This window comes from Macrotis lagotis, chromosome 8 (assembly GCF_037893015.1).
Source record: "Macrotis lagotis isolate mMagLag1 chromosome 8, bilby.v1.9.chrom.fasta, whole genome shotgun sequence".
Lineage (NCBI taxonomy): Eukaryota > Metazoa > Chordata > Mammalia > Peramelemorphia > Peramelidae > Macrotis > Macrotis lagotis.
In genome coordinates this window covers 65,241,762-65,313,850 of record NC_133665.1, presented here as the reverse complement: position 1 = coordinate 65,313,850, position 72,089 = coordinate 65,241,762, and the positions used below count along the sequence as shown (strand labels likewise).

Here is a 72,089-nt window from a genome sequence, read left to right as displayed (position 1 = left end):
TGTTTTCTATATCTGTTTATGGACTTCCAATGAGTCTTTTGAATCTTTTGTATTTTCTGTGGGTACAATAAAGGCTGTCACATACTTAGTTTGTATCTGTTACTTTGAATGATTCTATGGGAACTGCTGACTATTCATGAAGAAACTGAGACATAAGCTATAGATAAACTATATTTGGAGATTACCTATTTCCTATTGGCACCTTACAGGTGTTCCAAGTTAAAAATGTCTCATTTAGGTTAGTCCCCAAGATCAGATCTGTTTTCAATTCAGAATCTTGGGGAGTGGAACTCTGGAGCACAGTTTGCACTTCCCTTAATTTTAAAAATCATGAGTGGTATTAATATTATAGAAAAAATCAAACAGAAGATTTGATAAATGAGAAAATGTTTAAAATGAGAACATAAATATCTTATATAAAATGAGAAAATATCCATGTGCAACTAGTTAAAAAATTTAAATTTTATAGTCTTGTAAGAAGGAATAGCTAGAAATTGAAAATAAGAGATTTCAACACCCTCTTATCAGAATTGTCAAATTAAAAAAATATCAATTAAAAAAGTTATGTAGTCTTGATCTGAATGACTGAACAAATTAGATTTAATGTGTTTCAAAGGAAAGCGAAGCAGTCATGGTCAAATTAGACAAACCTTAAAAGATCTAGGTTTGAGCTCACTGGAGAGGAATATTTCCCAATTTAAATCATTTGTCAGAATTATTGTGTCATTGTATCTAATCCTTAATTTTTGGCTTAGTGCCATTCAGTTATAATTCAGCAGTTCCATTCAGTAAATATATATTAAATGCCTCTTATATGCATGACTGTGTGTGAGATACAAAGACAAAAGTAAAACTGGAGGGGTAGGTTTAGGGGGAATAAAATTTAAATGTTTAGGATATATTGAATTTGAAATGCTGATGGGAAAACCAAGTACAGCTACCCCTCAGTTGATATGGGACCTAGTATTAAGGAGAGAAAAGAGCTGATACGTAGCTCTATGAACAATAGGAGACAGTATATAGAGAGAAGAGGGTTCAGGACAGAATCTTATGTTTAGTGGCAGAAAATGGAGAATGATAGGGAAAGGAGATTAAAACAGATTAAAAGGAGATTAAAACTGGCATTGCCCTGTTTTGGGAGAGGAATCAGAAATTGGAAGAGGGGATGATTAATCATGTCAGAAAGACCATTCACTGGTAAACTTGGAGATCCAGATTTTAAGGAGTTGAGAAGTAAATGAAGTAGGTATAATGAGAGTAGATAATTTTTTTAGGCATTTGGAGAAGGGATATAGGAGATAGTTGAGGAAATGGAAGAGTCAAATACAACTTTTTTTTTAATGATGAGGGAACACTTAATCATGTTTCTAGGAGATAGGAAGCCATTAAATGAGAAAACTGTTGTTGTTGTTACTTGCCCTCATCAAAGAGGACCAATGGCATCATGATTGTGATATTTTGATTTGACCATGAATTGGATTTATATGAAGCAGAATGTGCAAGATTGCCAATCTCACTGTCTCCTCCAGAGTCATGGAAGTCCAGTTTCAAGACAAAGTCAATATGACTGGCAATGACCCAGCATGTAGAGGATGATTCTGATCTTTCTAAATTAAAGTTTCGTTTGAAACAATGCTTGTTATATGACTAAGACTAGATGAGAAAAACTGAAGATTAGAGAAAGAGAAAGAAAAATGATTGAAGGGGAAACCTCCTGGAGGAAATGGAAGATTGAGGGGAGGGGGGCTGGGAATGTGAAGAAATCTAGGGTGGAAGATAGTGTATAGTTGAATTAGAAACTATATGATCAAAAATTTGAGAGGTAGCTAAGTGGTACAGTGGAAAGAGCACCAGCCCTGAAGTCAGGAAGACCTGAGTTTAAATCTGGCCTGAGACATTAATTGTGTGGTCTTGGGCAAGTCACTTAAACCCAATTGCCTCCTCAAAGAAAAAGAAAGAAAAAGGAAAAAGAAACCTGTGAGATGAGGAAAGCAAATTGCAAAGGTGACAGACTAAGAAAGAGGAATGAATAGAGGTTGTGGTGAAGAAGGTTTAGAAATGAGGCAGAGAGGAGATGATTAGAATAATTTCTGTTTCAGAATTTCAGAGGTGGCACAGTTACAAGTGATGGTGAGATCTAATATATGACCATTCTTGTTGGTGAAACAAAGGTATAAATCTTGAAAGTTGAGGAAGTTGATGAAATGGGATTCCCAGGTGTGGGAATGCTTATTGAAGTCTCTATGAGTTTATTCAAGTATGAGAAATATAGTGTCATAGATAGGAATAAGGAGAAATATGGAGCCATGTTCTTAACTCCTTTATAAAGGAGGAGAGAGGTGATGTGTCATGGAAGATGTTTAGCACAGAGTTCAAGTACAGAAGGAGTTCCCTATAGATGTTGAAAGGAGATGTTTGTGTTGGCAAATGACAGACATTGTGTGATTGTGTCAATCCTGGAACATTTGCAAAATCCCCTAAATTATATTCATTGATCATTCAAAAGAGTTTTGTACACCTGTTTACACAAAAAAGTGGATAAAAAGTGTTCCAGGGATTGATGCAATCACACAATGTCATCTGCCAACAAGAATTTCTAGAGGATTTCACCATCTGTGGAAAATCTCTCTCATTTTGGACTCTGTTAAAAACTTCTAGTGAGTCTATCTGTTCCTGCTTTCTTCTTTAGACGATATTAAGAACCACAGAATTGCTGATATTATCTCTCTCTTTATTTTACATCTTTCAGTTTCATCCAAAAATGTTCAGAATGATGTGGCTTGGTTCTCTTATCAAGATTTCTGTAAACTTTTCTTTCCTTCAACTATTTCTGACTATTTCATGTGATATATTTAATCTTTTCATTAACATCTTTTTTAAGATTTTACAAAATGAGTTTATATTCCAAACCTGTGTTACTACTGCTAAATTTCTCTGCTTTGACCTAGAGATTGTATTTACTGGTTGAATGTTTTTAGGCTCTTTTGGCCTTCTTCTTGTGGCAATTACTCTACAAAAGTTAAGTGTCTATAAAAAATGGTGGTAGTTTATGGTTAATAAATACATAGCTCTACAGAGCAAGAAAATGGGAAATTGACAAGCAGATAAATATCAATATGGCATGATAGCAATTCATAATAATAAAAGTTTATATTTTGTGGCAATATCTCATCTTTAAAATATTATTTTTTTCATCTTTAGTAAGGATATAAATTCCCTCTGAATCATAGATGCAGTTGTTAGGGGGCAGCAGCCAATTCTTCCTCTATGCCTCCAAAGTTTAGAGATGTGCAAAGCAGCCTAAGGCAATATGCATGGGAGGAATATGAGAAGAGGGTCGTTCTAGGTCTTACTTCTTTGTCTGTTATTTTGGAAACAGTGCTTATTCTTTCTTTGATGCCTAAGATACAAGTGCTTATCAAGGAAACAGTCCCACTGAAGTCCATGGGTTTCACCTAAGTGGGGGAGGATATGCCAAAGTTCTGTTGTTCCTAAGGGAACCCAGGTCCTTCATATCATAGGATCATAGATTTATAGTGGGAGGGGATCCTGTCCATAATCTTATAGAGGAAAAAACTGAGATCCAGAGGAACTGACTTGCCCAAGAGCACCCAGGTCATGAAAGCAGAGGGGAAGTAAAGTCCTCTGCCTCCAAGTCCATCGCTGCCTCCCAAGAAACAGCTTGCCCATGAGGAGGGGACCTTTGAGTGAGATGATATATATATATCAGATCAAAGGATTCACAACTCTGATCTCTTTAAATACTCCTCTTAGTATCATCTTATTAGATCCTCCTTACAACCTTGTGAGGTAGGTGATTTGTTTTATTATCAAATTTTTACAAATGAGGAATTGGAGGCTGAGTGGTGGGTGAAGTGATAACTTAGGTCACAGAATTAGGGAGTGTCAGAGCTAGAACTTGAACCCTGGTCTTTTTTTTGGCAAGACAGTGGGGTTAAGTGACTTGCCCAAGGTCACACAGGTAATTATTAAGTATCTGAGGTCAAATTTGAACTCAGGTCCTCCTGACTCCAGGGCCAGTACTCTTATCCACTATGCCACCTAGCTGCCCCCAAACTCTGGTCTTTTGACATTAGATCCAGGCTCTTTCCTGATCCTATACTGAAACCATACTGGAGAAAAAACAACAAGAGTTGCCAAGCTTCCAGAGCCAGAAAAACAAAATTCAAAAATAAGTCAGAACAAACCAAAATAAGATGACAGGTTGAGGAACCGGAGATGGCAGAGTACAAAGCAGGATGTTCAGCCATAAACTAGGCAAGTCGGGTAAAAACTGGCATTCAGAGAGATTATTAACTGCCAATTTCTCAAGTTGTCAACTAGTTAATAAATATTTAGGAGTATCCAAGTGGTACGGAGTGCCAGGACTGGAGTCAGGAAGACCTAAGTTCAAATTTAGCCTTAGACCCTTATCAGCTGTGTGACCCTGGCAAATCACTTCACCCTGCCTGCTGAAATTCCTCATTTGAAAAATGAGTTGGAGAAGGAAATGGCAAACCACACTAGTAGCTTTGTCAAGAAAACCCCAAATGGTGTCAGTGAGAATCAGCCACTTTGAAAATGACTAACAACAATGAACATGGTCTTGGAGAGTTGCCTGAGAGAACTATATGTGGCAGTACTTGAACTCAACTCTTCTTGACTCTGATAGTGATTCCCTGTCTACACAGGCATGATGCCTTTCTCCTGGCTTGGGGAAACAAAAATGAAAAAAAAAATCACATAGTCCTTTTTCCCCCTAGGATCTTCCAGTTCAGAAAAGAAACACTTTATTAACCACTGCTATGTGTTAAGTATTATGAATTAAAAAAAAATGAAAAACCTCTAGGAATTTAAAATCTAATGCAGGAAGAAAACTCACAAAAGGAAGTTGAGAGGGTCCAGGTGAGGAAGGTATCTGACCCAGGGACATGACTGGATGGTCCAGAGGATTGTAAATGGATGGGCAATGATGAAATGGTTGGTCTAGGTGCCCTTCTGAAATGGAGGTTATGGGAGGAGCTCCCCAACTCCACCTCTCCAGTCAGAGGGAGGGGTTCCAGGAGGAACTGGGAGTTACAGAGTTGAAGGGAGGTGGCAAGATGATAAGGTTTCTGAGGCATTAGGACAAAGTCTAGAAGAGAATAGCCAGGTCCTTTTTTAGAGCAGATCATAGTCCCTTTTGCTTTGTCATAGGCAAAGTTGTCAAAATCTGTATCCCATCGACAAAGAAGTTGGTTTCTTGGCTTTTATAAACAAAGGATAGCCTATTTACTTTCAATCAAATAACAAAGCAGTGATAACAAAATTGATTCTAATTTAAACAAAGTATATTTCATTGAGCAAATTTATAAAATTACAATACTCTCTTCTGAGATCTTTCTCTGTCTTCAAGACCCAACTCTGGGTCTACTTTCTCCCTGCAGTCTTCTCTAATCTAAAGACTAAGAGATTCTCTCTGTTGTTTATTTCTTATATTCTTTTTTTTTTAAAGGTTTTTGCAAGGCAGTAGGGTTAAGTGGCTCACCCAAGGCCACATGGCTAGGTAATTATTAAGTGTCTGAGACCAGATTTGAACCCAGGTACTCCTGACTCCAGGACCAGTGTTTTATCCACTGCGCCACCTAGCCGCCCCTATTTCTTATATTCTTATCAGTCTATCTTGTATTGTCTTTATTAGCTTTTAAGTTATATACTCAGAGGATAGAGTGATGGGCCTGGAGTCAGGAAGACCCAAGTTCAAATGTGGTCTCAGACACACCCTGGCAAGTCACTCTACCTCTGCCTGCCTCAGTTTCTTCAGTTGTAGAAGGACTAAGCTTCCAGCCCAACTCATAGCAGTACTTAATACTTGTTTCCATTATTGGAGATCCTGGAAGGCAAAGGGACTATGTGAGTTTTCTCATTTTCATTTCCAATCCAGGAGAAAGGTATCGTGCCCCAGCAGTCGGGAGCACAATGCCTTGACCCTCAGATTCAAGCCCCCCACTGCCCCATGCTGCACCTCTCCCAGGTAAGTCAATAAATTACAGAACAAATGCCAATAAGCCTGTTGGTAAAGGGAGTTTACTCACCTCTGGGAGGTCTGTCTAGAGTGGGGGGGGGCTATTCACTCATTCTTCAAAAGTATCACCTTGAGAGAGCCTTCTCCTAATTGTGACCCCAGGCCTGCATGGTGCTCTGGGACTGAGAACCCCTCTGGAATGGTTTCTGTCGGTCATACACCCGCTCATTTGCTGTCCCTGGACTTGAAACCTGTCCAGCTTGGTGGCTTCTGCCAAGCTGGTGCTTTGTGGACCGGTCCAGCATTAGTTATCACAGGGATCCATTAAAGGAAGGTCAATGGTGTTCAACAGAAATCCTTAGTCTGTTGAATAGAATAAATTGTTTACTTAACCACATATTAACCATAAAGCCATTGACAAACCTTAAAAGTTGTTATATAAACACTGGCTATTATTGTTTAATGTTTTAAGACAATGAGTAGAACCCTGGACCTGAAGAGAGGGGGGAAAAAAAAACTAAGCAAATCTGGCCTCAAGACATTTACTTACTTACTTACTGCCTGTTTGGTCCTGGGAAAATCCCTTAACTGATATCCTCTCAGTTTCTTCATCTATAAAATGGGGATAAAAATGGAACTTACATCTCAGGGTGGTTGTGAGGATATCATGTTTGTGAAGCATTTTGCAAATCTTAAAGCACTATATAATATTACATATTATACATATAGCTATTGGATATTATTCTTTTAAGATGTTATTCCTTGGAAACTTTCAACTGGAGCCTTTTGCACAATGATTTTTTGACTGATCCTATGATTTCCTCACTTTAACTCCTGGTGAGGTCATTCCCTCTGTCCAGGTTGGCACCTGTTTCACATCTTCTCAAGAGGATCACCTAGATCATTGAGGTTAAGACCTGTATGTTCTAAGTATTTCACAACCATCTATTGAATTGAAATAAAACCATCTAGTAAATTTTCACTTTCAGTCCTAACTCCTATGTGACCTATCAGCCTGTGACTGTTGCACAATGTTTGTCTGGCAGAACTATTTTTCTCAGGTAGTTCCCAGTAATCACCTAATTTTTGGTTCACAGATATTGCCTGCTGCACATCAACCCTTAGTTTTCTCTCCTAGCATGTTCCAGAATACCAATGCTTTCTATCTTTTGCTCAGAATGATTCCTCCAGTTCACTGATCCTCCCCCCTCCCCCTATAGTACTCACAAACTTCTCCAGCTTGCCATGTGTATATATTCACTTTCTAAATGATGAACATTTCTCCAGGAAACCCAAATTTATACTTACTGGTGTTCTCCATTTGCAGAAGGTCATGCATTCTCTATAATATACTATAGTATATTCTACATATTCTGGGAAGTTTTCTTTTGCTTGAAATAATGCAATCAGATTTTCTTAAATTTCTCTGGAACAATTGATGATTCTGAAGTTCCTTCCTTTTTGAGCAGTCTTCTGAATTTTTCTTTTTCATATTTATTACTTCCCAATCTTTTCCCTGTCATTTTCTGAGTTTTCTTCTGTTCTCATCTTTATTTTCTTAATTTTTTCTTCTGATTGCATTAATATTTCTATATTTTAAGGGACAATTTCTAAATTAATGAGTTTCTTCATCATTTTGCTCTTAGGTTGTACTCCCTCCCTTGTTTCTTTTTGTAATTTATTTTTTAGATTTCATTCCTTTTTTGTATATCACTTATTACATATACATATATATATATATATATATAAAATTTATTTGGGGTCACCACTGAGTGGTGAAACAGATGGAGAATCCCCCTGAACTCAGGAGGACCTGAGTTTAAATCTGACCTCAGACACTTGACATTTACTAGCTATGTGACCCTGTGCAAATCACTTAACAACAAGAACGAAGAGAAAGATAATGACTATTCTCTTACTAGATGTATGGAAGTGGAGGCAAAAAGACTTTTTTTTTGGGAATGAAGTATAAGTATGAGTTGGACTAAATGACTTCTCAGGTCTCTTCCAAAATCGAGTGCGGTTGCAAATGTAGAAATTAATATTTATTAATGGTAATCTATGATGATTCAGAAATGGACTGATAAGAAACAGCAGTAAGTCAGACAAGTAGTTGACAGGGAATTATGGAAGAAAGACATTAAGGATAGAAGACAGAAAAAGAGAAAGACAAGGTTAGAGTTTTGTTTCCCTTACATTTCAGTCAACTAAGGTAGGAAGGAGCTGGAGAGCTAGTGATTTAAGAGGTAAGTTAGCCCGCATGGCTAAAAATATTAATTAAAACAATATATAAGAGCTGTAAGGGGCCTTAGAGCTAAAAGCCTCATCAGAGTTTACCTTATTCAATCCCCTTATTTTACTGACAAAGGAAATGAAATTAAGGGATTAGATAGTCCAACTCCCTCATTTTACAGAGAAGGAAACTGAGACCCAGATGTGGAATATGACTCTTTTAATTAAACTCAGACAAAGTTGATAGTGGTATAACTGGGACTAGAACTCAGGTATTCTTGTCTTCACCTCCAGTGATTTTTTTCCCTTTATCTCCCCTACAAAAGTTAGCTAATAGATGTTTATTAAATGTTGCTTATGGAATGAATTACTGAATACAAGAACCAGAGAAATTAGAACAATTAACTAGGAATCAGGGGAACTTCCTGAAAGAATAATTGAGTTTCAGGAGATGAGTCTGAAGGACCAGTTTTAGGGACTTATATTTCTCAAGATAGAAAGCATCTAAAAGTAGATCTTAACAAACATGACAAAGAAAATGTAAACATCTTTTTTTCCCCTTTGTTTTGCAAGGCTATGAGATTAAGTGATTTGCTCAAGATCAAATATCTATGAAGTCGGATTTGAACTCAGGTTCCCTGTGACTGCAAGGCTGGTATTCTATCCACTACACCACCTAACTTCCCCGAAATGTAGATATCTTTGAAAAGGGGAAAAATCTGGACTGCATAGCTATACTCTGTATCTGTATGGAGAAGCAATTGTAAATAGTCAGCTCCATGAATAAGGGCTTAATCTGAACTTTTCCTACACCTTCCTCGGGACCCTGCCCTGCTCACAAGAGATGCTTTGTACATGTTTGTGGATTTAAAAACAAGTTAAAATTATTAATCTATTACTGGGCCACTACTGAGAAAATACAACTTAGTAAATATTAATACTGATGCTTTGGCTTATTAACAGCAAAATTAACTTGTCTCAGAGAAAAATTCTGGGCTATGGCCCTCACAGCTAGTTCAGACCATCAGGGAAGGAAAAAGGCAAGTTGAGCAGGCAAGTCAATTCTTGAAATAAAAACCCAGAGACCCAAGTGAATTTTTTTCAATTAACAAGCTTTCATTTTCCAAGTATTCAATAATTTCAACATTTTATTTTCCTCCTTATTTGTAAGTCCTTTTGTTCTCTTGTATTTCAAGGACATGTTTTAATGACTTTTTTTTGGTAAGTAATGGGGTTAGGTGACTTCCCCAGGGTCACTCAGTTAAGGCATTATTAAGTGTCTGAGGTCAGATTTGATCTTGGGTCCTCCTGACTCCAGGACAGGTGTTTTATCTACTTTACCACCTAGCTGCCCCAGATGAAGCTCTCTTTTTTTTAAATTCTTTTTTTAAAGGGCAAAAGTCATCCTAGCTCTTATGTCCCTTTTACTCTCCATTTCACCCCACTGATTAAAAAAAGAATAAAAATCTTTGTAACAAATATGAAAATTGAGCAAAACAAATTCCCACCTTGACTCTTTCTTCATAAATCTAGGTATATATATATATATATATATATATATATATGTATATGTTGTATATACACATGTATGTATGTATTATACATGTATATATTATACATATATATGTTTCTCTTTGCATCTCTCTTTGCAATTGTCTATCAAGAGGTGAGTGGCATATATCATCAGTCTCCTGCAATCCTGGTTAGCCATTGCATTGATCAGAGTTCTTAAGTCTTCAAAGTGCTGATATTTTTGTATAAATGGCTCTTCTGATTTTACTCACTTCACTCAGTTTATACAAGTTTAGTTTATATTTAGTTTATACAAGTCTGCATATTTCTCTGAAACTGACTTTTTCATCATTTCTTACAGTACAATAATCCATTACATTGATATGCCACATTAAACAGTGAATTCTAAAGAACTTGTGGTTCTGGGGGCTACTTTTCTACAGGATAAAGAATCCTGTCTACCCATGAGGCAGTAAAATGTCCTATTCTGTGAGCTCAGATGAACAGTTTTGAGTAGTTTAAAAGAATTTTCCTGGGACCCACACTGCAACATATGGCAGCAGCCACTAGGTGGCAGAAATGGAAAGGTGTCTCTAAAGGTAAGCCGTCCCTCTAATTGAGACCTTGATAAAATTCTTTTATGGATATGATATTTGTTTGAAAGATAAGGAAAGCAATTAGAAAGGACAGTTCTAACCTTTAATCAGATCATATGTACAGTAGAAGAAAACACTAGCTCTGGACTCAGAGGACCCAGATGATTAGATGGTTTCTCAGATCCCTTCTAGCTCTGATATTCTATGAATCATGCTCTATGGAAATATGTAATTATTAGTGATTGAGCTCCTGATCAGAGCCATAGTAAATTAGTTGGATTCAAAACTATAACATGCACCATAAAGCTCCCTTATGTTATAGAGAAAAAAATGAAGACCCACAGAAAGAGAGGAAGGATTTTGCCAAGGTCATAGAAGTAGCCAGTAACAGAACAGGGATTTGAAACCAATCTTGGCTGCAACTCCAATGATATATCCTTTTTGCTTGAAATCAAAAAATTCTAGATAAGACCAAAATATCATAAAAGCAAAAGTGTATCTTTTATAAATATCTACAACCACTAAAAGTGAAAAATTGTGTTCTCAGACCCATACAATGGAAACAAATTTAAGGCATATACTGCAGTGCAGTAGAATGTAAAGAACACTGAAATCAGGATCAGAAGAGGTGGATACAAGTTCTGACTCTACCACTTAACTATTTGACCTCAGGCAAGACAGTTTTGGGACCACAATTTCCTCCTCAACTAAATGAAGGAGTTGCACTAAGACACACCGGCCCTGGAGTCAGGAGTACCCGAGTTCAAATCCGACATCAGACACTTAATAATTACCTAGCTGTGTGGCCTTGGGCAAGCCACTTAACCGCTTTCAACTTTAAATCTAAAAGCTATGAGGCTCCATAATACTATAAACTGTAATTTTTTTCAGTTTGTAATTTTATTCATGTGGGAAATTTCTCTATGTGAAAACTCCTTTTGCTAATGCAAATTAGCATCCTGCCTGCAATTTATAGCCTTAGGCAGTTGTTTGGAGGCTGAAAGGTCAAATTCTTTAATAATAATAGCTAATATTTATATATTAGGTGCTGGGCTCTGTGTTCAATTATTGTCTCATTTGGTCCTTCCTGGGAGGGAGATGCTATTACTACTCTCCGTTTACAAATGGGGAAATGGAAACAAACCATGGTTAAACAACTTCCCCAGGCTTATACAGCTAGCAAGATCTGTCCTTGAATTTAAGTCTGCCACTTCACCATTCTGCCATCTAGCTTACCCCTCAATCACAAGTCTAATGATAAATTTATCTACATGATTATTTGAAGGAAGTGAGGATCTTGAGGGTAGATCAATTTAAGAAAAGGCTTAAGGAAGACAGAATTATTATTTTCAAATATATGAATCTAAAAGCAGTAACACAGGCATGGATCACCACATGAAAAATGTTTTTTAAAACATCTCTCTGATAATTAGGGAAATGCAAATAAAAACCCTCAGATATCACCTTGCACCCATCAAATTGACATGCATATAATTAGGGTTTTTTGGAAAAAAGCATTATGAAATTATATAATAAGATCAACATAATATTCCCACTACTGATCTCACAACTAGAACTATGCACTAAGTATATTACTTGTGGGAGAAAAAAAAGAGAACCATCACTTATTTTCTTAAGGGGATTAAAAAACTGCTGTGAATTTCACACCTTGTGGTATGTAACTATAATGGAAAACTACTGCACCATGAGAAATGATGTAATGAAAACTAGTGAGAAATATGGGAAGACATTGGAAGTGATAAAATGAAGGAAACCCAACCTAAGGAACACTGTTCAGCCATGGGTCTACCAAGGGTTCAAGTCTTCTGGTGCAGATACTGGACTTCTTTTTGTTTTTAGGTTTTTTGCAAGGCAGATGGGGTTAAGTGGCTTGCCCAAGGCCACACAGCTAGGTAATTATTAAGTGTCTGAGACCGGATTTGAACCCGGGTGCTCCTGACTCCAAGGCCGGTGCTTCATCCACTATGCCACCTAGCAGCCCCGATACTGGACTTCTAAGGTTTTTCAAGAAGAGCAGTTAGGGGGGGGTAGCATTGCTTTATGTATATAGGTCCAGGGCTTGGGGAAAAACTTTCCTGGTGCTACTCTGTTTCTTGCCTGTGAAGATGCATCTTTTGTACATATTATGGTCCTTACTAAGAGTTATCCTTTTTCAACTTTTCCATGAACACAGTGAACCCTAGAATGCTATGATATATACCCCTTGTAGTGTGATGCATTGGAAAGGGCTGGATATGAAGTTAGAGAATAGGGGATCTGAATTTCAAGTCAAAATCTCTTTGGGTCTCATCTGGGAGACAGGTTAAGTGAGTTCTATGTTGCTTTCCTACTCTAAATCAATTATTAGCCTTTTGACCTTGGGCAAGTCACAGCCTCTGGACTTGTTTTCTCATCTGCAAAATGAGAGGTTGTCCTAGGTGATCTTTATGGTTCCTTTTAGATCTAAATCTGAGACTGATTCTTCCTGTTAACAACAATGGTTCGTGCCTTCACAAGATTTCACAGAATCTATTGTTCGAAGTTGGAGATTATCTATTTCAGCTATCTGTCCAATGTAATGGAAACTCCTTTCTCACCAAACCCTAAATATTTGAATGGTTGTTATGTGACAGAATTATTAAATTTGTTCTGCTTGACCCTGTTTGCTGTTCGAGAGAGGCAGACTTTGGATCCATACAAGTTTCCTAACAATCAGATCAGGAGGGACATGAAGTCTAAGTTCCTGGTCACTTAGGTTATCATTTGAGGAATGCTGGATGACAACCAGTTTGATGTACTGTGGAGGCAGTTCGTGTTTGGGTATGGATTGAATCTAATGCACTCTGTTGTTCTATCCAAAATGGTTGTGCTATTATTTTGATTCTATGGTCGGATTGAGTTTGGTTAAATAGGAATGATCAGGGAGCTTCTATCAAAGTATTTTGAGCCTTATTTCATCGTCATTCCTATCCTAGTGGAGGGAAAATGAAAATTTCCAACTAGATTACAAAATTATACATATATATGTATGTATAAGTGCATTAGAGGAGAGCAAAGTTCTATGTGAGATCTGGGGGTAGAGGGAGGGGGTCATTACCAACTGGAGAAGTCATGGAATGTTTCATGGTTTGAGGTGGCATTTGAGCTGATATTTAAAGGATGGGTAGGATTTCAACAGGAGGTATGGGGAGTGGGAGAACATTCCAGACACTGGGAACAGCACGAACAAAGGCACAGAGGCAGAAATGCCTTTAGTCTCCTTTGACTAGTGTGTAGAATACATGAAAAGGCATAGTATGAGAAGACTGGAAAACAGTGGGGCACCAGATTGTGGGGGCCCCAAAGGCCAGACAAAGGAACCTGAATTTCAGTAGGCCATGGTCTGCCATTGAAGAGTTTTGAGCAGGTGAGTAAAATGACTAGTTCTATGTGTATGGAAAATTAATTTTTGTATCTTAAGGATAGATTTGAATCAAGGAGTGGAGGCAGAAACCAATGGGTTAAAAAGTAGGCAGATTTTAGCTCAATATGAATAAGAACTCAATTGGAGTTGTCCAAAAATGACCTCTAGAACATTTTCTTTTCACATATGGCAACTTCAGGATCCCTAGCAAGATACTCTGTTTCTGGGTCTGAGGTATATAGAATGGTTCAATTTTCTTTCTGGCACCAGGTGATTGGTAACAACTATGAAACATGGAGAGGATTCAACCTGGAAATGGCCAGTGATCCTCCATGGGTCATCCCCTCAAGCAGGTAGGCAGCCAGTAGCATTGTTTTCCCTCTCAGAGACTAAAAGTAGTGTATCTCTTTCAAAAGAAAAGAAGTCCTCAAAAACTGAATTCTTTGTTTCACAGGCAAGTTTCTTTTCATATCTACTTCCTCCTCGGGTTAAGACAATTTCCCAGTGACCCTAGATTGTGGAAGTTGGGTCCTGGACAATTCTCTGGTTTAGTAGAGTAGAAGACCTAGGTTTAAAACTGCTTGTTAATTTACTTCTTGTGGGACCTTGGGAAAAATTAATCTCTTTGGACCTGTTTACTTATCTTAAAAATGAAAGTATTGAATTACATGATCTCTAAAGAGTGTCTTTCAGCTGTAAATGCCAAGATTCTATATAATGGACTATTTTGGTAATGGTTCCCTAGCACTGAAGTTTTCAAGTGCAGGCTGGCTGATCATCTGTCAGATATCATTTACAGAAGGCATTTATGCTTTCAGGAAGGGGCTGGACTACATTATCTCTGAGGCCCCTTCTAACTTTAGGAGTCTATTGTGATCTTTTAGGGTCTTGTAGCAGTAGTTGAAGTGGTTGATAATGAGCTTTTGTATCTCATTGGTAGTGATAAAGAGAAGAGGGGCATAGATATGAGGCAATTCAGAGGCAGAAGTGACAGGACTTGAATTGTGGGAAGTGAAACGAGAGAAAAAGTGAAATATTAAAGTTTTGTACATGAGAGACTGGGTCAGTGACATAGAGAGTGAAGTCCAATAGAAAAAGTTTTTCTTTTTAAAGATAATTTAGGGGCAGCTAGGTGGCCGGTCCTGGAGTCAGGAGTACCTGAGTTCAAATCCAACCTCAGACACATATTAATTACCTAGCTGTGTGGCCTTGGGCAAGCCACTTAACCCCATTGCCTTGCAAAAAACTTAAAAAAAAAGATAATTTAATTGGGTAATTATAATGAACAAGTTTGACTCTGAAGAGATGCACCTAACTCACATCCTTGCAGAGGTGGAACTATATTATTGGAACTTGATTGATATGCTGCTTAGTTTTTCATAATTGCTCCTTCCCTCACTTGCTTTTTTTTTTTCTTTTCTCTTTAATTTTTTTATTTTAGGGATAGATAGATCCCTGGGTGGCAGAGGGAGAGGGATAATATATACACACACACACACACACACACACACACACACACACACACACACACCCCTATATCAGTAACTGAGGCTGAATTTGAATAGGTACTCCTGACTCCAGGGCCGGTGCCCATGAATAATATTTTTCATAAAAGAAAGATAAATATAATTTTTAATATAGTTTGAAGCATTGGTGGTAACCCAAGGTGAAATTTTATTAGGCAGTTGTACATATGATCTGAAACTTGATAAAAAACCATAGAGCTGGAGATAGGCATTTATTTGTGATCCATCTTCCTTGAAATCACAAGATTGGATAAAAATGTCGAGATTGAAAGAAGGAAGACAGCCAAGAGTAGAATTTTTAAGAATACTTACTTTGGGGGGGGGGGTCATAAGTAGCTCCTGGAGACAGAGGATGATCAGTTAGGAGAATTAGAAGAATGTGAAGATGAGGGAGGAAAGTTTCCAGAAGGAAAGGAGTGGTCAACAGTGTCAAAATATTCAGAAGCTGAGGAGATTGAGACTAAGAAGCTTTTTACATAGTGTATTCAATCCAAATAGTTGCAAAATATATTTGGTAACAAGGTATAACTCAATGGTAACATGACCATTGAGAAAGAAATTTCAAGAGTGTTTAGGATGAAAGTCATACAGAAAAAGGATGCAGAGTGGGCATAGAAATTTTTTTTTTCAAGTTTGGTAGTAAAGGGAGAGCTGGAATGAATGGTAGGTGCTAAAGGATGCTAAATTGATTTTCAAAGGTAGAGGCTTTAATTTTTTGTTTTTAAAAGATTGCGAAGACCTGAAAATACTGGTAGACAGCTGGGAAACAGGAAAGAGAAAGGATAATAACTGAAACAGGGCCCTGGAGAAAAGCAGGAGGCAGTGGGATTGTGGATGCAAATTGAAGGATTTTTACTGATGGCAATGTTATGGGCAATTTCATAAAATTAATCACAAGTATTTACATTAGGGTATCAGTCCTACATGATCTTTTTGGGCACAATTTCAATATTTATTTTGAGTTTGGGTTGGCTGGTACTTTACTGATAGTTCCATCTCATTTGTTTTGCTGTTTTTCAGGGTCAGGCCCTTGGATGCCTTTCATATATATCTGAAGGAAACTATAGTACCACCCTTCCATTTTTTTTTAAATTAAATGTTCCCTGTACTTTATCAGAACTGAGAATCTCTGTACATTGGAGGCATTTATTAAATGATTTAACAATAATATTTTACACTCATTTAGCCTTAATGGTTACAAAATGCTTACACACAAATCTTTTATTATTTTCTTTTCCAATTATATACTTTCTACCAATCATTTTTTGCAAGGTTTTGAATCTTATAATTTTCCACTCCCTCCCTTCCCTCCCCCTCCCCCAACAGAAGGCAATCGGATAGTCTTTACATTGTTTCCATGATATGCATAGATCAATATTGAATGTGTTGAGAGAAAAAATATATCCTTCCTGAGTTCAAATTTGGCCTCAGACAATTAATAATTATCTAGCTGTGTGATCTTGGGCAAGTCACTTAACCTCACTACCTTGCAAAAAATATATATATCCTTAAGGAAGAAAGAGAATATTAGGGATAGCAAAATTATGCAATATGTAAGACAATTTTTTAAAAATTGAAGATGATCTTTAGTCTTCAAACTATGTAGCTCTTTATCTGGATTCTGATGGTATCATCCATCAAAGATCCCCCAAATTGTTCCTGATTATTGCACTGATGGGAGTGAGCAAATTCATCAAGGTTGATCATCACCACACGTTATTATTAAAGTGTACAATGTTCTTCTGGTTCTGCTCATCTTGTATAGCATCAGTTCATGCAAATTTTTCAAGACTTCTCTGAAATCCCATCCCTCCTGATTTCTAATAGAACAATAGTGTTCCATCATATACTTATACCACAATTTAACTATTCCCCAATTGAAGGGCACCCCTCAATTATTCCTAATTCTTTGTCACTACAGAGCCTATGAATATTTTTGTACAAGTGATGTTTTTACCCTTTTTCCATGATCTCTTCAGGGTTTTGGTATTACTGGATCAAGGGGAATGCACATTTTTTTTTACCCTTTGCGCATAATTCCAAATTTTTTTCCAGAAAGGTTGAATCAGTTCACAGCTCCACCAACAATGCATTAATGTCCCAGGTTTCCCACATCCCTTCCAACATTGATCATTAGTTATCCTTTTTGGTCTGAGAGGTGTAAGGTGGCAATTCAAAGATGCTTTAGTTTGCATTTCTCTAATCAGTAATGACTTAGAACAATTTTTATGACTATAGATAGCTTTGATTTCCTCGTCTGAAAATTGCATATTCTTTGACCATTTATCAACCGGGGATTCTACGCAGTTGTGACTGATCTGAATAAGGTACCCTAGTAGCCTCAACATTTTTGTAAATAATGTAGGACCATGACCTAGGTAGCAGCCTGGATGTCTATGGAATTTATCTGGCATGAAACTAGTTTGGAAAATTCTCTGAAGTAGTCAAAGGCCGACACAATGAAGACCGTGAACCTAAAATAATGGGGGGAAATAATGGCAAGAGAAGGGGAAGGTGAAACCATCCTCTTTTCTACAAATTGATATTGATATCTTATTGGAAATTTAAATTTTATTAGTTCTGCTGGAGCCCCTGGGCTAATCTAGTATTGCACGATAATTCTGGGCGGGACTACATCGGCCGAGGTCTCTACCTAGGGGGCTGGGCCGCCTGGCGGATAAGGCCGGCCTACTAATACACTATACCGCACTATGTGGATTGGGGAGGTGCGAAGTGCGGGGGCACGAGATAGGCCATTAGCGCCGCGGGGCAGGAAGGAGAGCTGCCCGGAGGAGGCAAGCCAGCTGCTCCGTAGCCCATGTGCCGCTTGCGCGGGTCGGCCAATACACACCCACGCGTGCTCGCGCGCACGCGGCTAAAGGGTCGGCTCGGGCGGGTCCCCCCGGCCCGGGGGCCGCCGTCCTCCTCCCACCGCTGTGCAGGTGCTCTTCCTCCGTGCCGCCCCGCCCGCGCCCCCGGGCCACGCCGGCCGGACCCGCCGGCTTCTCGCGCCCGCCCCCCCCCCCCCCCCCCCCCCCGCCCCACTCCTGCGGCTTCGGGGAGTCCATTTCCGGCAGCTGGGGGACGCAACGCCCCCCCCCCCTCCCCTCCCGCCCTCCCGGCGGGGTCGCGGGCCCGGGGCGGCGGGGCGGCCCGGCCTCCTCCAAGGACAATGAACCCCGCGGGAGAGGGAGAGGGCGAGGGCGCCCGCGTGACCGGAAGTGCCCCCCCGGGCGACCCCGGGATGCCGCGAGGGGCGGAGGGGGCCGAAGGGAGGAGCGGCGTGGGGGGCGGCGGAGCCGCCCGGCGAGCGGACGGCGCAGGCGCCCCCGGCCGCCCCCCGCCCGGCTCCCCGCGCGCCGCGCCCCCGCCCGGCCCGGTGAGGAGAGGGGCGGAGCCGGGATCCGAGGCGGGCACTTCCGGTGCCCACGCGCCGCGCAGCTCCCGCGGCCGTCACTTTGTGTCTGCGCCCGGGCCCCCCCAGGAGCGCCGATCTGGGCTCCGGGCCCCGGGCCGCGCCTCCCCTCCCCGCCCTCCCGCCGCCCCCGGCCCGGCCCGGCCCGGGCCTCCCCGGCCCGCCCGGCCCCGGGCCCCGGAGCTCGGGGCTCTCCAGTAGCCGCCCTCCCGGAGCCCCAGCCCGGCTCTGCGGGCCCGGACCCAGGAATCCTCGTCTCCCAGCCGGACTGGGCGGCCGCCGCCAGCCCCGCAGCGCCCCCCGGCCGGCCGGGCCCGGGACCCGGGGGGTCGGGGTCGCCCAGCCCCGAGCCCCGGGGTGAGTCCGGCGGGGGCCGCCCGGATGGGGCCGCGGCGGGGCGGGGCCCTCGGCGGGGAAGCCTCCCCCCGGCGCGCCTCGGCTGTGCCCCGGGAGCGGCCCGGGCCGGGGAGGGGGGCGGGAGCGGGAGCGGGAGGCGCCGCGGCCGCGCTGCCCTTTCTTTCCTTCCCGGTGCTGGGGGGCACCAGCCGGGGGGGGGGGCGGGGAGAGGCCTAGAGGCCGGCGCGGAGCCGCGGGAGAGCGTGGGGGCCGGGGGCGAGCCCCGGGGGGGGCGGGGAGCGGGCAGGTGCGGCGGCCCCGGGGCCCCCTCCGCCCCGCCGCCCCTCCCGGGGCTGGAGGCCCGGTGGGCGCTCGCGTCTCCGAACAGCTTTGCCCGAGGCTCTGTAGGCCCTTTGTGAGTGCGGCCCGCTGCCTGCCGGCCCCCTAAGCGGGGTGGTGTGGGAGGAACACCGCCGGCCCCCCGAGCCCCAGCTCCCGGCCTCTTCTTAACCTTTCTCGGAACTTCGAGTTTCCCCGACCCTTGAAAGGGCCCCGCTCGCCCGAGAGGGTGTTTGTAACCCGGCCTACCCCACGGGATGGGGGCGAGGACCGGCCGAGGAGGTGTCTTGGGAACAGCCACCAGCCCGGTACAAATACAAAGGGCTGATAATTCTAAGAGGATTAGCCCGATTATGCTAACTTGAACCAAACTGGTGGAAGTGAACACCAGACCTCCACCCCGTACCCTAAAGGGAGGAGAGATAGGAAGTGCCAGAGGACTGGAAAGTGACTTAATTTTGATTTGTGCCCTGTAATGGATGCTGAGCTGGCTTCAGAACCAAGAAGACCCGAGGTGTGAGTCCAGACCCCGACACTGCTGGGCTGTGTGACCTTGGGCTCCTCTCAGCTCCAGACAGCCCTCTACCACTGCTAAGTTGCAAAAGTAGATGCCAATCTACATTGGTAGAGGGAGGCTTCTCATCTAGGATTTTCCCATAAAAATGAAATCATGGGTCCATTTCCTATCCCTTTCTGTGTCAAGCCTAGGGCATAGAGAGAAGGGAATAACATTAATGGAATGGAGGAGAATAGACTAAGGAAAACTTTACAGTTTTCCAGTCAGTGACTCAGGTAAATATGACCATAATTTGCTGGCCATATTTCCTACAGAGACTATTAAACTGTCATCATTGGGAAGGTAGATCACCTTGACTCTGTGCTTTTGAGGTTTGGTAGTTAAATTTTGGTCAAAATCCATACTTACTTTTTTCTCAGTTCTCAGAGGTTATATTGGAGGAAGTAAAATGTGGAGAAAGACTTGTGGACTTAATGGGAAATGGAATTGTTTTAGGAGTGACGAAGAGAGTTTGGCATGGTGAAAAATGCAACATATATATATATATATATATATATATATATATATATATATATATATAATTGAACTCCTTGAGTTTGAATTCCAACCTGTCTAACCATGGAGAGTCATTTAACTCTGGGCCTTGGCTTCCTTTTCTGTAAAATGAAGTTAGACAAGATCTCTTTTTAATTCACAATTTGAAAAAAAAGCCCTGTGTTGAAGAGGTGAGAGCTGCTGCTCCAGCTCTGTGGTGTTATTAGAGTAAGTCCTAATGATTGAGGTAGTGTCAGAGGGGAAAAACCAAGAAGAGCTATTGGTAGGATCCACTAGGACAGTTTTTATTATTTTTTTTCCCAGCAGAGAAGAAAGTCTTGAAGAATAAGAACTGTAATGTATATGATTTCTGGATGCCAGCCTACTGAGGTTGGTTGTTGAACATAATTGATAGAGAAGGCTGAATATTTACTGATGTCTAGAGACAAAGGGATGAATCAAGGTTCCCAAATTGTCTTTAGGATAGATTTAAAGGAAGGAGAAAATGGCACAACTTGAGTTAAGATGGAAACTGTGGGCATGGTTAAAGGCATAGGGACTGGAGAAAATTGGAGAACTCTATTCCCTCAGTTGTTTGTGTTAAGATAGAGGATTGCATGGGAAAACACCTTTGAGACTGGGAAATTTGTATGCTTCTCAGGAGATGAACAGGATAGGCCTGCAGATAAGAAAAGATACCAGGGTCTTGAGCTATTTTACTTTTAGAGGCCTCAGTTTATTTATTGATCACATAATGTACTTATCACTATACGAATCAGTATAGAGGATACAGGAGAAGTATATGGTTCCTGCCCTCAAGTACCTTACTGTCCTACTTAAATGAAACAAGATTGAGTCTAATTAAATTTTAAAGGTATTCCCCCCCCCCCCCCCAAGACAATAAAGACTTTTGGAAATCAGGAAGAGGAATGGTTACAGCAATCCCAAATTGTTAGGGAAGATTACTTTTGTGACCTTGGGCAGGCCATTCATTAGCCCTTATGGATCTCATTTTCCTTATCTGTAAAATAATGGAACCAGAGTGAACAATTTCTAAGATTCCATTTCTAAATCCTAGAGTTCTGTAACTAAAAGGAAGAAGTAGGACCTGATCTAGGCTTCCCCTGGGTGGAGAAAAGTCATGTATCCAGATATCTATCATTTAACTCCAGAAAAGTTAATTGGGGGTGTAGTTTTGTTTTGTTTTGTTTCATTTATCTATCTATTATTTATAGTTTATTTATTTATTGTGTGTGTGTGTGTGGTCCTGAGGACTGTTCTCTTATGGTGGAGGGAAAAGCCCACCTGCCAGTAAGTAGCAAGTAAAACCTGAACAGAATTAGAATGTTTGTTTTCAATCAATAGGTTTCCTTCACCCATGTAACATTCCATTCAGCCTTGGAAGACTGTGGAGATTAGACATTCTTCAAAGAAGTTTTTGAAAGAGTGGTTCTCAAGCTTTTTATAATTACCCCACTTTGACCCTGAGCTCCCCAAACTCTTTATAGGCACTCCAGCAAAACCTGGAGTATTAATCCTAAGTGACTTTGACTCCTTCCTCAGTGGCACAGTGAAAATAAGAAAATTGATCTAAGGTGATGAAAGTCAGGGAGGAATGTGAAGTATACAATTTGTATTTAGTAATTAAGGAGATAGGAAGCTAGCAAAGTGATTTTGGAAAGGGGGAAGAGTGTGTTCCATATTATAGATGAGAGTAGACTATTCCTTATATTGAAAAGAAGAAAAAATTAAAGAGAAAAAAGGGCAAGAACTGAGGTGGGAGATCACTAGAGAGGAAAAGATAGAGTTGATAGATCTTACTGAGGGGAAAATATGAACATATCCTATCTGTTTATATATATATATATATATATCCTTGGCTTGTACCCTTTGGTCTCTGGGAGTATCTGCTTAGCTTGGGTCTCATTGTTCTACCCTACCTAACTTGTTTCCTTCCCTTCCTAGGATCTTGGACCTTTTTCTTCTTCCAGCCTACTAGTCTACTTTGTCTGATCTCCTTTAGTTTCTGACTGAGATGAATTTCTTGGTGCTCTAGTTAACTTTGTAACCTTGTACCTCCTCCTTGGAAGTGGCAGGTCTTTATTAAGGTGAACTCTAGGTTTGGGTTTTTTTTTTTTTGTTTTTGTTTTTTTAAGGATTCTTTTCTCCAGGATAGGTTGGTAGCTTTGGGGTTGACCCAAAGGTCAGCTCTGTAATGGATATGAAATCTAAACTGGAATATTTTCTTACATCTGTCTTTCCAATCGAGAGATTAAAATTTGGAGCCATTCTCCTCTGATGTTGTTCCTTCTCAACCACCCTGACTTATTCAGTAGAATTTTGAAGTAACTACTAAATGTAGAGTGGAGGCCAAGGCAGGGAGACAGCTCTGTTTGATTTGGCTGGGTATCCAGTTTCAGCTGGATGTTCCAGCCTGAGGCCCAGGAGAGAAAAACCCTCCTCTAGGCATGGAGTGGGTGGAGATTGTGTAATCTACTGAGAGTTCAAAATGTCCTAGGCTCTGTACAGAAAATGTACTTGACAAGACTCTGCCCTCTGGGAGATGACCAAGGCACCATGCCACACATATGTTATCACACTGTGGGTACTGAAGAGGGCCAACAGACCCAAGGGGACAGGTTGTACCTAAAGCCTAGAGGAGTAGGATGAAGTTAGAAGGTTTTTTTTTTAGGTTTTTTTTTTTTTTGCAAGGCAAATAGAGTTAAGTAGCTTGCCCAAGGCCACACAACTGGGTAATTATTAAGTGTCTGAGGTCAAATTTGAACTCAGGTACTGTGACTCCAGGGCTGGTGCTCTATCCACTGCGCCACCTAGCTGTTCCAGAAGTTATTTTTTTAAAAACATCTCTGGATGTTTTAGGAAATCTTGAGACTAAGCATCTTAACAGTAACAGAACATTTCAGTAAATTAAATTCAATGAGCATTTATTGCCTGCCTACTTTGTGCCCAGGCACTGTACTAGGTTCTGAGCTATCAGCCAAAAAAGAGGATCAGGAGAGAGGAATGTAGACCCTGAGGGTTTCATTGATCAGTTTTTATACATAGAAATGGAGAGGGACTAGATTCTTTTCTCCTTTTTCAGTTTTTTGTCTTAATGGCATTTTCATCCAGCGAGCTAGGCAGACTTGAATAGAAGTGCTTCGTTTCTTTGGGTGAAGAGATTATGTTTGGGTGAAGGTGAAAGGGTTCCTAATTGCTCCATTGGTAGTAACCCAGAGAAGGGACCTAGATACAGGCATAAAACTGAGCTCATCAGCCATCCTAAGAAGTATATGTTGTGTACAAGAATGTCCTGATTTGATAACCTACTTCTTCTAGGCCAAGGCATTGGAGGAGAAACAGAAGATGGCAGCCCTACATACAACACCAGACTCCCCAAGCTCCCAGCTGGAGAGAATGGAAGTTAGACCAGAGTGTGAAGCTGATCATGAGGAAAGGGAGGGGAGCCCAGATCTGGTTGAAGACAGCCCAGAGGAGATTGAGGGGAGTCCAGAGCCGATGGAGGAGAGTCCTGAGGAGGGTGAGGGGAGCCCAGAACCAATTGAGGGCAGCCCAGAGGAGGATGAAGGCAGTCCAGAGGAGGATGAACACAACTCAGAACTGATTGATGGAAGCCCAGTGGCAATTGATGATCTCCCAGAGCCAATTGAAGGCAGTCCAGGACCCATTCTGGGTAGCCCAGAGCCCATGATGGGCAGCCCGGGGCCTATGGATGACATCCCAGAAACTATTGATGGCATCTCAGAGCCCATCATGGGCAGCCCAGAGCCTATCGATAGCATCCCAGAACCTATCATGGGCAGCCCAGAACCTATTGACAGCATCCCAGAACCCATCATGGGCAGCCCAGAGGTGATTGAGGGCAGCCCAGAACCTATCATGGGCAGCCCAGAGGTGATTGAGGGCAGCCCAGAGCCCATTGAAGGTAGCCCGGAACCCATCATGAGCAGCCCAGAGGTGATTGAGGGAAGTCCAGAACCCATTGAGAGGAGCCCAGAGGTGATTGAGGGCAGCCCAGAGCCAGAATCACAGGAAGCATTGAACCAAGACTCTAAAATGGAGTCCCCAGCTCTTCAGGAGAAGGGTAAGGAGGGGCCTTCCATTTGATTATAATGAGGGTAAACCAGATATTTGGAAAGACCAAGGGCATAGATTGAGGAGGAGATGACAATGCCTCTGGAATAAGCAAGAGGCATTGCATTCAAAAAATGATAAGCTCTAAATTCTGTAAGAACAAAATAGATAGGCATTCCCTGTCTGAATTTGGGACTGTAATGATCTTTCCTGGTTTTAGCTTCCTAGAATTATGGGGTTGTTGGGAGAAGGTGAAAGGGGTATCTGTTTTAATGCATGAGCCTGGAGGAGCAATTAGGAACTCAATATACTTTCTTCCTCAGCTGTGTCAGTTTCCTGGGTTCCAGCTATTTTAAAGAAAGAGATCCTTGATGATGATGAGACAGCAACTGATGCCCAAACTACTGAGTCCCAGGTGAGCTTTTGTTCTTCCTCTGTAGGGCTAGCATCCAGTTTTGAGATTTTTCTTTTAGTAGCTGCGTCTGACTTTGAGCAAGTCATTTAGATCTCTCTGATCTCATTTTCCCCATCTCAGATGGATCTGATATTTAAAAACCTATCTCACAGCATCTTTTTGAGCATCAAGTAGCATCACAGAACCTGAGTTGGAAAGGAAATGAGGAATCTTTTAGTCCATCTCATGTGAGACTTCTAGCGGTAGAGTTATTGTTTTTCCAAGGGAACCTATTCCTCTTTGGGAAACCTAGCATTCTCAGAAAAGTCTTTCCTTATGTTAAACTTAAATTTACATTTTTGCAACTACTATCTAGTGCTCCTAGTTCTGCCTTCTGTGTTGAATCTTTTTTCTTTGTCACCACTCTTGATGTCTGTCCTATTTAAGTTCTCCTTTCTCTATACTTAACTCCTCTCAATTCATTAATCTGATCCTTATGAACTTGAGACCACTTATTGTCTTGATTGCCCTCCTTTGGAAGCTCTTCAGCTTTTCAGTGTCCTAAAATGTATCAACCAGAACTGAACACAATATTTCAAATATTGTTTCTTTTAAAGAAAGATTTTATTTATTTTGAATTTTACAATGTTTCCCCCATTCCTGCTTCCCTCCCCCACCCCTACAGAAGGCATTCTGTTAGTCTTTATGTTATACCATGTTATATTGATCTCAGGAGATGATAGAAAATCATATCCTTAAGGAAGAAAAAGAAAGTATGAGATAGTAAAAATATATGATAATATAACTTTTTTTTTCTAATTTCATGATAATAGTCTTTGGTCTTTGTTCAAAGTCCATAATTCATTCTCTGGATACAGATGGTATTCTCCATTGCAGATAGCCCCAAATTGTCCCTGGTTGTTGCACTGAAGGGATGAGCAAGTCCATCAAAGGTTGATCATCACCCCCATTTTTTTTAGGTTTTTTGCAAAGCAAATGGGGTTAAGTGGCTTGCCAAAGGCCACACAGCTAGGTAATTATTAAGTGTCTGAGGCCAGATTTGAACTCAGGGACTCCTGACTCCAGGGGCTGATGCTCTATCCACTGCTCTACCTAGCCACCCTCATCACCCCAATGTTGCTGTTAGGGTGTACAGTGTTTTTCTGGTTCTACTCATCTCACTCAGCATCAGTTCATGCAAATCCTTCCAGGCTTCCCTGAATTCCCATCCCTCCTGGAAACAATAGTGTTCCATGACATACACATACCACAGTTTGTTAAGCCATTTCTCAATTGAAGGACATTCACTTAATTTCCAATTTTTTGCCACCACAAACAGGGCTGCTATAAATATTTTTGTACAAGTGATGTTTTTAACCCTTTTTCATAATCTCTTCAGGGTATAGACCCAGTAGTGGTATTGCTGGGTCAAAGGATATGTACATTTTTATTGCCCTTTGAGTCAAATATTGTTTTGATGAGACACTGAATAAAGTTTGAAGATCATCATCTTAGTTTTGGACCTGGTGCCTCTTCATGCAGATTGTGTTGTCTTTCTTGGTTGCCATATTGTAGAGTTGACTTGCTCAGACAAATTTTTTTGGTTGTACTTCCTCCCATCTTCTGCTTGTGAACTCAAGTGTAAGATTTGACCTTTATTCTTATTAAATTGTATCTTAAATTTCTGTCCTAAGAGCCTTTCAAGAGCTTTATTAATCCCGAATTTGCATCCATTGTGATATCTGTCCTTCTAGCTTTGTGTCAACTGTCAATTTGATATAAATGCCACCTGTGTAAAAAGTGTCTTTTCAAGTCTTTGAAAAACTTGTTCAATGACTCAATGTGTGTTGTAATCCCATAAGAGCTATATAGAAAATCCCTAAAGTCTGTAGGCAGTTTAAAATACTAACAATTTCAGTTCTATAGGAGATTAAAAGAAAATTTGTAAAATGCAAAAGATTATTTAAATTTTTAATGAAAAAGAAGTGAATTTTATTATTTTGTATTTTTCTAGATAATTTATCCTAGTAGGTTAAATGGATTCCATAGAAGAAAAAAAATGGTTTTTTTAGTTAGCTGAATTTAAGTCTGTAACAATATAAAGAAATTATAATTGTGGGGACATGTTTAGTTAAAACTAAAGTATGAAAATCCTTGCTCTCAGAATGAACTTTGTAATATAATAATTAATGTGTTCAATGCTTCAATACAACTTCAGAATTTGTTCAGGAAGCTAGATGTAATAGGGAGACTGCTGCTTTGGGACCTTATCTACTGGTCTGAGTTAAGTTGGTAGAATAGCTATTGAGTGTGGGCTCATAGAAATTGTAATGTGCTTTGTATATGTAATGTTGGTGGACATGTTGAAATTTAACTATTTTGAGATTAAATATATTAAATCTTAAATTTACTACCTTGGTATTATTTTTATCTCCCATAGAATTTAATTTATTAACGTTTTAAACTGCATGTGGACATTAGGGACATCCTATTTAAATAACCAATTATTGTTACATAATGCATTTTCTTGGCAACCCTTTCTGTCTAATCTGGATTAGACACTGTTCTGCTTGGAAGCAGAGTTAAGAAAAAGTTATTTTCTGGAGAGCATTGCTAGTCAGTAGTTATTTAATCAGTAAATTCCCTTCTGATGATTTATGCTCAGTTTTTCAAATATAGGAGACTGAGCTCATTCCAGAAATTTTAGTTTCCTCAGTACTAATTCACCTCCAATTATTTCAGTGCTGCAAGGCCTTCTGCTTGCTAAGGTGTGGGTGTTCCTCCCACTGATACAGATTCTAACTCCCCTATTCCTTAATATATAGTCGTTGTGAGTTGCTGTAGCCAAAAAAATAGAAAATAAAAAAAATCATAGCCTGGAAGCGAAACTTCTGGTGATGAGACTTTCCCAAATTGGCTAGTCTGGTTACCAGTCCATCATCAGTCCTATATCTGGAGGCTTTTTGCTTGGTAGGATTTGCCAGAACTTGTGGCTTAGCCTTTCAAAACCCAGAATTGCTTTTCTATCATGATGAAGCCCTGCAGGAAGGTTTTAGTGGAACCAACTTCAGTTAGCCTGCTACATTTGGAGGCTGTTTCTTTACTCTAGATTTGGACTTCTTTTCTTACTTTAAGATACCCTTCTTGTCACCTTTCAAAGTAAGGACTTTTCAGGGGTGGGTAGGTGGTGTAGTGGATAAAGCACCAGCCTTGGAGTCAGGAGTACCTGGGTTCACATCCGGTCTCAGACACTTAATAGCTGTGTAGCCTTGGGCAAGCCACTCAACCCCATTTGCCTTCAAAAACCTAAAAAACAAAAAAACAAAAACAAAGTAAAGACTTTTCCCTGATTCAGCAAACTAAAATTTAGAATTTATACATGGACTTTTAATATATCTCATCCTTCTCTGTTCTATCTCCCCTAAAAATCTTCATATCTATTATATTAGTTTAATTAACATCTATTAAGTCATACTGTCTGAAGGATAACTTTTGTGTGACCCAGCCTCGAAGATGTTATATTGTTTTATTTCTACTTTCTTTCTCGGTATGGTTCTCCATTGCCATTGCTGGCTCATTTCTTCATTCTTCCTCTTTTGGGGCATAGTGGGAATGTATTTACTATTCTTTTTTTCTTAGGAACTGGTGACATTTGAAGATGTGGCAGTGTATTTCTCCTTGGAGGAGTGGGGAAGGCTAAATGAAGCTCAGAAGGATCTTTACAAGGAAGTCATGCAGGAGAACTATGGGATTCTAGTGTCCCTGGGTAAGTGCTAATCTTTTTTTTTTAATTGATATTTTAGTTTTCCAAATACATGTTATAAAAATTTTTCAACATTCATCCATATGCATATGTATATTTTTAAGTTACAAAATTTCCTTCCATCCTCCCTTCCCACCCCCACCCCCCAGTGGGGAACAATCAGGTTAATATTGTACATTCACATTTGTGTTAAACATGTTTACAGATTAGTCATTTTTGGTGTGAGAAATTAGGATTAAGGGGAAGAAGTATACAAAAAAAGTTTTTTAAAAAGTGAATGTAAAGGGACAGCTAGATGGTGCAGTGGATAGAGCACCAGCCCTGGAGTCAGGAGTACCTGAGTTCAAATCCAGCCTCAGACACAGCTATGTGACCTTGGGCAAGTCACTTAACCCCATTGCCTTGCCAAAAAATAAAAAAAAATTTTAAAAAGTGAATATAAAAGTGTTCATCACATTCTGAAGGTTTTTTATTTTGTTTTGTTTGTCTTCCTCTGGATGGGGATAGCCTTGTTCATAGCTGATCTAAAAGGGTTGTCCTAGTTCTCTGAACTGTTGAGAAGATCTGCATCCACCAAGGCCGATCAACACATAATGTTATTGTTAATGTGTAGAATGTTCTCTTGGTTCTGCTCTCTTTGATCAGCATCAGATCCTATAATTTATTCCATGCTTCTCTAGAATTTGACATTTATGGTTTCTTAAAGAATAACAGAATTCCATAATATTCATATATCATAACTCATGCAATCATTTCCCAGTTGATGAACATCCCCTCAATTTCCAATTCTTTGCCACTTCAAATAGAGCTGTTATGGATTTTGGATTTTGGTTTTCTCATTTTTTATAATTTCTTTTGGATATAGACCTAGGATTGGAATTGCTGGGTCAAAAGGTATAATCAGTTTTATTGCTCTTTGGGCATAGTCCCATATTGCTCTCCAGAATGGTTGGATCAGTTCACAACTCCACCAGCAATGAACACATCAATGTTCTAGTCCTCCCACAACCTCTCCACCATTGATCATTTTCCCTTTTTCTCATCTTAGCCAATTTGATAGTTGTGAAATGATATCTCATAATTATTTTAATTGGATTTCTCTAATCAGTAATGATTTGGAGCCTTTTTCATACAATTATATTTAGCTTTAATTTCATCATTTGAAAACTGTCTATTCATATTCTTTGACCATTTATCTATTGGGGAATGATGCACTTCTCTATATATTTTAGAAAAGAGATCTTTATCAGAACACCTAGTTCTACTTTCCTTCTAATTTTGGCAGCATTGATTTTATAACCTTTTAAATTTAAATATAGTAAAAATCATCTGTTTTGCAATTTATAATGTACTCTATTTCTTACTTGATCATAAATTTCTCAAGTGCTGATCTTCCAGGCATCTGAGAAGCTGTGAACAGAGAATGAATTCATGCAATTCCCTGGAACGTCCAATGATGATATTCTTTATGAAACAGACTGTCACCCCTTAGGACTGGTGGGCTCTGACATAATGGGAAAAGTTTTAGATGCAATTTACAGTTCCCAGAATAGAGCATTACTTCTTACAAAGTTTGGAGTGGGCTTGAGTTATAAGTTAGAGGTACCCACAGAATAGCATTGTACATCAAGGCCAGGAGCCCTAGTTGTGTGTATTAGGTGATATACAACTATCAGTCCCACTTGAAATTTCTTTGCTACAGATTTTACCCAAACGTCCAGTGTTATGAGTAGTCAGTTGGAGGTGAAGAAATAAGAACACTAAAAAAATGGTTTTGGAAAAGGTGTGGTTAAGAGAGTTGGAGGAAATTTAAGAGGGGAAATCTCAAAAGAAAATTGAATGTGAAAGAAGCTGAAAAAAAGGAACTGTACTAGGGAAATAACATTTACTAGCAGATGACAATATGCTCTCCTTGGAATGTGGGGTTGAAGCTAGTGAAATAGCATCATATTCATTGATACTGAACAACTCCATGCTCACCCTCTTTCTTCTCTTTTTTTCTTTTCATCCCTTTTGGATAGGTTATCCAATTCCTAAACCTGATGTAATCTCTCGAATGGAGCGTGGAGAAGAATTGTGGGTCCCAGATAGCCCTGGTCCTGAGGAAGGAGATATTTTAACTGGTGTCTACACAGGTGAGAAGCATGAAAATATGGAAGAGGAAAACAAAGGAATGGGAATTTCACAAGTGTATTCCTTTCTACTGTATTGCCCTTATCCTGGTCTTATAAATAATTCCCTTAAAGTTCACTTGAATTTCCCAGTTTTATGTTGCTCTTGATGTTGCTAACAGTTGGAAGATGCAGTTGTGAATTGAGGAGTAAAAACTGTTTAATATGGGCTCCTTTTTAAACTGGGAAATTTTTCTGCCCCTTTGGCTACTGCAGTTCTCAACATTAGAGCATGACTTTGAAGAACTAATTTTACTGTGGTGGCACTTTGGGATTCAGGATGGGTGTGTTGGGGTGGAGCTTGAATCTTGGAGCTTGGTGGAAGTATTTTCTGGCCAGAGATCTTACTAGGCTAGGAGTTCGTGGGTTGTATCAAGCAGCTCACTGAAGTCATAGTTCAGAAATTCCCTTTTTATCATCTTAGGAAAGTAATTTTTCTCCCTCTTTCTAAAGGTGCATATTAAGGGTGGTTTTTTTTTAAGCCATTCACAGTTTTTAAGAATAATTTCTTCTCAAGAGTGGTGCTGGCCTATGCCAGATTTCTGGCCTTATGTGAATGTCTGTTTTCTTCTTTTGGTGGAGAACCAGCACACTACAAAGCTGAAAGGTCTATTGTGGGTCCATTGTTCCTACCAACTTCTTCTGCTGTCTTGTATTTGGGACCCCTTGATAGCATGGTCTTCTTTATTCTCAAAGCTACTTTTCTTTTGTGATTCATGTTGCATATGTGTTGCATATGTAATTATATAATAAGTGGCAAGGTTGACATTTAAAGAGGATTAAAGAAATGCTATTGGTAAATACTAATTTTTTCTGGGGCTCTGTGCTCTTTAGTTTTCAAAACTACTTGGTTTTAAAAGAACAGGAAGGAGAATTAGAGGTAGGGAGAATGTATGAGGCTGGGAGTTTAGGTTCAGAACTGTGACTGGACCTAGCAAGGTATGTAAATGATTGCAGCTTTATTAGTGTTCCCTGTTACTTTTCCACCCCCCCCCCAATGATTTCCAAAACACTTCATATTTTAAAGCACTTTAATATAAACAGTGTTTTAATTTTACAATAGCATTATTAGGTAAAGATATTAGGAAAGATAGATATTTTCTGTGTTTTATTGATGAAAAAAACCAAACTTCAGATGTAGAGTAGTTGGGAATTGTCCAAGGTCACATAAATAGGTAAGAATGGCTTCTGGATTGGAGTCTGACTTTCTTATTATCCAGCCCAGCATTCTTCCTATCACACTTCAAAATGTTCTTGTCTGTTCATCATTTCTGTTTAGCTGCCCAAATTGGGGATTCAGAAAGATTAAGCACATTTGAAATATGGGACCCCTACTTACGGTACCATAGCTTCAAGCAACATTGTTTCAGTAATTGTGATAAAAGAATTTAGAGAAAACTTAAAGTCCCAAGGGTGTGCATGGGAACATAATGGTGAACCAAGCTTTTCCTTAGTTCTGATTTTAGTTGTTGGGAATAAAGTTCTTTTTCTTGGCTCTCATGTATCCCTAGCTGAAGATGCAGCTGTTATAGGACAATTGGATCTAGCTAAATCTGTGTGTTTTCTACCTTAGTGGGACTGTGTCAGCCTTCCCCAGGACCTCTTTCATTTGCCATCTTCTGATGTATTATTTTGATCCCAGGGGATAGGGGAGGGGATTGGAGAAACTATAATTCTCTATGCCACAACCATAGAATTCAGAATGATGGTAGCAATTTTCTTATAGGATCCGTTATTCCATCAAAAGCAATAGTTCTCTTCAGGATTGTGTGCTTCTGGTCAGCCCAGGATCTTTTGTCCTTTTGTATCAGTTTTCAGACCTGGCTTAGAGAAAGAATGGGATTGATTTCATCCATATTATGCCTGACCAAGGGTTTACCAGCTCTTTACTATGAAGCAGAGAGGGGAGAAGAAATAATTTTTCTTATAGAGGTGAAATTCAGAGTTAATGACATGCATTTCATACCCCCTTCATGTGATAAAACATTCTAAAACAAAAAACAAACATTCTAAATCCAAATAGGAAAATGCAATGAGAGCATTAACTTTTAGAATACACAAGAGATGATAAAATTTAAAACTGGAACATTCAAGGTCAGCTTATCTCTTGGCACAAAAAATAGACATATTTGCTAATTTGAAAAATTCTGAAATTTCATCCTTCACAAGTATATTATTTTATTTTATTTTAGCTATTCCAAAGCTTCTACTGCTTACTTCTTGGAAATGGTTTGTTTTGGGGATCTGGGAAAACTAAGAAGGGCTAGCTGGTAAAAACAAGTAAATAAATAAAACAAGATCGGAGCTCTGCCATTGGGATCCTCAATTTAAGTAGTTTTGTGTTAAAAAGAGCCAGGGATTCTTTCCTGGTGCTGTCAGAGAAGGAACCTTCCACTCCCCCCACCCCCGCCCCCAACCGAGTAATTCCATGAGACTGATAAGGAAGATTAAGGAGGGAATCAGAAAATATCTTCCCAAAAGAGGAGTAGAGAGAGAAGTGCTAACATGTTAGGAAGGCAATTTGGGTTAAACATTCTTGGCTCTTTTCCTGGCATGTGGAGCCTAGAGCTTGAGGCTAGAGAGGAAGGTAAGAACAAGGGGTGGGAAAAGGAAGAAGGAATGGGGTAGCTAGGGAACTTTGTGTATCTCTAGAGCCACTACTCCATTTTAGGACTTTTCTCTAGTGGACAGTAGAATTTTAATCTCTGCCATCTGAAGAGTTGCAAGGAGCCTCGGAGCATCTAGTTGATGTCCTCCCACTGCAAACAGAAATTTTCTTTGTGGTAATCCCAACAACTGGTCAGTCAGCCTTCACTGGAAGGCTGTTTTCCTAGCTCTGAAGTCATCCTGGTTTTGTTGACTAGTTAAAATGAAAGCAGTGTATTTGAGACGTAGTTGCTATTTCTTCTTGCCTCTTGGTTGCATATATTTCCAAGGTATAAATGAGGCTGGAGCACATTTTCTAAGACTTAGTCATGGAATGGTCCTTTCTGAATACCATTGGGGCAATTTTCTAATTCTTTGACAGGGAATGCCCATTTTTTTTTATTATATTCTCTTGAAAACTTTTCTTTTTCTTTTTAATATTCTCCCTGGATAGGAAGGAGTTCTGTAGTGTACTTGACAACAAGGGTGGCACTAGACAGTCACATTTTCATTTTTATTCACATTTCACTGGCTTACTGCCTGCTTTCTTCTAGGGCTTGGGCTTGTGGTTATGTCCCAGAATGAATGGAAGTGAAACCAAGAGTGGGAAAAAAAAGAACTCTGAAACATTGAGGTTAAATGAAGTGCCTAGGGTCACATTGTGAGTCAGTAGCAGAGTCAGTATTCAAATTACATTGTTTTGTCTCCCAGATAGTGAAGATGACAGAGTAGCTGACTCACCCAGAGGTGGGGACTGCCTGAATTGGGGACCAATCAAGATAAAAATAACACCATATGTGACATTTTCTAGTTTACAAAGTACTTTTAAATTCATTCACTCCTATGAGTCTCACAACAGGGAATAGATCAGTCAGGTACCAGTACCTCCATTTGACAGAAAACTCTCCCTGAGATGTAGGAATCTTTAGTCCAGGATGGGTCAAATAAGGAACAATAGAGCTGGCATTAGGGCTCATGTCTGGTTTAGTGAACAAGGATCCTCTGTTTATCATGACCAAATCAAAACACAACTACTATGTTAGTAAGAGAATTCTAAAAACTGAGTTGGAATGTTTGGCAGTAAGGGAAGATCTACAATAGATGGTGTCTCAGAAACTTGGGATGGAAGTGCCACGTTAGAAAGAGTGCTGGTTCTAGAGTCAGGAAGACCCGAGTTCAAATTTGACCTAGACATATATTAGTAATGTGACTTTGGTCAAGTCATTTAACCTCTGCCACCATTTCTTCCACTATAAAATGAGTATAATAATAGTATCTGTCTCCTATGAAGTTTGTGGGGAGCAAATTGGTTAATGTTTGTTTGTGTTTTTTTGTTTTTTGTTTTGTTTTTTTGTTAGGATTGGGGTTAAGTAACTTGCCCAAGGTCATGGAGCTAGGTAATTATTAAGTGTCTGATTCACATTTGAACTCAAGTCCTCCTGACTCTAGGGTCAATGCTCTGTCCACTGCACCACCTAGCTGCCCCTTAATGTTTGTTAATAGACAGCAAATATCTTTTAAGCACTCATTTTAGGCCAGATACTGATCTAAACCCTGAGAATACAGAAGGAGGCAAAAGACAGGTTTTACTCTCAAAGAGTTTCCAAAGTAGGGGCTATAGTAGTAGATAAATGCCATTATCATCATAATCATCATTGTGTGTAGCCTATATAGACCATGATTTAGCTTAACTAGCATTATGTAGTGCTAGAAAGTTTGGTCCCTCAACAACCCTCTAAGAGAGAGAATGCTATTATTATATTCTCATGTTTATTGGTAAATAAACTCAACGTAAGAACTGTAGGATAATGTGTTTAAAATAAAGAATTGAGAATAAACAGTCTATATAATATATTGGGAATTTCTTGAAAGAAAATCTACCATTAAGAAGTAAAAATGTGGCAGTGTTGATACTGAGAATGGGTTGGAAATATTAAAGTTGTACTGGTAGGATGAATGAGCATTTCCTAGAACAGAGAATTTTAGAACCCATGAAGGAAGGGGAGGCTATTGAACTGAATTCTGAGTTGTGAACAGAATGTGTAGGATTATTGTGGGGGCCCTATCTTTGTGGAAAAAGCTACCATATGACTGTGATTACTTATACTGTCATACTAAGATCTGTGTCAAAATGGGTGTACCTATTACTTCAGTGGATGTTGATCAAAACCTCTCTTAATCTTGGAGAAGATAGTTTCCTAAACTGTTCAGAAAAATTAATCACCCTGTGGTCGGATAAGACTCTTCATCCCTAGGTCTGCTAGTCCTTAAGATTCATTGTCTGCTTGTCTAAGTGCCTGCTGACTTAGTACTTATATTCTTTTTAGCTTGATAGGAATTGCCAGGGCTTGTGTTCCAATTGTATCACATTTGTGAGCGCAGGATGACTTCCATGGTAGGGCAGCAGAGGACTACAAGAGAATTAAGTTAAATCACATCATTGAAATAAACACAGATTATGTAAAAAAAAAGGCATGGTAGGAGTGAGAAGTAAACAAACATTTAAACATTGAACATTTTTTTAACAAGGTGCCGGGGTTAAGTGACTTGCCCAAGGTCACACAGCTATGTAATTATTAAGTGTCTGTGGTTAAATTTGAACTCAGGTCCTCCTGACTCCAGGGTCAGTGCTCTATACACTGTGCCACCAAGCTGCCCCTTAAACATTGAACATTTAAACAAAGATTTGGAGTATAAACTGGTTATTCCATTTACCAGTCACAGTTTAAATAGTTGATAGAGCCTTGATGACTAGACTCCAGAGTTAACTCTCCCAAAGCCTTGTAGTATCACATATTCATGGGAAATAGAACCTGCCCTGTGGAGGTGGCACCTGGTAGCTCTCGACACCGCTTCGAAGGCAACCTTGAATCAGGGAATGATGTGGAAGCTTACTTGGGCACAAATCATGACTGTTAATAATCTTGGTTCTAATGGAAAACTCCAAGCAACCTCAGACTGTGGACCCCAGCCTTCTGTCCTGTATTCCCTCTTTATCTGTTCAATGAAAAAAAAAGGCACTTTCCTGTGGAGAATATTGATAAAGTGCTGGAAGGATTGAGATACTTTGCCTTTTAAAACTAAAGGGCAAAAGGATACTTCCTCCTCTTTGAATCAATTCAGTTCTGAGTTTTCCTGAACCAAAACTAGGTGCATACCCGTTTGTGCCATAAAGTGGCTTCTGACCATCCTGCATTAGTTGGTTGTTAAGAACCTTGCATTGAGTGAGCCAACTGGCTTTTCATAAGAAGAATATGTTGAAGTTTCCTGTTAACCAGTAGCAGAAGGCATTATTATTAACACAGCAGCTAGTAATAAGGCTTCTGCCCTCCTAAATCCCACCAAGTCCTCAAAAGCCTTGTCTCTATGACCAAAACTGAACTTTAGTGCATCTGAAGCCATGAGTAATTTTATTGTTCATTTATCTATAGTACTTTAAAGACAATCTAGGTAGAGCAGATATCTTATTTTTGTAGTTAAATGAACTGAGGATCAAGCTATTATTTAGCTTAGTTAGCATTTATTATAGTTACTTTGAGGTTTGCAATACTATATCTGATTTGCTTTACTATATCTAATCCTCACAGTAACCTCTCAGGTTGGGCTATTATTATCTCTATTTTGCTGATAAGTAAACCAAAGCACAGAAAATTTAAGTGACTTGCCCAAGGTAACAAACTGGTCAAGTGTCTAAAGCTGGATTTGACCTCAGATCCTCTTGATCCCAGATTCAGTGCTCAGTTCACTGCTCAACCAGCTTCCTCCACAATTTACATAAGATATAACTTATAGTCCCTATATGTATTAAGTTTTGTAAAGGACTTTTATTTTTTCAGTTCTGTAAGGGAGGGTGTTCATATATTGATCTCGGGCTCAGAGAAGGTACTTTCACAGCAGTTTAAGGTTTGTAAAGGTTGCCTTACAGTGACCTCATTTTTTAGGCCCAGAAAGGTTTAGTAACTGGCCCAAGTTAGTATCAATCAGGATTTGAACCCGGGTCTTCTAATTCCATGTCCAGAGTTCTTTCTGCTCTACAGTAGAATGTTTTTGAGTGGTATACTTTTGCAAATATAATTGCTATTTTGGGAAAGGAATTGTTTTTGTAGTTTGGATGTGGAAGAGAAATGACCTTCCATGTGCTCTTTCACTTGTAATTCAGCTAGTGATTGGTTTCCAGGTACTTGGCCTGGGACTGACCCCTACTTTAATTCCATTAATTTTCTACATGCTATCCCCTGCACATATTCCCTTAGACAATTCACTCCTTAGAAGCAAATCACAAAAGGAGCTGTGCCCATTTCCTACTTTTAGTCTTTTAATTTATTTGGTTTCTCCTGAACCTCAGACAACCCCAGCCCTTTCTGTTTCAGGGATGGAATCCTGTAAACTAGACTCAAGGGAAATAGAAATTTCTTCCAATCCCCCTATATTTTAGACTTTACCTAACTAAGTGAAGTTTTAATCTCCATTTCAGCATAGAATTGTTTGCTTCATAAGTTTAATGACCTCAAAGGAATTTGAGTGTCTGGGCCCAACATAAAGGCATTCATATTTTATATGCTTTTGTACCTACCTTACCAACAACCTTTGATTAACTTTTATTAGTACCCACTAGTCTCAAATAGCTTGTTTTTTAAAATAGAATTTTATTTTCAGATGTGACTTCTCCCCACCTTTCCCTCCTTCACCCATAGAGAAGGCAAGAAAAACAAAAGCCATTATAAATATGTTTATTTATGCAAAACAAGTTCTTGTATTAGCCATTTTTTAGGGGGAGGGAAAGAAAAAATGCTTTAGAGAGTGCTTGGAATACATCAGCTGTCTATTTGGCTTTGGATAGAATGTTTCATCATGAATCTTTTGAAATTGTGACTGTTCATTGTGTTGATGAAATTACCAAACCTTTCAGAACTAATCATTATTACAGTATTGTTATTGTATGAATTGTGTTCTTGGTTCTACTTAATTCACTTTGCATCAGTTCATATGAGTCACCCCAGATTTTTCTCAATCATTGCCTTCATAATTTCTTATAGCACAATTATATTCATATTCATATTTCGTAATTTGTGCTACCATAAAAGGAGGGGAGTTATAAATATTTTTGTTTATATGGGCTCTTTTCCTCTTTCTTTACTCTCTTTGGGATATAGATCTTAAAGTAGCAGGATCATGAGCAAAGGCTAGGCACAATTTAATAACTTTGGGGCATAGTTCCAAATTGTTTTTATGCCAATTGATCAATTTGCAATCACCAACAAAAGTGCAATAAAGTACCTACTTTGCTGTAACCCCTCCAGCATTTGTCATTTTCTTTTTTTGTCAACTTCAGCCAATTAAGCTGGTATGAGATAGCATCTCAGGTTTTTTTTGTTTGTTTTTTTCCCCTTAAGTTTTTGCAAGGCAAATGGGGTTAAGTGACTTGCCCAAGGCCACACAGCTAAGTTAATTATTAAGTGTCTGAGACCAGATTTGAACCCAGGTACTCCTGACTCCAAGGCCAATGCTTTATCCACTGCACCACCTAGCCGCCCCTATCTCAGGTTTTTAATTGGCATTTCTCTCTTAGTAACTGTGCGCATTTTCTCACATGACTATTTTTAGTTCGGATTTCTTTCTCTGAAAGTTGTCTGTATCCTTTGACTAAATCAATTAGGGAGTGACTCATCAAAAATTTGACTCAGTTCTCTGTATTTCTTAGAAATGTAATCTCAAGTGGTTTGAAATGTTCTGGAAATAACTCCTGGAAATACCTCTTGTAAGATTGTCAACATCAGGACAACCTTCCTATAGATGCCTTTCTATTCAGAGATCAGAGAGGTCACTTTTGGACTTAGAGCTAACTGTTCACCAGGAGAATGCCTTCTATATTCAAAGGCCAATAAGACTAGACAACAAAGGGGCTATATCATCTGGAATCTATTGATTGTATAATTCAGTTAGAGTTGTTGTTCAGTCATTTTTTTTTTTCAGTCATGTCTGACTCTTCATGATCCCATTTGTGATTTTCTTGGCAGAGACTGAGTGGTTTGCCATTTCTTCAGTTCATTTTACAGATGAGGAAACTGACTTGCTCAGGGTCACACAGCTAATAAGTGTTTGATTTGAATTTAGGAAGATGAGTCTTCCTGACACTAGGTCTGGAACTCTTTATTTACTATGCCACCTGGCTGACCTCTAATTAGAGACTTTTCACTTTTTTCTTGATCACTAAGATATGATCCTGGTTTTGAGAATGGAAGTGGAAAAGTGGATTGAGTCAGTGGACAGTGGAAGGGATTAAACCACTTAACCCTCTGGGCAAGCTTCTGAATACTCTTTCTTAAGAAACTATTACTTTGACCAAACATCCAACTATGTAATCCTGGACAAGTCTCCTTTAACCTCCCTGGATCTTAGTTTTCTCACTTATGGAGCGAAGAAGTTGACTTCTGACTTCCCTACAGTTCTGGAGCTATGGTCCCATTATCCAGAGTTTTATTTAACACCTGTTACTACTAGGGAGAAATAAAAAAGTGAATCACATGAATTCTTGCTATCAAAAGTCCAGAAGGGAAATAAGACATGTAAACAAATAACCAGAATACAAGGTAAAATACAGTTAAGGGCTGTGTAGGACTAAACAAAAGGCTGGAGAGGTTCAGTGTGTAGTATAGACTGTTCTCAAGGTGTGTTTTACTTTTGTTGCATTTTTTTTTTAGTCCTCCATAATTCACAGAATGCTTTTCTATATATGGTTCTAGCAAAATTCCAGAACAGAGAAAACAGACTAAGGCTTTGGTGCCCACTTGTGGCTTATGACCTAAGGCATAGAATAAATAGGTGCTTTATCAATATTGGGTGAATTAGATTAATTAACCATTTTTCTTTGTACATTCCAGAGGAGCATCTGTTATATCTAACAAAATAGGAATTCCGTTATGGAGACCTCTGTTGCTACCCAGGAGTACACCTTTCAGAAGACTTCATGGGGAGTGTGTGTGGGAGGGGAGATAGTCCTTTTATCTTTATTTTTATGAGACGAGAGAGGGGTCTGAAGGGCATGACCACTATTTTAAATGTTTGAATGCCTCACCAGAGAGAGAGGGAGTGGACTGTCTGTGGAACACAGCTCTAGTGTTAGTCTAACTGGGTAGAAGTTACAGGGAATCAGTTTCAACCCAACAGAAGATTAATTTCTAAATATTAAAGCGGCCTCAAAATGGAATGCACTGTCTCTTTAAAGAGAGAGCTCCCTTACTAGAGTTGTTTGTTAGGAAACTAATTATGGATCTGTACTTGCAAAATAGCTTGTCAAAATCTCAAGGGGTCCATATTCAGATGATACACACCAATAAACCTCTCGTCTCATTTGGCTTATTCAGTGGATCAGTTGGTATCTAGTATTTGACCTGAAAAAACCAGTAAAAACTGGTATTTATATAATAGCATTTTAAACTTTGCAAGACCTGCTTGAGCTCACATAACTAGGACATATCAGAAATGGGATATCCTAAACTCAAACAGTAACTTTTGTTTTATAACACCTTCATTTCATGGGGTGGCTAGGTGGTGCAGTGGATAAAGCACTGACCCTGGAGTCAGGAGTACCTGGGTTCAAATCTGGTCTCAGACACTTAATAATTACCTGGCTGTGTGGCCTTGGGCAAGCCACTTAACCCCGTTTGCCTTGCAAAAACCTAAAAAAAAAATAGTGCTCTTATAACACCTTCATTTCCATCTGCCTCCCTTTCTTCTCTTCCCCTCCACCCAGAGGGACATTTCCTAAAATACAAAATAAAAGAGAGGCAGTTTATCGAAACCAGCATTGTTTCATACCCAAAGTTTCACTGAGGAGGGATTTTACCCAGAACTCACATAATGTAGTGAAAGGCTAATTAATAGTGCTTGAAAACTGAGTTCAATTATCAGCTCTGGCTTTTTATTTCCTTTATGATCATGGATAAGTCATTTTACCTTTTATATCTCAGTTTCCTGAAGTATAATATGAGAAAGTAGGAATATATGGATGAGAAAGTAGGAATATATGGTCTTTGAGAGTCCTTTGTTCTTTAGCTCTGCCCTGTGCTTTGCTGCGTTGCTTTGGCTACAAGGAAACCAAACTTCCTTTACTCTCTAGTCGCTTGAGTGTCTGTGGGCTTCAGCTCTTAGGCATATTTCTGCCTGGAATATGTTGGGCAGTTAGCTGCATTCCCTCCAACTCAATAATAAAAATTTAGATCAAAACATTAGGTTCTTATGATATCAAATGAAGAGACTTTAGCTTGAAGCCATCCTTCTGCTAAGAATTCTAATATAGTATTATAATTACTATTGTAAGTACTACTACTACTTACTACTACTATTACTACTACTACTACTACTATTACTACTACTACTACTACTACTACTACTACTGTTGTAGGCTTGACCTTATTCTTCAGTTGGTTATTAGAGCTACTTAATTATCTGTACTAGCCGTCAGGGATGGTTCAATTAAAAAAAATTATTGACATACTTTGTTTTTATGCCATGCTCATTTCCAAAGGAGTTAGTTTACTTTAAATATAAAGAAACCTTAGTTACTTACTAGTAAGGGTTTGTTTTTCCTGATTGATGTTGTTTGACAGTTGATATACATTCCTTCCTGTCTTTCTCCATTATCAGGTACTATACTGGATTTCTCCTGGTAGCTTTGTTTCTTGACTTGAAAGTGGAGAGACAGTGTGTTATAATGGAAGGAACAGTGGATTTTGAGTTTGAGGACCAGTGTTCATGTTCTGTTACTTGTGTTATCTACTAATGAACTCGGTGTCACTAGTCTGGGGAGTCTCCTCATCTGCAAAAATAAAGGGATCAGACTACATAATATCTAATATTCCTTTTAACCCAAATCCTATGATCCCAAGACTCAGTCCCCCATGAGATTCCTAGTATTTCTGGAAAGAGATCTTCTTTCTTATTAGTCATGCTCTATGGAAACTAAACCAAACAATTTTTCTAGAACTTTGAAAAGCATGATAAAAATACATTTACTGGTAAATAAGGAGACTTTCTAGAAAGAGAAATCATGGTTGACTACTCATATTTGAAGAGGTAAGTGGTCATGTTATGGAAACAAAAGAAAAAACATCATCCTTTATTATTAATAATTTTATATAATAAATAATTTACATTTCTATATTAATCTTTCCTCAGAACAACTCTGAGAGGTAGGCATTACAAGTACAGTTATTTCTGTTTTACAGATAAGGAAACAAGCTAAAAGAGGTTGTGACTTATCTGAACCCATACAACTAAGTTCAGAGTTAGGATTCAGCTCTAGATCTTCTGACTCCAAAGTCCAACATTTAGTAGTACTGAAGCCTCTAGATTCTATAACATCTAAGTTATGGGTTCTCATTCAAAGGAAGGAGAAATATATAGATGTTGGAAGGTGTTCAGATGTTGAGGAAAATCATCTCTTGCATGTGACTTCGCTTCTGTGTAGCATCACAATTCTAGGCAATGAGAATATTCCTGATGAGGAAGAAACTGCAGAAAAAGAGGGAGGTAGTGGTAGTATTGGGATATTTGATCAAATGATATAAATAACTGAATCTTTAATAACCGAGGATGGAACATACTGACTTACCTGTCAGGTGCAAAGATCAAAGTTTCACAGTATAAGTGGACTGAATGTTGAGGTAGGAGGAAGTATTGATTAGGGAATCTGTGGGTTCATATGACCATTGACATGGAGATGCCCAATAGGTTATTCAAAAATTTTAGAAGTTTAAGGTCTTTAAGCTGGTTATGAGATACAGTTGTCTCCACATGACAAGAATCAGGTATTTATTGCCTGCCTTACATTAGGAGGGAAATACAAAGACTAAGTAGACATGATAACTGTTCTCAAGAAACATGGTCATTATCATACATAGGAGGTAAGTTTAAATAGATATTGGTCTAAAACAAAATAGAGATGAGTGCATAAGTGAGACATGGTTGGAATGCTCTCTGAAAGTCCTGGGAAGATCGCTTCTACCTCAGAAGATCTTTTTATCAACAGCTTCATGAAGGTGTTGCCATTGGCATTGGATCATAAAAACTCAGAGATAAGCAGAGCTAGATGTGATGATAAATTATGAGAGAAGATTTTTAGCTTAAAAAAACTGGAAATCCTTTGGGAGACAGTCTGTTCAGATTGGTTGTCCTAACAAGGAAAAACCTCCCTCCTTCCATTATCTTGATTATCAGAAAAAAATTGATGCTCTTTAAAAAAACGAGATGATCTTTATTAGGAAAACAAAAAGGATCTGAAGGTTGGAGGATGAAAGAATATCACACAAGAGTAAGAAGGGGGAAAGGACATAGAATATTTAAAACTACTAAATTCAAAAACCAAACCTAACAAAACAAACAAAAAAAAAACAAATTGAGACCCTTTCTGGGGAGAAAGTTGTAGCTTTTCCTAAGGAATGAAAAAGTACTTTCAAAGATGCCATGGGTGGAGAATTCATCCAGAAAGTGGCAGAGGGGAAGGATTGGTATATTCAGTAAGCATTTACAAATGATTGTCCCTTGATCCTCACAACAATCCTGTAAGACTGGTACTTTAAAGGTCCCATTTTTCATTGAGGAAAGTGAGTGCTTCACCTAAGACCAGAGCTGGTCCAGGCTAGTTTTGAGCTGAGGATCCAGCAGTCTTATACACTGCTCTGTCTAGCTGCTCCAAGGCAGAAAAGAAAGAAAAGTGGGTCCAGTTCTTCCTGAAAGGAATCAAGGCAGGAGTGGACCTGATAACCCGAGAGAGAACTGCTGTCTTTCAGAGGCATATATCCTAGGACTCATCAAAATGAAAACATACTGGTGTGACTGGAAGGAAGAGGAGATATTGATCAATATGACAGAACCTTGAACAATAAAAAGTTACTATAAAATGCACATGCTCCCCAAAAGTAAAAGAGGAAAAGGACAAAAGGATATAAGTGTATTTCATAGGAAAAAATCATAAATGTAAGGGTACCTGGGCACCCTACAATTCTAGAATTGGCTAAACAAATTATGGTGTATGCAGGTAATTGCCCTAAGAAATGATGAAATGGACCATTTCAGAGTAACCTGGGAAAATTTGTTATGGACAGAGTGAAGTGAGCAGAACCGGGAAAACTATATAAAGAAAAAACTTTGAAAGACCAGGACTCTGATATTATAGTGATAAACAATGATTCTAGAGCACCAAAGATGAAACACAATACCTATTTCCTAACATAAACAGTTGTTAGTTAAGTACCCGCTGTACCTCAGGCACTTTACTGAGTGCTTTATAAATATTATCTCATTTGATCTCACAACTTGAGAGGTATTCTCATTTTTCAGATGTTTAAATTGAGGCATATAGAGGTTAAATGACTTGACCAGGGTCACTCAGCTAGTAGATTGTATTTAAGATTGGATTTGAACTGGGGTCTTCCTGACTTCCGGCTCTACCCTTGTGCCACTTAGCTGCCACATTTCAGAGGAGTGATGGGCTTAGAATGACAAATATGATGCAAGTATATTTTTGGACATGGCCTTTTTGGGATTTGCTTCACTCATCTGTGCATCTCCTGGGAAGTGTGAAGGAGAGAAAATGAATACTTTTTAAGTGGAAAAGTAAAACAACCAACTCCACCCCCCTCAAAAGTTCTGGTCAAGAAACTGAAGGGCTTAGGGGGGCACGGATATTATCTTCTTACTGCTATGCCAGAAGTCAAGAAAGGATTTGAGTAATGTAAATGAGTAGCTAGTTAAGATGATGGTTTTATGTGAATATAATTAATATTTCTGGACCACTGCTTAAAGTATTATAATGAATATCAGGTTGGAGATGGAAAATGTTAGGATAGTGGCATGAAAGGTTGTAAAGGAATTTAGTTCTCCTACTTAATCTTCAGCAGTCATTTAAAAAAGGGCATCAAAATCCAGAAGAGAAATTTAAGTAAGCTCCCAAATGTAACTGCACAAAAAAGAAGCTGTGGGTGTCAGAGGTGTCCAGTATGAGTTCAGATGAATAAATTGATAATTTCAGCAGTGCCCAGACTAAGCACTCCATGGGGAGGATGAATGACTCTAGTTCTCCTTTGGGAATCCCTGAGGGGTCAAAGAAATCTTCAGAGACATCCTGCCCCAGGTAGGATGGAAGACTACTGCAGTGTCTTGTTTAAGGATAGCCAACTACAGTACTCTGACATATTGAAGCCTGCCAAGTTTCTGAGAGCAGACATACCAAAAAAAGTAGAGGCTGCTTTCAGAAGCTCAGGGAATCAAAGGAAGGATCAAGTATGGTCTAAATGCCTCACCCGAGAATGTAGGAAAGGATAGTATTTCACTCTACTACACATTCCCAAATCAGGAACTGAGGCTGGAGATCTGAATAAACACAAATCTGTAGAGATAACAGATCAGGAGATACCTAAAAGGTCAATCTAGAAGAATAGAGGAGTACCACTGTAAGTATTATCAGAGCTTCAGGTGGGGAAAGTAACAGCCATAAAGATTACAAAAACACTTGGAAGAAATATAAAGCAAAAATAAAATAAGGGCTCTAGGAGAAAAAAGTTATAGTGAGAATAAGCAAAAAGAGCAGAAGGTATTAACTTAGTAGAGGAGTGAACTTCTCCCAAATTAGAATAAAACACCCATCTCAATGACTTCATGAAACAACAAGAAATATTAAGATAAAATCAAAAGACTGAAAAAATAGAAAATGAAAGGTGACTTAGAACATATTTGGAAAAAATGATTCCATAATATAAAAAATCATAAATGAAAACTTAACTAGATTTACTAAAAGCAGAAGACAAAATGAAAATAGAATTCACCAGTCACTTCCTAAAATTGAAACTCACAGGAATGCTATAGCCAAAATTCTGAGCTTCTAGGACTCAGAGCTGTCCCAAATTTTCCTGGTGGGCTGCATGTGGCCCACAGTATGATTGTATGCAGCTTACTCATGGGTTTTTTTTAAATGCTTTAGGTAAACAAAGCTGAGCTACTGCAGAGCTCTTGCTAAAATGGCAATCAAAATATATTGTCTATAGTTTCAATAAAAACTTTAAAAATAAGGTTGGACAGTCCTAGCTCAGTCAAAGAAAAAAAAATTACTGAAAGTATCCTGAAAGAAAGCATTCAAAGTACCAAAGAATCTCTTTCAGGATCACACATGACTTAACAAGAATTAAAAGCTTACAACTCCTCCTGCAACAGAGTACAATTTTTTTTTGAATAAAATTGGACCTTTAATGGAAGAGAAGACTCTTATCGTTTCTTGTTGAAAATGCCGGATCTGAGTAGTAGTTCTGAATTGCAAACACAAGAGTAAAGAGAACCCTAGAAAGGTAAATACATTAAGAAATTGAGGATCAATTGTTGAAGTAATTATATTCTAATGAAAGAGAAGAGGCATATGTCCCTTCAGAATCCTCATGTCTTCAAAGGTCACAGAAAAATAAATAAAAGAACTAGAAGGAACTTTTTCAATTTTGATTCTCTTTAGAGAAATGAAGGGGCAACTAGGTGGTACAGTGTATAGAGCGCTTGGCCTATAGACAGGAAGACTTAAATTCAAATGTGACCTCAGATACTTACCCGGGCCAGTCATTTAACCCTTTTTGCCTAAGTTTCATTATTTTAAAAATGAACTGGAGAAAAAAATGGCAAACCTCTCCATTATCTTTGCCTAAAAAACCTTGAATAGGGACAGAACTGAGAACAACTGAACAGCAATTAGAGCAAAGAAAAGGGAAGGAAAAAGGAATGACAGTAGGACAGAAATGAAGTAGGAGGTGGAATTAGAATGTTCCAAGAGGTGAGTTTACAAACATTCCAGAAGGGGTGGAAGGAATGGGTCTCATATAAACTTCACTCTCAATCTGAACATGTCAGAGTGGACCATCCATATATACATATGCACACCCACAAAGGTTTTGTAGTAACCAATTAAACTTAACAAGGAAATAGAGATGGGTTAAAAATGTAAGGAAGGGTAAGCTCAGGGTGGCAATAGTCACAAGCAAAATAGAACAAAACCACTTTAGTGAGCGAATCATAAAGAAGATTTAAAGGGGGAAGAAAAGGTATAAATTGGACCAGTGATTTGGGTCAGCCATGGAGGAAGAGCAAGTGAAGACAAACTTTAGAAAAGCTTCTCTGAGAATTGAAATAGGAGACTGTTAGGAAAATTAGTGTCTTGCTGCATCGAGGACCCATTTGACACTGACTCGAAGTTTGTATGGTACCAAGTCAGAATTATTAAGTTTCTTCCAGTTCAACACTTGTGAATAGGAGTGTAGGAGATGGATGGTGAAAATAATCTAGGGATGAGGTTTGGACAGACTATGCAGTTGAAATGGCTTGAAGTTGATGGAGGAACAAAAATGAAGTTAGAGCATTCATAATGATCTGACAGTTTTAAAAATTTATTGTGAATTTTATAATTTTCCCCCTAATTTCACTTCCCTCCCCCCACTCCCCACAGAAAGCAGTCTGTTAAGTCTTTACATTGTTTCCATGGTATACAATGATCTAAGTTGAATGTGATGAGAGAGAAGTCATATCTTTAAGGAAGGGGAAAAAAAGTATAAGAGATAGAAAAATTATATCATAAAATATTTTTTCTTTAAAATTAAGGGTAATAGTCTTTGGTTTTTGTTCAAACTCCACAGTTCTTTCTCTGGATACAGATGGTATTCTCCATTGCAGATAACCCAAAATTGTCCCTGGTTGTTGCACTGGTGGAATGAGCAAATCCATTAAGGTTGATCATCATCCCCTTGTTGCTGTTAGGGTGTACACTGTTCTTCTGGTGGTGCTGCTCATCTTGCTCAGCATTAGTTCATGCAAATCCTTCCAGGCTTTGCTGAATTCCCATACCTCCTGGTTTCTAATAGAACAATAGTGTTCACACAAACACACACCCCACCCCACACACAGTTTATTAAGGCATTCTCAATTGATGAACATTCACTCAGTTTCCAATTCTTTGCCACCACAAACAAGGCTGCTATGAATATTTTTGTACAAGTGATGTTTTTTTTTATTTTTAAGGATTTTATTTGAGTTTTGAGTTTTACAATTTTTCTCCCAATCTTACTCCCCCCCCCGCCACGGAAAGCAATCTGTCAGTCTTTATTTTGTTTCCATGTTGTATGTTGATCCAAATTGAGTGTGATGAGAGAGAAATCACATCCTTAAGGAAGAAACAAAGTATAAGAGTTAACAAGATCAGACAATAAGATATCTGTTTTTTTCCTAAATTAAAGGGAATAGTCCTTGAAATTTGTTCAAACTCCATGGCTATTTATCTGGATACAGATGTATTCTCCATTGCAGACAGCCCAAATTGTCACTGATGGAACGAGCAAGTCCATCAAGGTTGAACATCACTCCCATGTTGCTGTTAGGGTGTACAGTGTTTTTCTGGTTCTGCTCATCTCACTCAGCATCAGTTCATGTAAATCCCTCCAGGCTTCCCTGAATTCCCATCCCTCTTGGTTTCTAATAGAATAATAGTGTTCCATGACATACATATACCACAGTTTGCTAAGCCATTCCTCAATTGAAGGACATTTACTTGATTTCCAATTCTTTGCCACCACAACAGGGCTGCTATAAATATTTTTGTACAAGTGATGTTTTTACCCTTTTTCATCATCTCTTCAGGGTATAGACCCAGTAGTGGTATTGCTGGATCAAAGGGTATGCCCTTTGGGTGGAATTCCAAATTGCTCTCCAGAAAGATTGGATGAGTTCACAGCTCCACCAACAATGTATTAGTGTCCCAGATTTCCTACATCCATTCTAATATTGATCATTGTCCTTTCTGGTCATATTGGCCAGTCTGAGAGGTGTGAGGTAGTACCTCAGAGATGCGTTAATTTGCATTTCTCTAATAGTGAATTCTCTAATAAATAGATCTAACAGTTTTTGACAAAACATAATGCCATTTTATGTTAAAAATATTTAGAAATGGGAACAAATGGACCCTCTTTTAATATAGTAAATTTTAGCTTATCTAAGCCTGGAGCTAACATTATGTGTAATGGAGAAACATTAGAGATTGCTCTTTTAGAATCAAAGGTAAAAGTAAGGATGTTTATTATAATCCCTATTACTTGGCAAATTCATAGAAATGCTAGTAGCTCTAGCATTAAGATGGAAAAAACAGACTAAGTATAGTAAAGGAAATATGCTGCTTTTTGTAGATGATATGATCACATATTTTGAGAACCATAGAGATTCAATAAAATTAATTGGAAGTTAACTTTAGGAAAATAGCAGGATATGTCAACCTCTCAAATTCATCAGCCTTTTGGCATATTATCCATATAACCTAGTCTGAAAGGGTAATGAAATTCCAATTAAAATAATTATAGGCTACATAAACTATCTGGGAGACCAAATACTAACACATACATAGGAATTCCATGACTACAACTACAAAATACTATAGAAAAATGGAGTAAAATATCTGGAGAGATTATTTATTGTTGAATATGAATTCAATAAAGTGATAACACTATCCAAATTAATTTGCTTATTAATTGCTGTATCATATTACCAAAGGGCTATTCTATAGGTATATAAAAAAGTAATAAAACTAGCCTAGATAAACAAAAGCTCAAGAATCTCCTTCATGAAAGAAAATGGGAAGGAAAGGGTCCTATCTGTGCCAGATTTAAAAAAGTCATCATCAAAACTATTGGATTCTGGTTAAAAATAGAAAAGTTGGTCAGTGGAACAGATTAGGAACATAGGATCCAGAAGAAAACAAATATATTGGCATATATGTTAATAAAACCAGTGGCCCCAACTACAAGGATAAAGATTACTGTGGTAATTGAATGAAACCTGTTGGGAATGCTGGAAGGGACTCTAGCAGAAATTATGTTTGGAACAACACTTCATATCATTTTCCAAATAGATTCCAGGGGCAGCAAGGTGGCATAATGGATAGAGCACTGGCCCTGAAGTCAGGAGGACCTGAGTTCAAATTCAGCTTCAGCCACTTAATACGTAGCTGTGTGATCTTGGGCAAGTCACTTAACCCCTTTGCCTTGCAAAAACAAAACCAAAATAGATTCCAAATGGATACAGGTCATAGGAGAGCAGGAAAAGAGATTATCTTTTGTAAAGGGGAAAGAAGTCTTAAAGGATATGGGATGATAAAATGAAAAATTTTGATGGCATAAAATTGAAACATGTTGGCACAAATGTTAAAATTAGAAAAAATTTTCTGGGGTAAAAAATTTCTGCAGCAAGTTTCTCAGACAGGTCTGGTATCATGATAGGGAACAGATTCAAAGGAGGCAAAAGATTCAGGTATTGTTCCCCAAAAGATAAGTAGTTTATAGATGTAGACAAATAGTTCTAAAAGAATTAAATGCAGTCTCAGATACTTGCCACTTACTAGCTTTGTGACTCTGGCCAAGTCACTTAACCCTGGTCCAGTCCTCCTTATCCATATCTGGTCACTGGACTTGATGACTCTGGAGGAGAATGTAAGTCTAATGACTTAGCATCCCTTTCACTCAAATCCAATTCAAGCTTATATCATGACATTACCCCCCCCCCCCCATGTCAGGGTCTTCTTTTCTGAGAGGTTAAGCCTAGTATGGGGCTTAAACTACTGTCATTCTTATGTCAAGGCAGGCTTTCTACTGGCCCATGGTACTTAAAATGCCAAAGGCAGGAAATTCTGTGTAGGTACTGATCTGCATTGATAGAGGGTATTTTCTCATTGAGTTTCCTATAAAGGAAGTTTACTATGTCACAGTAGATTTTAATTAAATCCTATCTTTAAGGCATACTCAGATGAAATTGAAGACATGATAAAAAAAAAACCCCACAACTAAGGTACAGTTTAAGAACCTTCTACTAAACCTACTAAATGAATTTTTAAGATACCACTTTGATTCTCTCCTGCTGCCTTTATTCATAAGGTATAGTTATTGGCTGTAGTTTAAAACATTGGCTGTCTCCTAAAAGGGGGTAAGAACTGCTTTGTGAATTAATTCAGGAAAAGCCCTAAGTCACATTTCCCCTTTTTCTTGATCTTTTCTGTTTAGGTCAGAAACATAAAAAGCTATTATTTTTCACAGCTTAGTTTCAGGTGTTCTCAGATATGTCCAGGCTGTGATGTATTGGTACCTTTTTTTGGATTCACCTTCTAATCTATAAAAAAATTACCTTAGCTACTACTCAAATAACATCTCTCTTCCTCTGTTATCAGTTAGCACTGAATTACTTTGTTAGGGTTTTCTTTATTAACTTTATTAAGATGTTCAGTTCAACTTGTTTTTTAAAGGGACCATACCTTTTTTTTTCATTTCTAAGTATTAAACACCTTTGAACATTATAGAATAATCTTTGAATTTATTATATCATGGTTTCCTCATATACCTCATGAAAGTTAACTGGATCCAAGATCAAGTTGCAAGTGGAGTATTATATTCAGTTCTGGGATTACATTTAGAAATTTATTCAGGCTTGAATAAATCATGAAGAGGATGACCATGATGGAGAGAAGACTTGAAACCATGTCCTGGAAAATGGACAAGTCTCTTAACTCACAGTGTGCCTTGATTTTCTCATCTGTAAAATTAAAGGGTTTGGCTTGATGACCTTTGAGGTCTCTTCCAGCTCTAAATCTCTTTCTCTAAGGATTACTGAAGCAACTGAATTTGTCTAATCTGGAAAAGAGAACATTTATGTGTGATGCAATAATAGCTGTTCTTAGATATCTGAAGGATTATAATGGAAGAGGTCTCTCTCTCTCTACACACACACACACACACACACACACACACACACACACGCACACACACACACAATGTGAGCAAAGATATGAGCTGAAAATGAGCAGAGCTAGAACCACGGTTAGCAAATTTTCTTGGAACAGTTTAGATGAAGGGAATGACTTGGGAGAAGAATTTTCAGGTGATTGAACTTTGAGTTGTGGCCTTTAAGGCATTAAAAAAAAAAGACCTAGCTATTTCAAACCCCTTTTAGTCTGAATCTTAATTGGTGATTAAGTGCTTAATTAATGTTTCTTGACTGATTTTGATGCTAATGGGCAAAATAAGATTTCTGAAAACTTTCATTGCAGGGGTATGGTTTTCCTTAGACTACCTTTTTTAAAATGATTTTTAAAAGAAATTGTTATTATATATATTATATATATATATCCCCAAAACATTCTTTTTTTTGTTCTCTTGACTTTGAATAATAAATACCATTTATTTGTTGTGTTTTTGGTTGAATGATCTGATTTTCTTGGTGTGGGTTTTCCCTCCACCAGTGTAGATCACACTCTCTTTGCCTGATTTTGAATTGCCATGACTGAAAAATCATTACCTGGAGGCCAGTTTTATTTTGAACCCCTCCCAAATTATTGAGGTTAGCCCTTATAAGATAAGACTCCATTGATCACCAGACTTAACATCTTTCCAACTTGGAAGGATCTAGTAGAATTTGTATTCTTTGCCTTATAGCCTGTTGGTACTTATCATCATCATCATCATCACACCATAATAAAGCACTGGAAGGGAAAAGTATTAAGCAAAATAACTCCCATTTCTCTAAAGTTTATGCAGCAAAGATTAAACAACTCGGGGTAGCTAGGTGGCAAAGTACCGGCCCTGGAGTCAGGAGTACCTGGGTTCAAATCTGGTCTCAGAAACTTAATAATTACCTAGCTGTGTGGCCTTGGCCAAGCCACTTAACCCCGTTTGCCTTGCAAAAACCTAAAAAAAAAGATTAAACAACTTGCAGTAGGTGCTTCCTTGTACTATTGCTAGAGCTGAAATTCAAAGCAAGATCTTCTCACTAAAATGAGTGCTTTTTAAAACCAAACCAAACCAGTGCTTTTTAAAACCAAACCAAACCAAACACCTTACTACAATCTTTTTCAAGGATCTACTTTGTGCAAGTGTCTCTTCCTTAGGCTTTCTTAACTTTTTTTTCACCCCCCTCTTTTAGGTGGTTGGTTCTGGAATGAGGAGGAGGAAGAGGAGGAGGAGGATGAGGAGGAAGGTCCTCCGGAGACTCCTGAGGAATCGGAGCCACCAGGAGTATGGTCGGCAGCCTATGGCGTGGGAGATGTCCCTGGGACCTGGGGACCTGATGATACCATCCAGGTCCAGCCAACAGATTTATGGGGAGGAGATCCCTCAAATATGGGCATGGTCAGCGATGGACAAGAGATGAAGCCCATTCTTCATAGTGGGGAGGCAGGTGCCCCACTCCTGCCTCCCTGGGCGTTCTCAGCGGTGGTGGAAGCAGCCGGGGGCAGGCCGGACACGACGTGCGATGTGTGCGGGAAGGTGTTTCCTCATCGGTCCGGGTTGGCCAAGCATCGCCGGTACCATGCCGCCGTGAAGCCTTTCGGTTGCGAAGAGTGTGGCAAGGGCTTCGTTTATCGCTCGCACCTGGCTATCCATCAGCGCACCCACACGGGGGAGAAGCCCTTCCCCTGCCCCGACTGCGGCAAGCGCTTCGTCTACAAGTCCCATCTGGTCACCCACCGGCGGATCCACACGGGCGAGCGGCCCTACCGCTGCTCCTTCTGCGGGGCCGGCTTTGGCCGCCGGTCCTACCTGGTCACGCACCAGCGCACCCACACGGGGGAGCGCCCCTACCCCTGCCCGCAGTGCGGCCGGAGCTTCAGCCAGAGCTCGGCCCTGGCCCGCCACCAGGCCGTGCACACCGCCGAGAAGCCGCACTGCTGCCCCGACTGTGGGCGCGCCTTCAGGCTGAGAGCGGACTTCCAGCGGCACCGGAGGGGCGGCAAGTGCTCGGATCTTCGGGAGGAGGCCCGGAGGGAGGAGGCCGAGGGCCCCGAGGCGGGCGCGGAGGGCCCGGACCCCGGGAGCGAGGGTCCCGCCGCGGACAGGGGCTACCCCGAGCTGGGGAACGGCTTCGGAGAAGGCGAGGGGCCCTCCCACCCCCTGGACTTCCACTTCCCGCTGCCGCCCAAGTCCTGGCTGCACGGCGAGAACCTCCCCATGTTGGCGCTGCAGGACTTCGGGGACAGGGTGGCCCACGAGCTGGCGGAGGCCCCGCCCCTGGCCGGCCACTTGGGGGGCCAGCTCGCCCTGCTGGACGGGACGGCCGTGCCCTGCGACCCCTGCGGCCCCGGCCTGCTGACCTTCGGCCCTGCGGTCGGGGGCCTGCTCTCCGACCCCCAGCCGGCCTCCATGCTGGAGGAGGAGACGCCGTGGATCTGCTCCGACTGCGGGAAGACCTTCGGGCGCCGGGCGGCCCTGGCCAAGCACCAGCGCTACCACGCGGGGGACCGGCCGCACCGCTGCGCGGACTGCGGGAAGAGCTTCGTGTACGGCTCGCACCTGGCGCGCCACCGGCGCACGCACACCGGGGAGCGCCCCTTCCCCTGCCCGGAGTGCGGGGCGCGCTTCGCCCGCGGCTCCCACCTGGCCGCCCACGTGCGCGGCCACACCGGCGAGAAGCCCTTCGTCTGCGGGGTGTGCGGGGCCGGCTTCAGCCGCAGGGCCCACCTGACGGCCCACGGGCGGGCGCACACGGGGGAGCGGCCCTACGCCTGCGGCGAGTGCGGCCGGCGCTTCGGCCAGAGCGCGGCCCTGACGCGGCACCAGTGGGCGCACGCGGAGGAGAAGCCGCACCGCTGCCCGGACTGCGGCAAGGGCTTCGGCCACAGCTCGGACTTCAAGAGGCACCGCCGAACCCACACCGGGGAGAAGCCCTTCCGCTGCGCCGACTGCGGCCGCGGCTTCGCCCAGCGCTCCAACCTGGCCAAGCACCGGCGCGGCCACACGGGGGAGCGGCCCTTCCCCTGCCCCGAGTGCGGCAAGAGGTTCTCGCAGCGCTCGGTGCTGGTCACGCACCAGCGGACGCACACCGGGGAGCGGCCCTACGCCTGCGCGGCCTGCGGCCGCCGCTTCTCGCAGAGCTCCCACCTCCTCACCCACATGAAGACGCACCGAGGGGCCGCCCCGGGGCCGGCGGCCAAGGCCGACGCGCAGGCGCAGGCGCAGGCCCCGGCGCAGGCCCCGGCCGGCCGGCCCGCCGCGGACAAGGAGGACGGCGGCAGGAAGGCGGCGGCGGCGGCGGCGGCGGCGGCGGCGGGCCTCGCGGGGGACTCCGGCCTGGCGCCCGAGGCGCCCGCCGCGTTCCCCGGCCCCTCCGGCTCCTACGAGGAGACCCTCCTGTGAGGCGGGTGAGGAGGGCGCTGGGAAGGAGGCGTGTCCCGAGAGACCCTTTGTGACTCCGGAGCGCGGGGAGCGGGCGGGAGGAAGCGGCCCCGCGGGGCTCCTGCGCCCCCTCCTCCTCCTCCCCCTCCGCGCGGGGCCCCGGGGGAGCGGCGGGGCCGGGCCGCCTCCGCCGCCCCGCGCCCGGGCATCGCCCCGCTGCCGCTGCCGGAGGGGCTGGGCGGGAAGCGGCCGCCCGGGGGCAGGGACGGCGCCCAAGCGGCCCCGGGCACCAGGCGCTTATTTATTTACTCGGAGCAGAAGGGGGTGGGAGAAGCCCCGCCAGGCGCCCCTCCCGGGGGCCTGGGACTAGGCCAGGGGAGTGGGAGCCCGGGCCGCCTGGCGGGGGCGGGGGGAGCCGAGGGGCTCGGGGCTCGGGGCTCCCCCCCGACTTTGTACAGAGCGTTTGGTCGGCGGCGGCTTCGGGTCCGTTCAGCTCGTTTTACTATTGACTGGGAAGTGATGTAAACCTGGTAATTCCTGTTGATGCCAACTGGCATCGGTCTGGCAACTTCAGTCCCTATTCTAAGGGTAATAGATCATTTCTAAGGTCCCTTCCATCTCTAACATTCTGTCTTCTGTGTTCTGAAGTCCCTTCCGGTCACGACACTCTGCGTTTTAAGGTCCTGTCCACTTAATGTTTGATGTTTTGAGATTCCTTCCAAATCCAGTGCCCTGTGTTCCAAGGCCCCTTCCACTGCTAACATCTTCTGTCCTAAGCTCTTTCGGCTCTGACATTCTGTGTCCTAAGGTGCCTCCTAGCTCTGTCATTCTTCGTTTCTTTATTTTTTGTGAATGGTGGATAAGGAAACTTAGAGGAATTCCAAAGAGACTGGCTAGATATTCCTAGCCCGAGGGGATGGAAATGACATCCAAGGCAACTTTTAAGGTTACTTCTTGTGATCCCGCCTTGAAGTTGAATCCACACCAACTGATAGAACAGTAGCCAAGAATGTTGATGTTACTATCTTTTCTGCTGGAAATCTTAAGTATTCTGGAGGGAGGTTGGACTAGCCCAGTCTGTCTGTGGGATGGGAAAGAGTGGATCATCAAGAGTAGGTTTCCACAGCAGGGGAGAGACCATTTGAAGCCGTAAGCTTCTGAGCACACTCCCCTAGGCATCACCATCTACTGCCACGCTTCTCAGCCACCTGACATCGGGTCTAATCAGATAGGCTGTTTGCCTTGTCATCAGTGGTAGGTAGCATGTTTGGCAAGAGTAGTCAAGTGGATTATAGTTCCAGTCATCTCCCCAGAATTCTTGACCGTCTCTCCCTCTGGTCGAGAGCTAGAGGCAAAAAAACTATGTTGCACAAAGAGGCCTGTAGAAAACCACACATTTATGTGAACCATGAGGCTGCTTCTAGTGGGTTCTTTGAGTGGTGTAGATCACCTCTCCTGAGTTCTCTCTATTGTGAGTTAAAAGATTTTTATTCATTGTTTCCATGTAAACTCATCTGGAGGTGAAAGGCATGGGTAAAGCTCTCTGTTGCTTCTGAATCTTCCTTAAAGCTAGAGATTCTCTGCACTAGCATCTTCACACAAACTGGTTAAAAGTCTCATGGTTCACTTAGCACCTTTCTTCTGAACTTAACATTTCATAGATTTAAGTATAATTAAGCACTGCTGTGAGTGACTGACCGAAGGAGGTCATGGAATCTCTTTCCTAGAGATCTTTAGGAATAGAATAGATGCACTTGCCTGTAGGCGGGGGAATGGGCCAGATGACCTCTGGAGGTCCTTTCCAGTTCTTTTTCTATAGTTATTTCATACTAGAAGTGAGTCGTATTTCTGTTTACAAGCAGTACTCCCATAGAAAAGTAGCATTCCTGTTTCATGGAGTTGGGAATGGAGACACTAAGAAGTTAAGTAATTTGCACAAGAATGATGGTGAATTAATGACTAAGTTAGGATTCAGAACAACCAATATTTATTGAATGCCTGTTATGTGCAAAGTTGATCTAAACTGCACAATTAGTTTAAAGAGCTACAAAGGGCATCTTGGGGGAAAAAGCCAGCAAACCATTTTGTTTCTTTGAACGGTACCAAAAAATTGCCATTTTTGAATCCAGTTTCATTCATTACAACTACAATTCACTTGCTATTATTTAGGCATGGCATTGAGGGCCAGGAGGGAGAGAGGCAGGGCTGCTGGGGGTCTTTGGGGAATTTGGGGTTGGGAAGCACAAGTAGTTGGTGGGGTTGGGAAGTAGGCCTTAGAAAGGGGGGGGAGGGAGGGTTGGGAGAGTAGAAGGGAAGGGTTAAAAAGCGATATGGGGATGGGGGTAAATAGGAGGGGAGGGGACAACAGGGGTTTGTGGTGAGCAGAGGGGGATTAGCAATGTTTGGGGGAAATCACGTATATTGATCAGTTATGCAGCATTATCTTGGCTCTTGGTTCAATCAAACCTGAGCAAGAAAGATTATGGTGCCTGAGCTGTGGGCAATGTCCTCCATAGCAAATTCTGTCCTTTCCCTAGGAGGAGCAAAAGCCCTAGAAACGGGGTGTCAGGGAGGGAAGTGGGGTTGTGTGCTGTGTTCCTGAAGAGGTGAAAAGGAGCTACGGAAACCACTGAAGTTTTCTGTAGCAGTGCCGGGATCCAGATGCCATCCCTTTCCACATCTGGCATGTCTCTTCTTGTGCATGTCTTGTGTTTCCCTTGGACCCTTTCCTGCCTCCCCTCCCCCCCCAAATGCATCCATCCCATACTCACCCTTGTCAGCTGGAGAACCTAGCTTTAATAAAAGAATGGAGAAATTGAGCTTGACTTGACTGACTCCCTTGCTGTCGACAATTCCTTGGGTCCCTCATCTAAGAAATTTCCCATAATGAATGAGAGGCCTAGTTCTTTTTTCTTTTTTTCAGTTTGCCCTGGGGCAGTGGCAATGTTTTACATTTGAAGGGGGGGGGTATTTTTACTGTATCTTGCATTAACATATTTGACAGAGGTTTTACTTGGTACAAAATGTGAAGTCTGCACGGGCTACTCTTTTTTGATTCTAGAACTTCCTTTTTATTTGCTGGCTCAACTAGTTTTCACCCAGATTTGCGCATTAAGCAAATTAATACTAGAGAACAGCGGGGCTGTTAACTTTTGGCACTTTGAAACCTCAAAATGACTCCTAAGGTGGCACTGTGACTAATAGTGAAATTAAGTGAAAGATATTACATCTCTCTTGTTGCCATTCACTGAGATGCACAGTTTGTTTCCTAGCAAGATAATATTGGACAAAAACTGCATTTCACCAATTTTCTGGCTCTCTAGTAAGTATCATATGGAAATGATATTGTTTTGTTCACAGTGCTGCAGTCTTGAACAGAATTCACCTGTTTGTCTGTGTGTGTGTGTGTGTGTGTGTGTGTGTGGTGGTGGTGGTGGTGGTGGTGGTGGTGGTGGTGGTGGTGGTGGTGGTGATGGTGGGAACTGTTATTTCTGTCCCTTTCAGAACCTCTCAGGGTATGATAAGAACAGACAAAAGCTATGAGCAGTTCCCTTCCATTTGCTCCTGAAAGTCATTTCTTTTGGTCTGTTTCTTCCCACTGTTTTAAAAAGTACTCTTGATTTTATTGAGGGTGGGGTAGAAGGCTCAAAATAATGAATTGAATGTTAGCTTCAATTGTAACCTTTAGGCATGATGAAATGAGGTAATAACCCTGCCCTAAAGATAAGACAGTTGATGGCCTTCCAGAGGCATTAAAGTTAATTAAGAATTTCTAAAACTGAAACCACTGCTGCACACAGTACAGATCTTCTATAGGAAAAAATAAACTTTTATTTCAGAAATATATTTTGGAGTTGGAATATAAAAAGCAAACTGCTTCCCAGTGAAGAAAGAACTTCTGAAGAGCTATTCAGTATTCCAGGTAATCATTTGTTCTGGTATGACAGTCAAGCAAACAATAGAGTATGACAGAGAAATAAGCTTTCTACTCACCACACTAAACAACTTGAGCTTTACTCTTGTATCTCCCTGCCCGTGTCTCAATTCCTCTACTCTCCTTTTCTCTCTCCCTAGTCTCTACGCTTGCAGCTCTCCTTTCCTTCTCTGTATTTCTTTTTCTATCTGTTCTATTTCACATCCTTCTTGTTTTACTATTCTCTCATCTCCTTTCCCCTCTTTTTTGTGTGTCTCCCTTTAATTATAATAACTCACATTTTAATAACTTTCCTAACTACAGATGGGTAGTGTGTATTTATATTCCCATTTTATAGATGAGAAATCAGACTCAGATGTGGAGTGACTTGCCCAAAGTCAGCACAAGCTAGTAAGTGTGTCTTACTTCCAGAATTTAAACCTTGATTTTTTTTTGGGGGGGGGGAAGAGGGGTGTTGTTCTTTGATGCACATGTTGAATAAAATCATATGTTTCCAATTCTTAATTTTATAATGAAGATGAATATCATGTATTTTTCTTTTGGGGTGGCAAAACTTAAAATCAATTGCTTTTTATTAGTAGCTCTCAATTGATTTCTTCTGTTGGTAAGGAAAACAAGTTTCTTTCTCTGGTTCACTCTTTCAGTTGTATGTTTTAAGATTTTTTTTTTAAATGTTCCCATGCACATAAAATCCACTCCATCTGTGCCATCTTTCACTGACAGAAAACACCCTGATTTAGCATAGAGACCATATGGGAAACCAAATTCCTTGCCATGAATGATTCTGGTACTTGTTGATTTTTGGTGAGTAGATATCAAGAGGCACTGGTGGTAAATGGGAGACTATTATGGCTCCCAGTTGCTTTTGCTCTGGTGCCCAGCGATACTACCTTATGGTTCTCAGCAGGAACTGTCTTTATTTGGAGTCTCTAATGTTCCCTGACTCCTCATGTGAACTTCCTCCTCAGTGCACTCAGACATCTCTACTGCTAAAAATATCATCTTGCTTACCTTTATCTCTCCTTCCCTTTCTCTTGTCATGGGCCCAGACAACTCTCCTGTCTCTTCCCAGCCACCCAGCTTGTGGGCCTTTCTGTTTGCCTGTTGGAACTGTCCCCAGCTCAGAACATGTTTGTTGGAGAACTTCTGAGTCCCCATGAGGAGCTACATAAGTGGTACAGTCCAACCTGCTTTGGAACTCCAGGAATGAGATACATCTGGCATATTTTCTAGCTTGTGGTACAGGAGTTTTTCTTGTTTGCAATCCATAGAAGAGGGATGAGAGATGGTATACTAGGGGAAGACCAACCTTAAGTTGGTGTAAACTGTAAGAGCAAACACCTGTGAGCTCCTTCCCAAATGTAAAACCTCATCTCCACATAAATACACTGAAGCCATTGTGCAGGTAGGTATTCTTTTATTTACATGTGTTCCCACACCATTCACTTCTAATAAACATTATTTACCTGTCTGTTATGTGTGAGGCACTGTGTTCTAGGTTCTGGATATACAAAGATGAACACCACCAAAGCCTTGCCTTTAAGGAACTTGTTATCTTCTGGTGATGGAGATAGAACATCAACACAAATAACTATGATGCAAGGAAGAAGGTGATAAATGAAAAGGAGAGGTCCAAACCCTGAGGGAGACCAACCACTTCCATGGGCCAGGTTCAGGGGAACCATCTCATGTGGGGGTCATCAAATGAATTTCTGTTATAAAATAATCCTCTTACCCCTCAAAAGTTTAAAAGTTTTGACTAGAAAGTTTACCTCCTTCACCACACCCACATAAAAATACACTCCCCAATTTCCTATTTCTAGCTTTACACAGGCCTCCAGGCTTGGGATGCAATTTTTTTTCTCTCCACTTCTTGGAATCCTTTTCCTTGAAAGTGCAGCAGAAACAGCATTTCCTATATGATATCTTTGCTGATTCCATCTCCCTCTCCTGCCTCTGGCTCATTTTTTTCCTGTTTAAAGTTCTGAGTAACTTTCTTTGATATACTTAGATGTGTAGAGGTTATCTCCTTGTATAGAATATTGGTTCCCTGAGTTGTAAGGACTTAGATTGGTGCCATTTTATCCCCAGGATCTATCAGTGCCTGACAACGTGGTAGACACTTGTTGATTTTTATGTGCCAGTCATAGCTTTCATTGATTTTGAGCTGGAAGAAGCCTTAGAGGTTATCTATTCCAACCTCTTCACTTTAGACACAAAAATAGAATCAGTGGTTAATTAGCCTGTCTTAGGGTAAATGAATGAGCCACAATTCAATTTCAGTTTCCATTACACACAACCCTTCTGTCTACTTATGATTTATATACCACCGACTTTCAGAAATGATTTGAAGCAATTTAGAATGTGGCTACTCAGGGAACTCACCAACCAACTTAGACTTTTAAGAAGACATATACAGAAGATGGAAAAAAAGGCAGATGACAGATTGAGTACAAAAGCATACTTAGTATGGTCTTATAAAAACTAGTGTCGGTGCTAAAGCTCAGTGTCATGAGGTTGGTGGCACTGCTAGGACCCACAAAAAGGGTTCTCTGCCCTTTTGTCTTAAAACTATGTTGGGGTAAGAAAGTTAGAACATTGGACAGGGTGGATGGATTATGAAAACATATAGTGGGGAAATGGGTAGAGCTGTTTAACTCTTACTTTATCTCTTACCTGCCAAAGAGAATGATCTTTGAATTGGGGATGAGAGAAATATAATGCTAAAAGGTTGTTAACCTCCAAGAAAAGGAAATAGAGAGTATCTAGTTACCTTTGATGATCACCTGGCCTAGATGAGCTACCTTCTTAGGAAGGACTATTGAATCATTGGGAATGAATTCTGAAAGACTAGAAAACTGAAGTGTAACTGCAGAACTGAAGCAGGGCATATATCCTGATTTCCCTACCCTTCTCCACTGAGAAGAAAACAGACTAGGATAACAGTGCTATGCATTGACGCAAGCTTCTAAATGGGGTTGATTTAGGATTTAAAATACAAAATTTTTTCAAACATTTCATACATTTATCCAATTGGTTTGTACTCTCATTTCCCATTAAGAGATTATCACTTTCCCAATTTTTAGTGAATGAGATAAAGGTACTCTTGCATGAATAAGGTAGAATATGCCAATAGTATAAAATTAGGATTTTAGAAGGAAATTAGAATAGAAAAAGAGAAGGTATTAAATCCTTGGTGGCTGTTCATTCTGGTGAAGACCTGATAAACTCCACTCTCCCTGCTCCCAGGTTTCAGATAAGTATTCTCCGTGTTCTCTAATCAAAATTTAGGAAAACCCATCCCTGAGCTCCACTTTCACTTGGAGAAAATATCTACTGTGCTTCAGAGGATTCAAGGGCAACAACTATCTCAGTTGCTACCTTCTCCCTACCTCTTTCTGCTCCCTGTCTCCTCAAATCCACTCACTTCCCCTAATGTGTAGCGCCCCACCCCATCTCTTCCCTTGCTGGGCTTCAGAAAGTCTCAGTGGCATTTCTGCTGTTCACACAGTCCTGACCTCCAACAGCTGATGCCCGGGAGAGAGAAGGTGTGTATGGGGAGTGGGGGTGGGAGTAGAAAGAGAAAAGGAAAATCCTCTACTCTATCAAAAGCAGATTGACTGCCACTTGAAGTTTCCCAGAAGCTGAAAGCTTCTATGTGCCTTTCCAGTGGGAGTTTTGCCAAAAAGCCCCTTGAGCTCTTAGTTTTTAATGACCAAATTTTTAATGACCAAATTTATGTGCTTTAAAGTTTGGGTGTAATTACCTCTTTTTCTGTCCCCTTGCTGGTACCATCTGAGCAGAACTATAGGTATATGCACAGAAAAAAAAAGCCTGATTAAACTTGTCCTTTATTAAAGGGAAGTTTAATACCTAGAGAAGGAAGTGGTGAGCACAAGTAATCAGCATTTCTTCATCTTGATAGACTAGGGCATTGGATTACACCTGGGGAAAAAATGTGAAACTTTTAATAGACCACACAATGAATCAACATAAAAGCATGGTTGTCAACCAAATTAATGCCATGTTAAGTTGCATAAAGAGACACCTATTATCCCAAACTAAAGACAGGAGACTCCTAATGAATTTTTGCCTTGGTGTCAGATCCAGTCTGGAGATTTGTATTTAGTTTTGAATGCCATATTTTAGAAAGTATACAAACTGGAGCATGTCTTTTGATGAGGTGAAGGACTTTTAAGTGTACACTGTTTGAAGATGGGATGAAAGAACTGATTATGTTTGGCCTGGAGATAAGATTTCAGACATGGAAAGCTGTCACCTGGAAGAGGGTTTTCACTTATTTGCATGCCCTCAAAGGAGCTTTATTGACATAAGGAAAAGCATTCTCACACTTTGAGCAATCTAAGAGTGGAAGAAGTAGTGCATTTCTTCTCAACAAAAGTCATCTTGAGGTTATATGACCTCGTGTTATAGAGGAATTTATCCTTCATATACAGGTTATGCTAGATGACCTCTACATTCCCTTTCAACTCCAAGATTCTGAGACACCTCATAAAATAAGACACACGTAAAATATTGAACAAAACATAACAAAGCTCAGGTTAAAGGAGAAGAGAAAGAAATGGCAATGGCTATATGGGATGAGTTAATTTCTCCAGGTCAATTCTGAATTTAGATTTGAGCTTTTTGACATCCAAGGCAAAAAAAAAAAGCGAGGGTGGGAAATGCTTTGGATTATGTGTAATTTTTGCTTAATTTGAAGGATGAGCAACTCAGAGCATTCAGAGTTAGAGGTTAGAAGAGTTAGGTTAGAATAAGTATGAGGAGGAAATTAATGATCATTTTCCTACTGACCTTGAATAAACATCTCAAGGATATAAAGAAACAAGGAATCTGACTGATAAATAACATCTCTGGTCTCTTAGAGACATAAGTGAAATTTCCCTTAGATTTATCCTACTGTGACTTTTTAGCATTATTAGATTATGATGATAATTTTTTTTAAAGATTTTTACAAGGCAAATGGGGTTAAGTGGCTTGCCCAAGGCCACACAGCTAGGTAATTATTAAGTGTCTGAGACCGGATTTGAACCCAGGTACTCCTGACTCCAAGGCCAGTGCTTTATGTACTACGCCACCTAGCCACCCCATGATGATAAATTTTAACTCACATTCTTCTAGTGCTTTAAGATTCATAAATTGCTTTCCTCACAGCAATTTTGTGAGGTAGGTAGAAAATGTATTATTATCTCTATGTTATAGATTACAAAAGTGAAGGTCAGAGAAATTAAGGGACTTTCTCATGGGCACTTGACTGGTAAATGTTTAGGATTTGAATCCACGTCCAGTTTAGCACTCAGGCTCAGTTTGACCAGGCAGTAGCTTCTTTGATTCAGATAAGTAGTCTTGGGAAATTGGCCTATAGGAGACAATATTCCTAACACAGGCCTCTCTGGTAAAAGCCTGGCATTTAGGGTTCCTTTTGACCTTGTTAGCTAATGGATACTTAGAAAATAGAAAGTTTAGAGGACTGTGAAGTTGAGGAATTTACTCAGATGAGCAAGAGTCAGTTGGCACACTACTGAGGAATATACACCAAGTTTACTGGAAATAAAGCTATTTACAGAGAAGGAAGAGAGATTTTACCTTCTTAAGCGGCTAATCATACACACGTACACACTGACACATAGGTTCTGTAAGAGTATGTAAATGAACAGAGGAATAAACAGCAGATGTGGAGGCAGAAAGCCTGGTTTTGAAGACTAACCACCCCACTTATCAGCTATGTGATCTTGATCTGAGCCTTGGTTTTCTTAGATACAAAATTTATATAACAATATTTGTGTTGTTTACTTCATATTGTTGATGAGGGAAACATTTGCATACCATAAGGATGACATTTTCAGATATTTTCACTTCTGGGAATACACCCACTGCACTGACTATAGGGCTAATAATAGTAATACGTTAATTCCAGATTACACTTTATATATCTGTTTTAAGTTTTTTTTAAATGATAGTCATTTCCTAACAACTTTACCATTTAATCCTTTCTTATAATAGGGAAAAACTATTAGATAAAAATCTGTGTACTCTCTCCACAGGGATGACAGAAATGTGTTTCAGTATTGTTATTTTCTGGGGCTGTGATTGCTCATTGAATTTATTTTGTTCACTTGTTAGTGTTTTTGTTTATTTTTTTGCTGTTATTGTGTATATTTGGACATACATGTGTATTATACTCCTGGTTTAGCTTACTTCAAATATAAAAATCCTCTGTTGTTCATTTGAATTCCTCATATTTTTGTTTTCCCATGGTACAATAACATTCCATTGCATTTATACATCCCAGTCCAGTCCTTCCTCAATCAAGGGGCATTTAACTTTCTTTCCAAATTCTTCTTCTTCTTCTTCTTCTTCTTCTTCTTCTTCTTCTTCTTCTTCTTCTTCTTCTTCTTCTTCTTCTTCTTCTTCTTCTTCTTCTTGCTGTCGTTTGTTTTTTGGCTTATCACCAAAAGTTTTGCTACAAATATTTTAATATAGAAGAAAGCCTTTCTTTTTTGGGAGTATGTACCCAGTTCTGAGGTAACTGGATCAAAAAATATGAACTAGTTTAATGAGTTTTCTGACATAATTTAAAATTATTTCCCAGAACATTTGGAACAATTCAGAGCTCTACCAATAATCTGCCTATCTAGCCTCAACTATTTAAATTTTTTTTATTTTACTTAAGGCTATAGGGTCAAGTGACTTGCCCAAGGTCAAACAACTAGGCAATTATTAAGTGTCTGGGGGCTACATTTGAACTCAGGTTCTTCTGACTCCTGGGTGGGTGCTCTATTCACCACACCACCCAACTGCCCCCTAGCCTCAACTATTTTTTTTTCATATCATCTATGCTACTTTGAGGAATATGAAGTGAAGAATTGTTTTACTTTACATTTTTTAAATTACTTGTGATTTGGGACATTTTTCAACATGGTTGTTGATAGCAATTCTTTTGAAAATTGTTCACAGTTTGTTGACAGGGGAGGGAGGGAATAAATATTTATATAACATCTACTATGTCCCAGTTACAAATATTATCTCATTTAATCCATTTGAGCCATTGCGGAATGGTTCTTGGTCTTATTATATTTGTATCAATATTCTCTAGAGTTTGGATATAACTTTCATCAGTTATATTTGATGCAAAGATTTTTTTTCTGACATGATAGTTTTCTAATTCTTGCATTAATTTTGTTCATTTAGAGGTCTTTTAAATTTATATAATAGAAATTATCTATTTTATCTTTGATAAATACCTCTAATATTTGCTTGGTTAAGAATTGTTTTAATCATAAATCTGAAATATTCCTACTTTTCATTTTCCTCTAAATTTTTTTGAATGCTATGACCTTTTTTATTTAGGTTGTATATTCATTTGGAACTTATTGTGATATATGGTATAAGATGCTGATCCTAAGCCTATTTTCTGCCACATTGCTTTCCAGTTTTTCCAGAAGTTCTTGTATAACATATGAGGAGTCCTTTCTTATGTAGTTTGTGGTTTTAGGGTTTTTGAATCCTGGACTATTGTGCTCACTTGCTTCTGTGTCTTGCTTAACTTGTTAACTTCACTGTTCTACTTTTCTATTTTTAACCAATACCAAATATTTTTGATGATGCCTAATTTATAATATAATTTGAGATGTTAATGATATATCTCCATTTCTTTTTGCCTCTACTATTTCCCTTGTGTTTCTAGGCCTTTATCTTCCAAATGAATTGTTATTATTTTGTCTCTTTCTAGAAAGTAACTCCTTGGTAATTTGGCTGATAAGGCAGTAAATCTATAAATTAATTTAGACATATGGTTTATATTTATACAGTATCTAATATTAATAATATTAGTTGAACTGTAATTTTTCCTTCAAAGTATGATTTAAAAATATTTTCTGCATTATTTCCTGAGAATTGTTTTTTTAATAAAATTTTTTCCCATGGGATTCTGTCTCTTATTTTATAATCCATCCATAATGGATTTTTATAACCTATTTTATAACCCATTTATAATAGAAGTCATTGGAAAATGAGTTAATAGACAGAAATTTACTTAGTAGTAAAACTCTCAGGAGCACAACTATTCAATGAAGTGAGATATTTTTATTATGGGATAAAGGAAAGAAACTTGGAAAAGAGAAAGAAAGCATGAGAACCCTCTCCTATTTTTTAAAAAAGTGTATTTCAGGGCCAGCTAGGTGGCACAGTGGATAAAGCACTGGCCTTGGAGTCAGGAGTACCTGGGTTCAAATCCGGTCTCAGACACTTAATAATTACCTAGCTGTGTGGCCTTGGGCAAGCCACTTAACCCCATTTGCCTTGCAAAAACCTAAAAAAATGTTTAACAAAATAAATAAAAATACAACATAGCTAATGTTATTTTGTGGTTTTTTCTAAGTCAATATGTGGACCTCTCCCTCCACCCCAACTGTTTCTAGTTCAGTTTGAATCATTGGTCATCAAGATCTTTCCTAGCTCAAAAATGCTTTGATACAAGATAGAATTTAGATTATAAAAGATTTTTGAGAAAATGGGCCAAGAATAAGATCAAATGGCTAAATACAGGACTTCTGAGTCAGGTACTCTGACTATAACTCCAGTTATATACTGCCCTTCCACATCTTCTCTCTCCCTAGGCCCCTCCCCCCCCAATACCTTGGTGAACTTGAAAATAGACATAGGCCAAGTAATGCAAAATATAAAAAAAAACATGAACTGTATTTAATGGTTTTTCATTCTAATAGCAGAAATAAAATAAATTAAGGCAAATAGAACAGACCTACATTTTATTTATTTTATTTTATTTTTTAGGTTTTTGCAAGGCAAATGGGGTTAAGTGGCTTGCCCAAGGCCACACAGCTAGGTCTGAGTGTCTGAGTGTCTGAGACCTACATTTTCTAATGAGTACATTATAATATTTTTTTCCTGAGTGTTAACTGTAATGTGATTTTATGCCTTAGTTAATAAAGATCATTTACTATTTTCATTTTTAAATAACAAGGTCCCAGTTATTAGTTTAGTAGAAAGGTTGGTTTTAGAGCAAAGAGTTCTGGATTCAAATATTATCTCTAACATTTTGTTACTGGTTGTGTGACCCTGTACAATTCACTTTATGTATCTGAGTCTCAGTTCTTTATCTGTAAATGAGGAAAACAACTTGTACTTCCTCTATTATTATGAATAAAGTGCTTATAAAGTTTAATACAGGATAGAAATGTGGATTATTAGAGAATTGGAGTTGGAGACAGTATCTGGGATGTAAGCTTAGCGCTAATAGCTGAGATCTCTTTTTAAAATTTTTTATTTAAGATGATGGGGTTAAGTGACTTGCCCAAGGTCCCACAGCTAGGCAATTATTAAGTATCTGAGGTCAGATTTGAATTCAGGTCCTCCTGACTCTAGGATCAATGCTCTATCCACTGCATCACCTAGATGCCCCAATAGCTGAGATGTTAAACAAATAACTTCCTTTCCTTGGACCTCAGTTTCCTTATCTGTAGAGTAAAATGGATTGATAGGTTTATGGCCTGTGATTTTAAAGTTGCACACTGGGAAAACTGATTGCTTTGTAGGATAGTTTGAAACTTCTGCCTTTATGACCTGAGGCGGGTCACTTTCCTATCTCTGGGCTTAGTTTCTCATTTGTACAACTAGGGTGTTGGACCTTGGAAGTCCCTTCTAACATTAACTATGAATCTACAAATCCTGTAAGCTCTGAGTATTTCAGAGCTCATGTAGTTAAGTCGTACACTGTTCTATTGCCACCTGGTGGTAACTGAAAATATTACATGCTCTAATCAGAGAAATTCCTCTTTCCAAGGTACTGAAATCAAGGGTGCAATGGGAAACTGGAATGGCAAATCATGATGATTGATGATGATCATGTTAATTATAGTCCACACATATTTATAAATGTGTTATGATGACAAAGTCCTTTACTTAAATCATCTCATCTGATCCTCATGACAACCCTGTGATGGCAATACAACTTGTTTCATCATTTTTCAGTGTTGTCCAACCCATTTAGTGTTTTTTTTTTGGTATAAGTACTGGAATGTTTTGCCATTTCCTTCTCAGTTTGTTTTACAGATGAAGAAACTGAAGAAAACAGTGTTAAGTAACTTGGTCAGGGTTACACAGTTAAGGTTGGATTTGAACTCAGGAAATCTTCCTGACTCTAGTCAAACTCTCCCTGCTGCACCACCTAGCTGCCTCATAGAACATAGAAATGGGATTTACTATTATTTTGATGGATATATTATATCATTAGTGCAGATTCCAACTCAAGCACACCTTCCTAATATGTATTTTTTGATAAAATAATTACTCCCAAGTTTTTAATTGGAGACTTTCTTGTGATTTTTTTCTAACATTCCATGGATTTCAGTACTGTACTACTCCTACCCAACTGTATCCTTCATTCTCTCTGCCTGATTGGCCCTTCTTTTCTGTCCATGTAGGACCTTGATTTTTGTTTTATTTGCTTTATGCTGCTTGTCACTTGCATCATTATTGGCAATATACTACAAACTTTTGGCAACTATATGTCACTCATTGCCCTTTGAATCAACTGAAATTTTCATTCTCCATAAAGAATAAGGTATTATGATTTACAATCATCTAGAATCACTGGACTTGTGTGTCAAAAAGTACAATGCTTGATTAGGGAGTTAATTGTCTATCAGATTGAATTGGAATAATAATGATAACAACAGTAGTACTTGGCATTTATAGAGTAGAGGGGGTTTTAAGATATTTTATTTGAATCCCACTTTGTTGAGTACAGGCTTTATAATACATTCATCACTATCTCTGTGTTGAAAATATGAAAATAGAAACTCAAAGAGGTTAAGTGACTTGTCTATTAGTAAATTCCAGCATGCTGGAAATTTTTCTTCCTCAATTTCTCCTGATAGCATGAGAATAGCTGTCAAGTATTCATCTGTCCAGCTGTCATTTCTCACCCTTGCTGTGTAAACTAGCCTATCTTTTTTCCTATCATACATTTCTTTGATGACATTTTAAACTCCTGGTCTTGAAACCCAAAAGAAAGCTCTGAATTATGAGGGAAACATAAACATTTCCTAAAGGAAATTCAGTTCTCTTTTATAAAGGCCTAGGGTAAATAAAAGAACCTGACAAAAAATAGTTCAGGACTATAGATGCCTTCTAAAGTCTCACAACATATTTGGTGGCTCAAGGCTCAATCTATAAGGTCTTCTCTCTTGTTTCCTTCCCAACCTTGGGAAGAAATGTAACAACATTCTCAGGTTTGATTATTTGAGATTTAGGTGGAAAGGATTTAGGTGAAGGAAAATGAAAGGGGCCTCTGAAAAAAGACCAATAATGAGAAATGATCAGAGAGGCAGCATGGCATCTCAGATACAGAGTTGGTCTTGAATTCAATAAGAATTGAGTTCAGATCTTATCTTGGACACACTAGCTAAGTGACCTGGTAGAGGGAGTTTCCATACTAAGAATTTCTCACACCAATGAAATCACAGATCTGAACCCAAAAAAGATTCTTACCTCTTAGTTACCATTAAGAGCTATAGGAAAGATGGAAATTGAGAGCAAGGGGGTCTGACCACTTGAAAACTATTAAACAAACTTTTTTTTGGCTTATATTTTTGCAAGGCGATGGGGTTGTGATTTGCCCAAGGTCACATAGCTAATTATGAGTTTGAGACTGGATTTGAATTCAGGTCATAAACTAAGTAATTATTAAGTGTCTGAGGTCAAACTTGAACTTGGGTCCTCCTGATTCCAGGCTGGTACTCTATCTACTGTACCACCTAGCTGCCCCAGGTCCTGCACTTTCAACTTGAGTGAGATAGGGAAAAACAATCTCAAAACAACCAAAAAATCTCTATCACCATCATCATCTATCATTGAATTTTGCTTTCTAATTCACATTGTGATTTTCCTACAATTTCAGGATGTAAGTTCAATTTATTTACATTCATGGTTAAAATTGTCAACTAAATCTTATATTCAATCTTTCCCCCCTCCGATTATCAGTTAATTAGATCTCCCCTATTTTAAATGGTAATCTTTCTTTGATTTTGCTAACTTTTTTAAAAGTCTGACAATAATTTTAAGCAAGAGTAATATATACTTCTTTACCACCCACTCACACCATAATCCTATACAGTTTGGCTTTTGCCTCTGCCACCATTAAAATTACTCTCAAAGATCTAAATATTAAATGCATTCTTTCTCTCACAATGGTTGACACAATTGCAAACCTCCTCAATGTTGATATTTATTCTTTCCTGAAATTCAAGGATGCTATTTTCTCCAAATTATCCAACATCTCTTTTTTTAAGGTTTTTTTTTTTTTTGCTAGGCAATGGGGTTAAGTGGCTTGCCCAAGGCCACACAGCTAGGTAATTATTATTAAGTGTCTGAAGCCGGGTTTGAACTCAGGTACTCCTGACTCCAGGGCTGGTGCTCTATCCACTGTACCACTTAGCCGCCCCCTATCCAACATCTCTTGC

At 39.9% G+C, this 72,089-nt stretch overlaps 1 protein-coding gene across 1 annotated transcript; it reads left to right on the top strand.

Moving 5' to 3' along the window:
- Positions 1 to 20,469: 20,469 nt before the first annotated feature.
- Positions 20,470 to 55,673, top strand: ZNF316 (zinc finger protein 316). The gene is made up of 5 exons (XM_074199002.1): positions 20,470 to 24,519; positions 24,833 to 24,924; positions 28,543 to 28,669; positions 30,688 to 30,801; positions 53,464 to 55,673. The coding sequence occupies exons 1-5, from the start codon at positions 23,781 to 23,783 to the stop codon at positions 55,671 to 55,673; spliced, it is 3,282 nt and encodes a 1,093-aa protein (XP_074055103.1). The 5' UTR covers positions 20,470 to 23,780.
- Positions 55,674 to 72,089: the final 16,416 nt, after the last annotated feature.

Bases quoted from the DNA above. Each gene is read 5' to 3' on its own strand.
- ZNF316 (XM_074199002.1), top strand. From the start codon at position 23,781: ATGGCAGCCCTACATACAACACCAGACTCCCCAAGCTCCCAGCTGGAG. The intron at 24,520-24,832 runs GTAAGGAGGGGC...TTTCTTCCTCAG, and splicing joins CCCAGCTCTTCAGGAGAAGG to CTGTGTCAGTTTCCTGGGTT. The intron at 28,670-30,687 runs GTAAGTGCTAAT...CCTTTTGGATAG, and splicing joins TGGGATTCTAGTGTCCCTGG to GTTATCCAATTCCTAAACCT.